At 39.3% G+C, this 72,089-nt stretch overlaps 3 protein-coding genes across 15 annotated transcripts in view; 1 reads left to right on the top strand and 2 right to left on the bottom strand.

The window, feature by feature from the left end:
• ZC3H8 (zinc finger CCCH-type containing 8) overlaps positions 1-11,551 on the bottom strand; it is a 23,990-nt gene extending 12,439 nt beyond the window's left edge. For 4 of the 7 annotated variants that reach the window (XM_036436010.2, XM_036436011.2, XM_036436013.2 and 1 more), the window contains exons 1-2: positions 11,351-11,548; positions 5,113-5,203 (exon numbers count right to left, since the gene is read on the bottom strand). In XM_036436010.2, the coding sequence (XP_036291903.1) occupies positions 5,113-5,203; positions 11,351-11,544 (285 nt within the window). In that variant the 5' untranslated portion in view covers positions 11,545-11,548. Of the gene's footprint in view, positions 1-5,112; positions 5,204-11,350 lie in introns of all 7 variants that reach the window. The other 3 variants (XM_036436014.2, XM_036436015.2, XM_036436016.2) reach the window with 3 other exon arrangements.
• Positions 11,552-13,084: 1,533 nt separating this feature from the next.
• On the top strand, positions 13,085-61,363 carry ZC3H6 (zinc finger CCCH-type containing 6). Of its 7 annotated transcripts, none has more exons than XM_036436006.2 (12): positions 13,085-13,138; positions 32,900-33,077; positions 35,520-35,642; positions 39,267-39,543; positions 44,889-45,022; positions 48,968-49,084; positions 49,650-49,761; positions 50,472-50,581; positions 50,963-51,216; positions 51,748-52,220; positions 53,046-53,279; positions 58,922-61,363. In XM_036436006.2, exons 4-12 carry the CDS (start codon positions 39,525-39,527, stop codon positions 60,382-60,384), a joined length of 2,916 nt encoding a protein of 971 aa, XP_036291899.1. In that variant the 5' UTR covers positions 13,085-13,138; positions 32,900-33,077; positions 35,520-35,642; positions 39,267-39,524; the 3' UTR covers positions 60,385-61,363. The 7 variants fall into 7 exon arrangements, with proteins under 7 accessions (XP_036291899.1, XP_036291897.1, XP_045436941.1 ...); XM_036436004.2 differs by having other exon boundaries at positions 13,085-13,467; XM_036436002.2 differs by lacking the exon at positions 13,085-13,138 and adding an exon at positions 16,454-17,003.
• Positions 61,364-68,559: 7,196 nt separating this feature from the next.
• LOC123652241 (vinculin-like) overlaps positions 68,560-72,089 on the bottom strand; it is an 8,662-nt gene continuing 5,132 nt past the window's right edge. The window contains exon 4 of the mRNA XM_045580984.1: positions 68,560-68,826. Within this exon, the coding sequence (XP_045436940.1) occupies positions 68,632-68,826 (195 nt within the window). The 3' untranslated portion in view covers positions 68,560-68,631. The remainder of the gene's footprint in view (positions 68,827-72,089) is intronic.

The following is a 72,089-nucleotide window of genomic DNA, read 5'->3' as shown; positions in this document are numbered from 1 at the left end:
AGAGTATCGCAGTACAGTCTATTCGTATCTGTGAGTCTCGATGCCAATTAAAACCCATTCTTTTGTAATGGTCTAAAATTAATAATTAAAAAAAGTTCAAAAGAAAAAAAGAGGCAAAAGAAGAGCAGATATTGGCTTTGTTACTGGTTGTGTCCTTCCAAATTCTTACGTTGAACTCCTAGCCCTAAGTACCTTAGAATGTGACCTTTTATTTATTTTTGTTCTTTTATATTTTTTTAAAAAGGGCATTGTATGCATAATTAAAAAGAGGTATTAGGGTGGGCTCTAATCCTTTAAAGCCAATGTCCTTAAGAAAAGGGGAAACTTAGACACAGACATGCACACAGAGAGAATGCCATTCAAACAGATAGGTAAGGATCAGGGTGATGCTCTGGAAGTCAAGCCAAGGAACACCAACGATGCCAGCAAACCACAGGAGCTATGGGAAAGCCTGGAACAGATTCCCTTTCACAGCCCACACCTTGATCTCAGACTTTTAGCCTCCAGAAGCATGCGTCAACAAACTTCCACTTTTTAAGTTACCCAACTTATAATACTTTTTTAAAATTCTCACCTGAGAATACATTTTTTATTTATTTGAGAGAGAGAGGAAGGGAGAGGGAGAGAGAGAAACATCGATAGGTTGCCTCACATACAGGCCCAGTCCGGGGATTAAACCTGCAACCTCAATATGTGCACTGACTGGGATTCAAACTCATCACCCTTTGATGTGCAGGATGACACTTAACCATTGAGAACAGCAGCCGGGAACTTTGTTATGGCAGTCCTAGCAAATGAATACAAGCTTTAAGCTTGAAATCTCTAAGATTAGTTACATTAGCAATTTGATATCCTTAAAATTTAGATCTAATTTAAGAAGAAAACTTTGAAACACTTGACAAACCATTTCAGAAATAGGGAAAACAGCCGGGACCAGTTTGGCTCAGTGGATAGAGCGTTGGCCTGCGGATTGAAAGGTCCCAGGTTCGATTCCGGGCAAGGGCATATACCTTGGTTGTGGGCACATCCCCAGTAGGGGGTGTGCAAGAGGCAGCTGATGGATGATTCTCTCTCATCGATGTTTCTAACTCTCTATCCCTCTCTCTTCCTCTCTGTGAAAAATCAATAAAATATATTATATATATATAAAAAAAAAGAAATAGGGAAAACAAAAATAAATGCAATGCACTAAAAAATGACAAAGCCTTTAAACATAAATATTTTAAAAAGTGTAACTGGGTTGCCCTAACCAGTTTGGCTCAGCAGATAGAGCAGCAGCCTACAGACTGAAGGGTCCCAGGTTCGATTCCAGTCAAGGGCCTGTACCTTGTGAGCACATCTCCAGTGGGGAGTGTGCAGGAGGCAGCTGATCGATGTTTCTCTCTCATTTATGTTTCTAGCTCTCTATCTCTCTCCCTTCCTCTCTATAAAATAAATAAATAAATAAAATAAAAATATAACTGGGTTTGATATAAGTAACTGTGTCTCAAATGCTAACTAAAATGAAACAAACAGGATCCCTAAAAAATTTCTCATATCTATTACAGTAAAACCTCAATATTGCAGACTAATTCAGGGAAGGGGGTGTCTGTTAAAGCTGAAAGTCCATTATATAATAAAGTATGTTTTACGAATTTGTATATTAAATAATTGACAAATTAATTTACCTGTTTTTATTTATGCACATTGTGCAATTAAAATTAAGTACAAAAAGTTTAATTTCACAGAAAAGTATTACTGTAATTTTAAATTTATTAAATGTGTGCATTCACCAGTTACCATGAGCAAACAAATGCACATGACTGGGCGTGGCTTAGTGCACATGGGAACATCCCACAGCATGAGTTAATACTATTGCAGCAAGTGACACCACTCAAAAATAGAACCAATCCTGTGTGCAATAAGGTGTGATCACATTCTAATCATTGGCCAAACATTGGCTACAAGCAGTGACTCTTGGATTTAAATATGTAAACTATAATTGTAGACATGTAATATTTATTTATGTTGGCGAAATTACTACAGTGTGTTTTCTAAAATATAGCCGATCTGCTAAAATTTGTTTAAAATAACAGTGAATTGGAGATCCAAGATGGTGGCTTAGGTAAACACACCTAAACTGCTGCCGCGCACAACAATTTCAAAACTACAACTAAAAACATAACATCTATCACCCAGAACCACGGAAAAGCTGGCTGAAAGGAAGCTCTACAACTAGATTTAAAGAGAAAGGAGCATTCAGGGCACAAACGCTGAAAAACTGAGGTACAGTGACGCGAGTGTGATACGGGCAGGCGACAGATCCCAACTGGCAGAGGGCGTTGCTTTCTTCAACCTGAAGAGAGACAAGCTCCCAATCTCTCTGAAATCTAGTTTCTGGGGAGAAGCTAGACTGTCTGCCATCGGGTCGGAAAGTGAGGATGGCTTGCTTGCAGACTGCATGCAAGAATAATTGTTTGTTGTGCTGGGGCAAGAGACGCGGGGACATGGTCAGAGCGGCAGAGAAGGCTGACTGGCATCCATCGCTATTTGCCACGCCCTAGCCTAGAGACACCCTGAGACTCGGTCCCACACAATCTACAAACACACTCAAGCTCCAAGCAGCAGCTTTTGCATATGAATGGCCTTCTCTATTGCAGTTTAACCTAGCAAACTTGCAACCTGGTGCAGATAGCTCCAAAGCTTCCAAGCTCCAAGCAGGGAGATGAGGACTGTGGTTTTCGCTGTAGCTCCTGCAGGGTGGCTTCAGATAGTAGCTGAACTGCACCCCACCATTGGAGATCCAGAAACTAGTGTATCTAGTGGTCAGTATGAGACAACACCAAATTTCAACTACTCTCATAAAGGACACATTCAAGAGACAGACTCAGTGAGCACCAAAGCCCTACTGGAACAAGTCCTCCCCCCATAAACGTGTCTCCAGTACAGCAATTCTTTCATTATAGACACAGCAAGTCCTCACAGCCAATTGGCCTGGAGGACAATTCCTCCCAGTGACACCAACAACCATCAAGACTTAACTACAACAAGAGTGTACACACAGTCCACGAAGGGGTGCACCAAGAATGTCCACATCAGGCAACTGGGAGGCTGACCCATTGAACCATATAGGACACCCAGGCCCACAAAGCTACCCTACCAACTCAGGGAAGTAGCGAATATGCTGAGAAAAGGAAGGAAATCTCAAACAAAAGAAATGGAGGAGAACAAAAGACTGGATATAGAGTTTAAAACCACGGTTATAAGGTTTTTCAAATATTTCCTAGAAAAGGCCAATAAATTTAACGAGAACCTCGAGGATATGAAAAAGAAATTAAACATACACTGACTGAAATAAAAAATATTATACAGAGACCCAACAGCAGACTACAAGAACACAAGAATCAAGTCAAGGATTTGGAATACAAAGAGGCAAAGGACACACTTCCGGAGAAGCAAGAAGACAAGAGAATCCAGAAAGTTGAAGATAGTATAAGAAGCCTCTAGGACAACTTCAAGCGTATCAACATCATTATTATGGGGGTGCCAGAAGAAAAGAGAGAATAAGACACTGAAAACCTATTTGAAGAAATAATGACTGAAAACTTGCCCCACCTGGTGTAAGAAATATTTACAAGTCCAAGAAGTGCACAGAACCCCAAACAAAAGGAACCCAAAGAGGGCCACACCAAGACACATCATAATTAAAATGCCAAGAGCAGAAGACAAACAGAGAATCTTACAAGCAGCAAAAGAAAAACAGTTACCGTGTTTTTCGGACCATAAGACGCACTTTTTTTCCCCCAGAAGTGGGGGGAAAAAGTCCCTGCGTCTTATGGTCCAAATATAGCCTACACATATACTTTTAAAAAAAAGTTTTTTTACTTGCCCGGCTCTGTGTGGTCTCTGTGTGCTTGCCCGGCTCTAAAATGGTTCTAAATGCTGCTGTTTACTTTACAGGGTTGATTACATGTGTTTATGACTGTGATGTTGGGTTTTAATGCACATAAAATATTTTAGGACACTATTTGTTTCAGAATCTTTTTTTCTTCATTTCCCTTCTCTAAAAACTGGTGCGTCTTATGGTCCGGAGCGTCTTATGGTCCGAAAAATACGGTAGTTACCTACAAGGGAGCACCCATACGATTATCAACTGATTTCTCAACAGAAACTCTGCAGGCCAGAAGGTAGTGGCAAGAAATATTCAAAGTGATGATTAGCAAGAACCTCCAACCAAGATTACTTTACCTAGCAAAGCTATCATTCAGAATTGAAGTTCCGATAAAGAGCTCCAAGCAGGGAGATGAGGACTGGTTCTCCTAAGTCAGGAGAATCCAAACTTGTATTCAAGTGGAAGGTGAAAAAGAAAAGTTGTTTTCATACTCATAAGGACTGAAAAGTTGGCATGCATGCACATCACCAAGTTAAGTTATTTGAGGGTATTTCAGCAAAACTAAAAATGAACCCAAGAAAGATAAAGACAGATAATAAAAATTAAAGGAGTACATCACCACCAAACTAGTATTATATGAAATGCTAAAAGGTATTCTTTAAAAAGAGGAAAAATAAGAAAAAAGATAAAAATTATGAACAACAAATACATATCTATCAACAAGTGAATCTAAAAGTCAAGTGAGTTAAAAATCTGAGGAACAGAATAAACTGATGAATATAATAGAATCAGGGGCATAGAATGGGAGGGGATTGATAATTCTCAGGGGAAAAGGGGTGTCTGTGTGGGGGGTACGGGAAGAGACTGGACAAAAATCATTTATCTATGGATGAGGACAGAGGGATGGGGGCGGGGATGGAGGGGAGATAAGGGCAGAGGGTGGAGTGGAAAAGTAGAGGGGAGCTATGGGAGGAGGGGGGAAAAGGAGAAACAATTGTAATAAATTGAACAATAAAGATTTATTTTTTAAAAAATAATAAAATAAAATAACAGTGAATTAATAAAAACAATAACCAGTTGATTTAATTATAAGCAAATCTTGGTTAAGACATTTAAAAATTAACAGGATATTAATTTTCACATGACATACGGACCAGAAATTTTGTCTGCTATAATAAATCAAGGTCCGCAAAATTGAAGGTTTACTGTGCTATTTTTTCAATATGCCAACTCAATCTTACTTTTTTGGGAATATGCTCACATTCCACTTTTACTTTTATTTTCTCTTCTTGTGTTTCTTCAACTTCTGTATCATTTATTTCATCATCGATTCTGTAGCAAAAAATATAAAATAACACAAGAGAATTTTTTTAACCTGAAAGAGTTCATCCCACACCATTAAAATCCACAGCTTTGTCACAGCCGAGGAAAGGGCTGATGTGGGTCTGTGCGCCCCGTGTGGTGTCGCTGTGACACCTGAGGAGAGCGCTGTCCTGCCCCCGTGGTCCCTGAGGAGACAGGGCAGGTGTGTGTGTGGGAGGGAGGCATGGACACTCCAGCCCCTGGGCCGGCCTCCTGCCCCATAGCACGCCCACTGGGGGGTAGGGGGGGTGATCCGGGAGTGGGGGACGCCCGCCTACCTTGCCAGGGACCGCTTCACCCCGCCCGCCACCCTCCCGCTCCCACATTCGCTGGGAGGGGGCTGTGTCTGAGGCTGCTGAGGACTGGGAACAGCCTTTGAAGCCACCCAGTCAAGTGCATCTCATCAAGCTCAGGCGGGGGAGCCAGCAGCGCTCTGCTAAGGAAGCTAAGGCAGCCTCTACCAGCCCCAACCCCACCCCACCCAGCCCCCCTCCCCGTGCAGCCTAAGATCAGACTGGGTCGGAAAACTGCGCCGGGCGGCTTCCTCTCGGGATGGACTGGCTGGCCAGACATTTCTGTAAAGCCAGCTTCACCGTCTCCTCCTCTTAGGCGAGGCTCGCTGCCACCCTGCCCTCGCAGGCATGGCTCTTGCTTCCCGAAGCTGGAGTGACAGGGGTCTGGGGTGGCCTAGAGCCCGTCACCCTGGACAGTGCTTCCCAAAGTGCGGTACGCGTCCCCCCAGGGGCACGGGAAGAGTCTGGTGGGGGTACGCGTTGCACCGGAGTTTGGTGGGGATGTGCACTGCACCGTGCTTAGCTGCGCCTAATTCTGCGTTCTCATGAGGACGAGGGGTACTCAGCGTTACGAAAATGATAGAAGGGGGACACATATGTCAAAAGTTTGGGAAACAGCCAAAACCGGTTTGGCTCAATGGATAGAGCGTCGGCTTGGGGACTGGAAGGTCCTGGGTTCGATTCCGGTCAAGGGCATGTACCTTGGTTGCGGGCACATCCCCAGTAAGGGAGTGTGCAAGAGGCAGCTGATAGATGACTCTCATTGGTGTTTCTAAGTCTCTATCTCTCCCCCTTCCTCTTTGTACAAAATCAATAAAAATATATATACTAAAAAAAAAATAAATAAAAAAAAAAATAAAAATCCACAGCTTTGGCTTATCTTCAACTTGCCCAAATTCCAAATTCAAATTCTACTCCACTTACCCTTCTTTCCAGAGAATTATGTACAAAATTATTATAAGTAGTTAATGACAACATGTTTGTGAGTAAAAAATAAAGCTGAAATTTTAGATTACATAACCTTGAACATTAGCTCAAGTATTAGCAGGTTTTTAATTTATCCATTCATTCTCGTTCAATTCATTCAACAAATGCTGCGTATCTATCATACTCAGCACATAGGCTCTGGGCCTTAAATCCTAGGATACAACGATGAATAAAATAGATCTTGTCCCTGCCTTCTGAGAACTTTCTATCTGTTTGGAAGAGAGAAGGAAAGCAATTTCAATATGGTGTGGTAAGTACAGATATATATATATGTGGGTGTATGTGTGTATATATATATATATATATATATATATATATATATATATATTTATACACACACACACACACACACATATATGAATATGTATGAAGAAAACAATCTAGATTTAGGTGCCAGAAGTTTTCTGAACCTAAAAGACATGAAAGAGTTAGTAAACAAAGAGGAATGAATGCAAGAAAGAAGAGTATTTCAGGTATAATTCAGGGTGCTTTCTTAAGTCAGGAGAATCCAAATTTGTATTCAAGTGGAAGGTGAAAAAGAAAAGTTGTTTTCATACTCACAAGGACTGAGAAGTTGGCATGCATGCACATCACCAAGTTAAGTTATTTGAGGGTATTTCAGCAAAACTAAAAATGAACCCAAGAAAGATAAAGACAGGAAATACCAAAACACACACACACACACACACACAAACAAAACAAAAACAAACAAACAACAACAAAAAACTGGTGAATAGAGAAGCCAGTAAAATCCTATGTAATAAAGAGGTAATGTGCAAATTAATCCTCATGCCCTCACAAGATGGCTGCCTATGACCAGGGGCAACATGGTTGGCAAGGGGACAGTGAGGGGCAACCAGACTGGTGGGGGGAGGGGGGAAGTTAGGGGCAACCAGGCTGCCAGAAGAGGGGGGCAGTTGAGGGTAATCGGGTGGGGGGGGCAGCAGTTAGGGGCAACCAGATCTGCAGGGGGTAGGGGGGCAGTTAGGGGTGACGAGGCAGGCAGGCAGGTGAGTGATTAGGAGCCAGTGGTCCAGGATTGTGAGAGGGATCGGGCCTAAACCGGCAGTCGGACATCCCCTAAGGAGTCCGGATTGGAGAGGGTGCAGGCTGGACTGAAGAGGACCACCCCCTCCCCCTGTGTACGAATTTCATGCACCAGTCCGCTAATTCATAAATCGAGATAATGGTTGATGGTATAGACACAGGGCTTTAAACACAATTTTGTCTCAGAAAGTAGTGACTACTGAATAAAGCTTCAAATATGTGTTACATGCCAGATAAAGGCAAGGACTAGGCAATCTGTACATACTCAAAGCAACATGTTACAAGAATGTGAATAGTGGCTTTGTGCTTCTTTCCAAGTTACAGGAATTCAGGCTTCACAGCTATATCCAATCCAACAGTTTACTACTGATCTATCTCCATTCAGAGCTTCAGAGTTACACCCATCAGATAGGCTATCATGTTTTGAGCCTTTTACAGAAGCAAGAGCCAATAAACAAAATCCTGTGGATCTTTATTGTCCTAGTTTTCAGTAATGAATCACGGGGAATAGGAAGTAATATATCCTTGGGCAGAATAATGATGACAATAGCAACTACAGCAGCAGCGAACACTTGCATTATGATTATTCTGTGCCCGCACACTGTCCCACACACATTATTGCAATAACCCTATAACGTACATACTACTGCTTAAAAGGCCGTTTTACAGATGAGAGAACTGAATTATAGAAAGCTTATACAACTTGCCACAAACCTAGTAAATGGTGGAGTTGAGACTGGAATGCTGGCAGGCAGAGCCAACTCCCTATTCACCATATCTACCTGGTGTCTACTAGACTAACCTTAATATATACAAAACTGAACTCCTGTTACTTAAACTGCAACTCTAACCTTTTAATGATACCGCCCCAAAACCTTGATGTTGTCCTTGACTCTTCTCATGTCCCGCATCCAAACCATGAAGACATCCAGTTTATCTTCAACATTTTATCTATATTTGACCACTTCTTACCACTAATTCTATGACGTAAGCTCTTGCCCCACTACATTCTACTCTCAACACAAGCAGAAAGACCCTACTAAACTGTCACTCTCTGCTGAAAACCCTCCAATGGCCTCTTATCTTATGTAGAGTAGAAGATAAAGATCTTATTATGGCACCTACAAGTCCCTACATGATCTGCCTACCCCACCCTACCCAATACCACTCAAGTCTGACTACTCTTACTCCACTCCAATTGTCATTCTGGCCACATTGTTCCCACCACCCAATCACATCAAGCTCCTGCACTTCAGGACCTTTATATGGAACATTCTCCAGCTAGGTATCAACCTCCTTCACCTCCTTCAGGTCCCTACTCACATATTACTCATTAATGTAAATATATAAGGCTTCCCTTAATCACCTTCTTTAAAATATCTACATCCTTTCCATCATACATCCTCCCTTCTTATCCAACTAACCCTCTTTCATTTTTCTCTGTCATTTATCATCACCTACAATACCATACAGTATATCGTCCATAGGCTCCTGGAACTACAGTGAAGCATATAATGAAATCAGTTTTACCATAGGCTAACTGATATACACAGGAGTTAGGTTCCTATGGCATCTCATCGACCTTAGAATGAAACAAAGTAGAATAAAATGACATTACTTGATAACTGTATATTTACATATTGCCTGTGCCCCAAGAATATATAAATTTCATGAGCATGAGACTTTTAAAAAATATATTTAATATTATTATGTTCCCAGGGCTTAGAATAGTATCTTGTCCATAGCTGGTGCTCAATAAATGAGTAATCCTATATTCCTATATAATAAAAGCCTAATATGCTAATGTCTAGTCATCCAGTTGGCCGTTCAACCAATCAAAGCGTAATATGCTAAGGCCACTCAATTGCTTGCTATGGCATGCATTGACCACCAGGAGGCAGATGCTTCAACCAGCAGGTTAGCTTGCTGCTGGGGTCCAGCTCATCAGGACTGAGACAGGCGGGACATGCCCTGGAGCCCTCCTGCAGTCCCTCCCTGGCTGGCCAACCTCCTGTGTCCCTCCCCAGCCCAATTGTGCACCAGTGGGGTCCCTTGGCCTGGCCTGCATCCTCTCCCAACCTGGGACCCTTAGGGGATGTTGGAGAGCCAGTTTTGGCCCTAGGGCAGAATGACTGGTTGCTATGATGCACACTGACCACCAGGGGGCAGATGCTCAATGCAGGAGCTGCCTCCTGGTTGTCAGTGTGCTCCCCAGGGGCCCGAGGGATTTCCCACCTGGGAGAGGGACCCTCTGAGTGCACAAATTTTGTGCACCAGGTCTCTAGTTCCATAATAAAGTTACTAGTAAAAACAAAAAACAAACAAACAAACAAAAAACAGAAACAATAAAAGATTGATTCATTTGACTGCTTTTAAAACAAAAACCTTTATGCATAGAAAATAATGCCATAAGCAAAGTCAAAAGACAAATAACAAATTGGGGTAAAATATCTGCTCACTAGAGAGCCTAAAATTTCAAAGAGAAGAATGGGCAAAGGATATGAATAATACAATAGTTCAGACACTCACCATAACCATATTGCAATACCATCTGCACCTGACATTTTTGCAAAAATCCTTAAGTGTTATAAAAGGATGACATAAAAGTAGTTCAGTAAAATTTTCAAACTGATGGCTGCTGTTGGTTTTTTACATGTTGCCAAATTCTTTTGTGTGATTATTTATATTGCTGATTTCTCTTATGTATTTTAAGTTTATTGATTCCTCTCCTTTTTCTTTGTAGATGATCCTATCATCTGCAAGTAATTAGTATCTTTTTCTCTTTTCAATATTTATAGGTTTTATTTTAACCAACTGTGCTTTAGAAACATGGGAATGAAATCATGGGTCCTAGAGGAAGACTTATCTAAGTAACTTAATCCTAGTTTTGCCACTTACTAGTATACTGTGTAATCATGGCAAGTTATTTATCATCTCTGTGCCTCAACTTTCTACTACAAAAATATGGATATCTTAAAGGCTGTGAAGATTAAAAGACATTTTATGTAAAGCAACATAATAAAGCTCTTGATGATAGCCTGAATTAAAGCAATAGTTCCAATTAAGGTATGTGAGCCAGAGAGAAGTGAAAAAATTTTAGTGATCTGGAGGTAAAGTCAACCATAATACGACTTATAGTTGATAAGAGAAAATAAGGAATAAAGGCTGTATTATAGTTTTTGGCCTAGGGAAACTGGGGCAAAGATGCAGGTTTAGAAGAAAAGATGGGTTTTTAGCATTTCAAAGTCACAAAGAAAAGAGTGAATTAATATCTGGGTGTAAAGAAACTACACTATCCAAGTCTCCACGGATGAGATGAGTTAAGAGCCATTTGGCCAGCGGCCTTATTTTCCCTTTCAACATAAAGGAAATATAACCAAAAGGTCTTTGCTGTTCTATGATAGTTCTTAGGGTCTTTCGATGCTGATCAGTGGAATAAGAGCAGACTATTCACTCATACTTCACCACTTGGCGAACTAACGGTTTCATTATTTTCTACAGAAAAAGTACCTAGCACGTGTCGGTGAGAAATGACAGATGACCTCTGTCTTCTAGGAGCGCACACGTGCTCTAGTCCGCCGGGAGAAAAGGGAGCTTCCCGGCGCACCCTCGCCCTGCTCGGGCCCCGCATCTCCGGCTTCCACCTGCGCGCCCGCCCCGCCCCGCACCATCGCTCCGCATCTGAGCTTCCCGCGCGCTTCACGCCCCCCGCGACTGGGCGTCCGGGACGCGCGAAGGGGCGGAACCCGCTGGGACCCCGGCGCTCAGGGCAGCAAAACACGGGCGTCACCTGTCGTCAGAGTCCTTGGCGTTGGAGTCCGTGACCGATTTCTTGCCCAGGGCCGGGTTGGGGGGTTTGGAGAAAAGATTCTCAAAATCCATCCTCCCGTCCGGAGTGCCGCAGCTACCTAGTGACAACCCCCGGCAGCAGCGGAGAGGGGAGAGGAAGGAGGGGCTCCCCGACCCCGCAGGCGGCCTACGCATGCGCCGCCCGCCCCCTCTGCGCACGCGCTCCTGGCCCCAGTGCGCACGCGCGCTCTGATCAACTAGCTCTGCACAGGCACCGCCCTACATGTAGGCTTCTTGTTGCACTTGGCGACCCGTTATCTCAAATAGTTGCTATAGTTTTTAGGCTCGGTCTTTAGGGTTCTTCTATGGATCAAAAACCCTTTGTTTCTAAAAAGAAACATTGATTTAAGCACTCGCTTAATATCAGACATGTTTCACATTTAGCCCACTTAATGCTCACTGGAACCCAGGACACTCAACTTATTACAGGTGCTATTCCACATTTTCTAGATGAGGAAACAGGTGTGGACAGTTCACGTGACTTGTAGAGTGTTGTCATCCAATGGGATTAATACAACTTTTAGGCAGACAGTTCATTTAAAAGTACCAAGAACTAAGAGGATTCAGAGAAGTGGTTGGGAAGGCTTCTTTTTTAAAGGAGCATATTTGAGCTCGGTATTGATGTAATGTCCACAGGAAAAGATAAAGCTAGGAGTATAAACGGACTTTGGGTAAAGGCAGTTTTCCAGTCCCTTTTATGCAGTAGAACCAAAGGAGCAATTATAAGAAAGGTGCATGAAATCCATTGGTGGTAGATTAGGGAGGTGAGGGAAAGCATTGACATCACTGGATAAAAAACAAAATGGAGTTGCATACTTCTTTTATGTCGGTAGGTATGGGATAATTAGCATTTGCAGTAAATAAGTGGGCAACAATTTAACAATAAGGAGTTTCATGTCTGCCAATGGAGGTGTTGGAAAATTGCCCCCATCTTTCAAAGATGGCTTATCCTCCTAGATGCATGAGACTAGGCTGGGCTCATATTCAAGGCAAAGAGTTGCTAAGGAAGCTAACAGCCTGGAACTTAACACCTGCCATGACCTGCCCAGGTAGCAATCTTTCATCAGACCACCCAGGGTAGTTACTCCTGGTCACCCTGCCTGCCAGGACTGCACTTGGTCCCCAAAGCTGGCCTGGCCTACTTGTACTTTTTTTGTTACCACTAAGCATGGCAAAGGGAAGTCAGATGTTTGGGAGGGTCAAGTCCTAAGTCCATCATTTTAATAAAAAGTAAGGGCGTTTCAGCCACGCTATTTTCCTCAAAACGTGATTCTGAGTCCTAGACATTAGAAAAAGAGAGCTCGCTACAACCATGAAGGAGAAAGTACATTTCTCCATCACTAAAAATATATTAAAAATAACTCCCAATATCCTATTTAAAAAAAACACACCCCACGAGTGACGCATATTAACACAGCCCACAAAGACGAAGGACTGCTTCAGAAGCCACTAGCTAGGGGCCTCCCCCACCCCCGGCTGGCGGCGTCCTGCGGCGGCACCGAGACCCGAGCCGCCGGGAAACTCGAGCAGAAGCCGCCTCCGGCCCAGAGCCGCCTCCGCCGCCGGCCGCGCCGGAGTCCCGCCCCTTCAGGTGACTGACGGCCGCATCCGGCAATGACGGCGCGCAGGGGGCGGGGCGAGGCGGGCGCGCGGAGGGATATTGCGCCTGGAGTCTCCGGCTGGCGAGCGACGCCATCTTGTCGAACGCCGCCCCGGGGCCGCCATGTCGGTGAGGAGCAGTCACCGCCACGGCCACTGTCCAAACCCCTGCGTCGCGGCGCGCTCACCCGCCCGCTCCCGAGCCTCGGCCGCCGGCGGCGAGTAGAGACTAGCGTGGCGGCGCCGGCCGCGGCCGCGCCCGTGTGTGCCGAGAGCGCATCTCTCTGGCGTGGTTGTTAACAGACTGGAAAGTCTGTGTCTGTGTCGCTCACTAGTAACCGTGAGTTTTTACCGCCTCGTTACGGCGGGCGGCCGGGGTCCCGCGCCCGCAGACCGGCCCGCAGCCCCGCCCCGCTCCTGACCAAACATGACAGACTGTGAACACGCAGGGCGCGGCAGGTCGGAACCTTGTCTGTCTGTGTGTCGGAGGAGAGGGCTGGGCGGGGGCGGGCGGGCCCTGTGCATGACCGAGGCATCGCCGGGCCGCCGTGCTGGCCGGCGCCCGCCCGGGGAGGCCGGCTGGCGGCCGCGGGGAGGCCGCCCCTCCCGTCCGGCCCGGCCCAGCCCGCCGCGCGGGTCCTTCCGGCCGCCCGCCCCGCCCGCGCCCGCGCGACCCCCGCCCACGGCGGCGCTGCGGGCCCGGCCAGGCGGGCCCGGCCACGGATTGGTAATGACTGGTGTGTGAGCGGTACCCTGGCACACTCCGAAAAATAAACATGTTTGGGTTTTTTGTTTTGTTTTGGTTTGGTTTGGTTTGTTTTTTTTTCTTTTAGGAAATAATGGAAGCAAACCAACAGGCCATGTTATCTGAAATGGCAAGTTTCAAGTTTAAAATCTTAACACATATCCGCAGGCTTTGCCAACCTTGGTGTAGCACTTAGTGGAAACTCCATGGATTATCCCGTCTAGCCCAATCTTCTATGATATGTCACCTGAACATGTAACTGAGGTGTTGATTTTTTTAGTTTTGCTTTACCTTTAGAGGCATCCTCTTAGTTCCACGTAAAGGTTGGTGTTATGCATAGAGTTTAAATAGGGTAAAGAGCGTGCAGAACTTTTGATGAGGTTTCTAACCTAGAGTCTAAGCGGTGAAATGACATTTGGGTCGACAGTGGACCAAATAGACCACAGAGGTCTTATAGGGTTACACAGTAACGGAGCTGAAAGATTCCTATCGCCCGGGGCCACCTAGCTGTTGTGTTCTAACATCTTACTTAGCACAAGGTATTCCCGTGTTTGTGGCGATGCTGGTGTCCACAGACCGCTGGGCTGCCGGTCCTGTCAGATTTAGCACCTGTAATTACATGGTCTGTGTTTGCTGCACCGTCCAGTTAGCGTGAGTGCACTCTGTGATGCTGGCACAATGCTCTCACCGAGCCATTTCTCAGAATGCATTCATTCCCTTTGTTAAGCAGCACGTGCCTGCCTGTACATTGACATCTTAATGATTAGGAAGAAGGGCTTTCCTTCTCTAAAATTACCAGAACCCACTGAATGTGACTGCAAAACCCATTGCATCTGATTCTTACATGTAATATATTTAAAAATCTAGAATCTAGCAATTCTTTGGGAATAGAGATAATCAAAAGGACACCTGGTACATACAAATTGCTGAAGTTCTACCAATAGACTCATGTCTGCTTTCAGCAGCATTCCAAACACTTCAACACACACGATACAGAAGCAGAAATCACAAGCATCACAGAAATTTGAAAATTTAAAATATCTGGCAATTGACATTTTTCATGATTTATTTTTACAATGTCTTACTAAAATAAGAAAATTCTAGGGATGGGTTGAGAGAAATTTCCCACTCAATGTTTGTAGACAAACCAAAGATAAGGTTTTGCTTAGGAGCCAAAAATAATTTTTGTGTGTATGGAAGAAGAAAATCTGTTCTTTGTTCACAATATGTAAAATTATTCTATGTATTGAAGAAACCATGGCACCAAATTCAGGTGTCAAAATAATTTTGCTAGTAAGGAACTTTAAAAATAATGAAAATTTAAAACACTGAATCAGAAGTTAAAATTTTTTTTAAAGAATTCTTTGTAAGATATATTAATAGCTTAGTAGGAACCAAAGATTAGTAGTAAGCTTATTTTCTATTAGGACTAAGAAAATATTTTCTAGTAATTTCTGAAACAAGGTTAGCTTATTAAGTGGCAGCATTATTCTGAGGCAAAAAGATGTGTTTTCCACACTTTTTTTTGGTCAACCTACATGAAAAAAAAATCAAGAAAACATAGTGAACTAGGAGTCAGAAGAAATTATTCTAGTTCCAGCTTTGGTACCATTTAGCTTTGTGAACTTGAGCAAGCTTGGTTTCTTAATTGCTAAAAGGGTTCTACGAGAATGTTTCAGGTTCTCCAAGATCTTGTTCTCAATCTATCGAGAGCTTTTTCAAAGGTGTTGATGTTACTGCTATGTCTAAACCTCAGCCTGTGTTTAAAGTTTTTAAAAGCTCAAATTATGCTAAGATCTTATAATTTGAGAACTACTATACTAGATCAGTGTTTCCAAACTTAGCTAATCATCCAGTCACTTTGAGAAATAAAAATTTCTGTCCTGCTTAGAGCAATTGAGTCAATTTCTGAGGAGAATTGTGGTGATCTGTATGTTTAATAGGCTCCCTTGAAGTAATTCTTAAGAAATTGGGGGGAGGGGGATGGACTAATATATGGAATCCCCAAATATTCTGTGCTTCTTTCTTACAGTTATACTGTAATAAAAGTTTATGTTAATTAGATGGTGAGGATATATGAATACTGGTATTTGTGGCTATGCATTGTCTCAAGGACATTCTATTTCTGACATTCCTGAAAATGAAGGTATATTGTGAGTGCAGGAAAAACTTAAATCTATGATTTTTTATTCACTACTTTGATAATACAAGTTAAAATATTACTATTATACTATATATATGCAAATGAGATTCTAAATGGAAATTCACATAATGCACATTTTTTTCTATTTAAATTTTAGTTTTCTTGCACATGTTTCATTTGGTGAATATTTTGCACAAGATTTGTTTGCCAAATGAGTTAACTTTAAAAAAAAAAAATACCCATTTGGTGTACTTTCCTCTAAATATATAGTATGGGACAAAAGTAGGTCTAGAGTTCATTTGGAAAATTTTATAAATAATAAACAATAATACAAGAATAAACTGTTTTGCATCCTCACCACTGTAAACCTACTTTTGCCCCACTCTATTTTCATGCTTGGAGTAAAAACACTTTTTATAAAGTGTTAACAGTATTAAAACACTTATAAACATGTAGACATATAGAATATTAATGAGTAAGTAATTACTAATTACTTACTATTAGTAAGTAAGAGGGCTTCTGCCTAGATCTTTAGAAATAAATAATAGAGGTTGGGAGCAGTTAAAGAAATGAAATTCTTGTCTCTTTTTTCCATTCATTTCTTCCTTTCATCCAGTTCTCTTAGGCACAACTCCAACCACCTAGCTTTATATTGTACCTGACTATTGTCTCAAGACAATCCACAAACAACTCCTAAAGGTTAAATACTGAGTCTGGCCTTTAGACATATCTGCAGTAGAGTAGGAAAGGAACTATACATTCAAGTAACTATTGTACAATTTTCTGAAATAGGCTAACGGTCAAAAGTTGTAGAGGGCTATCACTGGAGGAAAATTAACATGAGCAGTTTATATAAAGCTTAAGATTCTGTCTTTTATTGATAAGAAGGTATGGTTAATCCTTTCTTTTCGGAAGAGGTTATTTGCTCGTTATGAACAACTTTCCTACCTTCTTTCCCTCTTCTCCTGCCTCCTACTTTCCTTCCTCATGTAAAACAAGAACAACAGAACTCCACCCCATCAGAATGGTAGGAGTTTGTATCTTTCCCTCGCCCCCACAGAATGATGGGAACCTTGCTTGGAGACTTGGAGAATCTGGAGAAGTGAGGTTGGAGAAGATGGCTATACGTTCCCTTTATAATAGGGCTTTCATTTGATTCTCACGTTAATCCCAGTAGGTAGTATAACATTATAGTGTGTCATATTTGTTTGATATCTCACAGGTAGAGCCTAGATAACCCAAGAATGCAAACTCCCACCTGAAGATTTAATGCAGTATGCACTAGCCTTCACTTCTTGAACTGTTTGGGATTGTAATGTGCTAGTAGCATGTGTGTGTGAGAGGAAGGTAGAGGGAAGGTAGAGAGCTAGAAACATCGATGAGAGAGAAACATCGATCAGCTGCCTCTTGCACACCCTCTACCGGGGATGTGCCCGCAACCAATGTACATGCGCGCACTCACACTAGTATTTTAAGAGAGCTCTTTCATTTTTTTAAAAATATATTTTATTGATTTTTTTCACAGAGAGGAAGAGAGGGATAGAGAGTTAGAAAAATTGATTAGAGAGAATCATCGATCAGCCGCCTCTTGCACACCCCCTACTGGGGATGTGCCCTCAACCAAGGTACATGCCCTTGACCGGAATCGAACCTGGGACCTTTCAGTTCACAGGCCCACGCTCTATCCACTGAGCCAAACCAGTCCCGGCAGCTCTTTCATTCTTAATAAAACCTGGGTTCTGAGCTTAGTTTTTTCCTCTAACTTGGTTAATTTCTTTTTTCTTTTCCATGACTTTTCTTATTTCTGAAATCATCCAGTTTTAATAAGTCATTAATTTTAATTAAATTACAGATGCAACTTCTTACATCAGTGTTCACTCAGTGCTCCATACAGTATTTGGTTTATAAATTAGTATGTTTACTGAAGTAAACATCTGCCCTCTTTAGGCCATTAGTCAATTAATTGTATTCTTAAGTGTACAATTCAGTGGTGTTATGTATATTCATATTGTTGTGCATCCAATCTCCAGAACACTTCATCTTGAAAAACTAAAACTTACCATGTCTAATTCCTGAATCTGCTAATTCAACTATTACTAAAACTATCAGAGTGAGTTTTTCTTTAGCCTAAAAACCTCAGACATCATGTACAGATTTGATGTAGGAAAGCACTTGACTGTTAAGAAGACATTTTTCTTTTCCTAGCCCCTTATAAACAAGTTATTTCATTCACTTTTAAATTTTGTTCATTAAATATTTTATTTTTACTTATTTTACTTTTAAATATTTTTTAAAATATATTTTATTGATTTTTTTACAGAGAGGAAGGTAGAGGGAAGGTAGAGAGCTAGAAACATCCATGAGAGAGAAACATCGACCAGCTGCCTCTTGCACACCCTCTACCGGGGATGTGCCCGCAACCAATGTACATGCCCTTGACTGGAATCAAACCTGGGACCTTTCAGTCCACAAACCGACGCTCTATCCATCGAGCCAAACTGGTTTGGGCTTTAAATATATTTTTATTGATTTCATAGAGGAATAGAAAAGAGAAAGAGATAGAAACAATAATGAGAGAGAATCATTGATCAGCTCTTCCTGTATGCATCCTACAGGGGATCCAGCCTGCAGCCCAGGCATGTGCCCTGACCAGGAATTGAACCGTGACTGGGAATATAACCATGACATCCTGGCTCATAGGTTAAAGCTTAACCACTGCTGACCTAAATTTTTATTTATCTGACATTTCTGTGCCGAGTATTGTGAAACTGGGGAAACAATCTGAATACAACATCATTGAACTTGCTCTCCAGGATCTTTTGATCCAGTAGGAGAAACATTGGTTAATACATAGTGATAGCACCGTATATAATGGAGGTTATGAACTGAATGCAGTGGTGGCACAGATGGGAGCATCTAGGAGGCATCGTGGGATAGGCAGGACTGGAGGGGGAGTAAGAGTTTTGGCCAAGCAGAGACAGAAATATTTGAAAAGTATGAAGAAATGAAATGGTAGATTCACTGGATAGAAAGAGTGTAGTATGTGGAGTGTGTACAACATATTTTGGGCAATGAGGAAAACAATAAAGATCTTGTCAAAGTTTTTTCAGCAGGAGAGTGACCAGATACATTTTTGGGTATGATATCTTGGAGGCTAGGAGACAGTAGACTATCGAAAGAGATTAGAAGACAAGTTAGGGAGCTTTCAATCACTTTCACTAAATGTTAAGCACTTAATATTTAGTATTGTTCTATGCTCAGGGAAGATAGCAGTGAAGAAAATAATCCTTTACCTAATGGATCTTACATTTTCTTTGGAGACATAAACATGAAAAACAAATGTGTTAGGTGATAAAGTAGGTAAAGGAAAGTAAGAGTATACTAAATTAGGACATTTAAAAACTTGAATAAGAGTGCTGCAGGATTTGCAAACAGGTAGATTTCAGGCCTAAAATCTGCCCACATTGTGGTTTTCCCTACAGGGTGTTTGAATGCCATCAGGTTTGACTTGTGTTCTCCAACCTCCACAGTACTATTACTCATACTTTCTCCGCAGAGTTAGCATCTCTGCAAGGTCAGCTGTTCATAGGTGCCCCCTGGATTTGTACAGCATGGTGGTCCTGCTTTAGTTTTTCAGATTCAGAAACTGATCAGTCTCATAGCATATCAAACTTGATGTTAATTCATCCTCAAAAATAACAATAGCTAACATTTATTTGGTGCTTAGTGTATGAGAGTGCTTTACATGAATTATTTATTTTAATCTTAACAACAACCCACGGAAGTAGTCTCCATCTTTGCAAATGAAGAAACAGATAGTATGAGATTGCTAAATTTTCCAAGGTCACAAAGTAAATCAGTGGGAACTCAATCTAATTCCAGAGCTCAAACTTGTATAAGGAAGTATATTCTCTTCATGTAGAATATTTGAAAAACTTAATTATTAAAAGTTGCCTAATAAACAAGAGCATGGGGTTAAAACAAGGCAGTCGATTATAAATGACTATGATTTTAAATGTCATTAGGCTCAGATAAAGTGATATTTCCATCTTATATCTACCAAGTAGATTCTTGCTCCCATCTGCCTTACAGGATATCCTCACTCCTAGGCCAATGGTGGGCAAACTGCGGCTCGCGGGCTCGAGAGCCACATGCAGCTCTTTGAGTGTGATTCTTCCACAAAATACAGGGTGCGCACGTACAGTGCAATTGAAACTTCGTGGCCCATGCGCAGAAGTCAGTTTTCGGCTCTTAAAAGAAATTTCAATTGTCGTACTGTTAATTATTTGGCTCTGTTGACCAATGAGTTTGCCAACCACTGGGCTAGGCAATGCTTCCCTGGGCATTGGCCACATTTGTCTTTCCATGTTTCCTTTTCATCACTTTCATTACTAACCAATCCTCATTTCTAACAGATAAAGGTCTTTGCATTGCATGTTAATATCTTAAATTTTAGTCATATTTTTACTTGGTTCTGTGTTTCTGACTTTCTAATCTCCATTCTGGTTCATCTTATTTTGGTTTATGGTTGAACTGAGGGCATTTTAAAAAATATTTTCATCGATTTTCAGAGAGAGAGGAAGGAAGGGGGAGAGAGAAACATTGATGTCAGAGCATTGATTGGCTGCCTCCTGCATATCCCTGCTGGGGATGTAGCCCTCAAATCAGGTGTGTGCTCTTGACTGGGAATTGAACCAGCAATCTTGAGCTGCACACTGACCAGGACCTGAGGGCATTCTTATTTCCAATCTTTTTCAGGTGTTTCTGTCCTGGAAGATATACTTGACTGCTGATGCCATGTACCAACCCAGACAGTAGTTATTGGATGACATTAATGAAAGCAATTTCAATCGATTATTATTTCTCTTGCACAGAGCAACTTTTCTCTATTATAAAATTATATATGTTACTTTTCTTTATAATATAAGTTCATAGCTTAACTCTTTAAATGAACTGTTTTAATACTTAAACTTTAACAAATCAAAGCCACATTCTTGAGTGGCAAAGAAATGTCTAAAGCAAATTCCACAGAGTTGTTAAAAGGAGTCCTAAATTAATTATCATTTAAATTATACATAAAACAATTGTGAAAATCAATAATCTACACTAATAAAAGAGAAACATGCAAATTGACCATCACTCCACTACACCCACCAGCCAATCAGAGTGAGTATGCAAATTAGCCCAGCAAAGATGGTTAATTTGCATATGCAGGCACGGAAGACTGAAGACAGCTTAGAAGGAAGAGAGAGGGAACTTGGAAAGCAGGGCAGCGGCGGGAGGGGAAGCGCAGGGCGGCAATGGCAGGAGGGAGGCCTGCCTCGGTGGGCTTCACTTCCTTCTCTGCTTCACTCTGGCCACTGGAAGCCCTATTCTTGCAGGATCTTCCGGCAATGGGCCTATAGCTATTATAAAATTGATAGCAAAATGAAAAACTTAGGTTTAGAACTCAGGATACTCAGTATTTTACATATACTGTTGTTTATAATTCACATACTTAATTCAATTGGTCCATATGACAATATTAATATCTTCATTTTATAGTTTAGGATACAATTCAGAGGGTAAATAACTTGTCCAAGGTGACTAAACAGCTGAGTGGGAATTATAGTCTGTGTGTGGCATTCGGTTTCAGTCTTCTCTGTTGCTTCCATTGCCTCCTAATGATAGTAAACCTACTATCAGATGCTGGGTTAGGTTTTGGACATTTAAGTGGTTTGGGGTTTTTTTTGAGGTGTTATTTGATCACAGGTAATTTCATCCTAGTCATTATAAATTCATCTTATATGACAGCACTTTTCTGAATCTAAAACATTAAAAATTGAATTTATAAAGAATATGAATTTTTCATATAATTCAAGAGAATATGGAATAACTAACAAATCTGCAAATATTTAGCTATAAAAAACACAACTTTCAGTTTGTTAAGGGAATTCATTGAAAATGCATAGAGGATCAGAAGAACTGACAAATATTGTTAGATCACTGATACATGTGTGGGTTTGCGTTCTTTATAACATACACTAGCTCATAAAGAAGGTTGTGGGTTGATTTCTACCCTTGGACAACATAGGAGTCTGTTTAAAGATTATAGTTTGGGTAAGCAAATAAAAATGAAAGTGAATAATTTAAGTAATACCTACATCTTTTCACTGTATAAATATATTGCACCAAATATACACTTTTAAATGCCTAATGTCCAAGTGTGAAAGCCAGTATTTGACCAAAGCTGGGGCTGAAGCTATCATCATCATCATATATTAAATTTCTGGAATAGTTAATAAATCTTAAATATTCTTCAAATTATTATAATTTGTTATAAAAGTTGTGGTCTAATTTTAAAAATAGGGCATGACAGTAGAGTAACAATAATTTTCAACACTGCCTATTGCTAGGTTTCTAGGTTGCTTCTGAGATTGCTGTAGTGCACATGATAGATCCTGAATAGAGGTTCATTTCAACTAATATTGTAATACAAAATAGTTGGGGGAACCTTTTTTACTAATACTTTCTTTTTTATATATATTTTTAAATATCTGGAGGAAAGATGATTATGTTTCACATGACTTTAAAGTTTTTTCTCATGAAATTTTGCAGTAACAATGTTAATATTATGTTTTTAATTCACACATAAAAGATAAGAATTCCCAAATAGGATTTTTTTCTGGAAAGATTTATGGAGTTAAGTAATTAAAAATTAAACATCATCTTTAGAAGTTATTTTCTTGAATGTTATGAATACTACTATGCCAAATAATAGAACAAAGTTAGAATTATGACAAAATTTATTATTTTGCTCTGTATATGTCATTTAAATTTTTAATCATTTTTTATCTTTAAAAGGATACAATATTTTTCCTGAAGTCATAATCTATCAGTATTATTACTCTTTTTTATTTGATTGTTTGAAAATTGTTACTTTATTGTGCCCTGGCCAGGAACCAAACCCAATATCTTTCGGTGTGCCAGTCAATGCTCAACCAACTGACCCACACTGGCCAGGGCAGAAAAGTAGCCCTTATAATCATCATTAATTGCAACCTTTTTTTCTTGTATCGGTATACATTTATACTTATCTAAGTGGTAAATTGTCAATATATCAATAGATAAAGCACACAAGGAGATTCTCATTCTAAGTTGTACCTAAAATATCTTCTTAACTTAGAAAATGAATATGCAGGTACTAACAGGGAATTCAAATGACATGGCTTTCTTATATATGACCTTGTTACCCTGATTGGATAATACTTACCTAATGTCATGTTATCCCTGATCACGTCACATTCAGGGACACCAGAAGTGACTCGAAGCCTGCCAAGGCACAATGGAGAAACATGCTTTAGCTCGATACTTAAGCCAAAGCCTAATTTTAGAGCATCTTTTTAAAAAAATACTATCACACTCCCCAAATCGTAAAGCCCCAGTACCTCATAGTTAATCTGGTATCAGTTAATTTGGGAAGTTAGACACTTATAGACCAAGGGCCCTTTTTAGATATTGGATCAGAGGCAATTTCACTCAGCTCATTGTAGATTCATCCTTCAAAACTTTTTCAACTTTTGTTTGACATCATACCTAGAAGATTGCTTTCTGGCTTTCAAATTCTCAAGGTATTTTATTTGCTGGGATTTGTTTCTGTTAAATTTCTAGTTTCTGCAGTCTATACTGAAGAGCCTAAATTAAGAGGAGGAACTGAAAGGAAATGAAAGTAAGTGAATTTTAGCTCAGTGAGATATCACAGATAATATATGAAATATTAAAAGAAACATTTAAATGTCTCAAAAAACAACAAACAACAAAAACCTATGGCCCTTGCTGGTTTGGCTTAGTGAATAGAGCGTCAGCCTGTGGACTGAAGGGTCCTGGGTTTGATTCCAGTCAAGGGCACATGCCCAGGTTTTGTGTTTGATTCTCAATGTAGGACATGCAGGAGGCAGCCGATCAATGATTTTCAACACTCATGTTTCTATTTCTCCCTCTCCCTCTCTGAAAGCAATAAAAATATATATATTTTTAAAAGAACTATGGTAAGTGAGTTAACAGTTTTGAGTCATGTAACAGTCTCTGAGTATGGCATAAAGGCTGTTTGAGGTATGAATGCTTTTCCTTCATGATATCAAATGTACAAATTTAAGACTATATTCTAAAATGCTTAATTTTTCTTCTGGCATTTGAATGGGGTTGGGGAATTAACATTTATCGGCAGCCAATTTTATTTAAATATTTTCAAAGGGACTCTTTGTAAATAAAATACTTGGTGTGCCTTCCTATCTTACTAAATATCGATAGTACTGTTTTATCATTTTTTAAGTTACTTTGGGTCATCATGAATGTCTGTTGTCACCATTGCCACTCTGACACTAGGTGCTACATTCCATCTTGTATTTTGTTACATTAAGGAGACTTTAGAAATATGGGAGCTTTGATACACACTGTAGGAAAAGCAGAAATGCCCTCATGAACAGTCTTCAAACTTGGTGCACTCCAGCTTCCTTTTTGCTTTGCCTTGTTTTGGTAATTTGTTATTTATTTTTCTGAAGGAAAATATGGGCAATTTCCCCTTAGAATCCATGTCTCTTGGATTTATAATCTTCCCCAATTTCAATGAAAGTAACTGTAGCATACCCATTTTATTCAAATGCATCTATTTCAAGTAAATCACAAAAGGAAATTTTAGTTGAGGACTGTCTGCTAGATATAGTGATAAGTGATTAACCATCTTAATCCTTAATCTGAAATGGTAAATTGGTTAGTCTCATTTTAGATGAGGAACTTGAGTATTGAGTGTGAGATAATTTGTTCAAGTTCAAGGGAGTATAAAACTGGGAAGTAAGACTTGAACCCAGATCTTTTCCCTTTCTATTGTAGAACATTTCCTACTATGAATGTCTTAAGTATTCAGTTTTAACATGCCATGAATTTAAAACATTAATTCGTCCTTTTAAGAAATCTTTTATTATTGTTTTTGTTTAACATTCCTACTTTAATTTCCAGTTATAGGTGACTTCACTTTGCCAGAACCCTAAGCCCTCATTAAAGGGTTTGTTTTGGGGTTGTTTTTGGTGGTGGTAGTGGTGGTGGTGATGGTGGTGATGGTGTGTGTGTGTTATTTTTTTGTTTGTTTGTTTGAATCTTTAACTTTAGGTGAAAATTGCTATTCTGGCAGCCTCATTAGTATTCCACTCTTATCTGGATATTGGTGCTTAGCCCGGTTTTGTTTTAATTAAATAGCAAATCTTAATAAAAACAGAATTTTTATTTTTTCCAGCATTCCCCTTTTCTTTCCCTTTTCTTATTTGGATGTGGAGGCCTTCACCTAATAGACTTTCACCTACCCTGCACCACTCTTGATAAACTTGTCTGAGATCTGAAATGAAGTAGAGAGACCAATTTTCCATCTCTGCATCATTTAAATATTGTTACCTCTTTTTAAAAAAATCTGTATAATAAAAATTTTGACAATCTAACAGGCTAGTCTGGTAGCTTCTATTTCCTGACAGTCATTAAAATAACTCCTGTGGAATTGAAGTAACTCACATTTACTTTTGCATGTTAGAAATGCAACTTTCAGATTTTAACAGTTCTTTGTATCATCTCTTAAAATAACACCTAAATGCTGAATCGGTGAAATTTTCTTTTCCTGATATTTTATTATGAAAAATTTTAACATATAAAAATGTGGAAAGAATTTTACAGTATACAGCCCTATATTCTGCCTACCAGTTGGTGAGGTTCTTAAATCTTTATATCAGCTACTGTGAAGTGTTTGGGCTATTTGCAAGTTCTTCCGGAGAACAAACGTGTGTAGCTAATAAAGCAACATGGTTAAGATGATGGGTCTAGAAATCAAGTGTCTGGGTTTGGATTCTAGCTGTGACATCTGCTAGTTCTTAGTTCAGCTCTTTGCCTCCTTTTTTGTGCCTTGTTAATTGGGATAATAATAGTATTTCATAGATTTCACATGATGATGAAATAAACTGATCCAACAACATAGCTGACAGAATAGGAAGTGCAATAATTGTTAATTATCACGCTAGTTTGTTTTTTTATTGAGATGTAACTTCAGAATTATTTTATTATGAACACAATAGCTGGAATCAAAGATAGATAGATAGTAAAAGAATTAGATAATAAAATATGTAGACTAAAAATTATTGAGCATTGTTTTTAAATTATTTGTTAAAGTCATGGATACATGATCCTCCAACAGCCCAAGTTTTTTAAAGGTTTTGTTCCAGGCAGTATTTGGCCTTTGTTGGGAAAACAGCGAAGTTAACTTGTCCTCTTTTAAAAAAAAAAAAAAGACATAGATAAAATGGCATCATTTACATTTCTTTTGTTCATGTCTATATTAGAGTGACTGCAGGGCTATTGAGACCAGCTGATACGGGATAGTGAGTGATGAATCTGCCTCTAAAAAATATCCTGAAGCTTTATTTACATCTGCTATCTTTTTTTTTTTATCTTTATTTTGTTGATTTCTGCCCTTATATTTATTATTTTTATTCTTTTTGTTCTTTTGGTTTTGCCCATTTTCAAGGTCTTCATTTGAATGTATGTATAGTTCATTTGTTCTTAATCATTTTTATTTTCTGAAAGTGTGTTTAAATAAAAACATAAATCTCCCTCTGAAGACTCCTTTTCTTTGTTCAGAGGTCTTTTATAACTTCATGGTGTACTCTGTACCAAATTTATACTTGGAAGTTAGTTCATCAGAGGGCTACATTGCTTGAATTTAGATGTTTCATTAGCACATTACTAATACATTCATTACCTATACATACATATATATGTATCTGTACACATCTATGTATAGACATATGAATATATACACACATACTTTGACATTTTTGAGACTGAAATGATTGTTATTATGTACTGCTAGGATATAGAAAATAAATTCATTATTCATTCATAGCCTATTTTTAAGGAAAATCTTGACTCTTAAAAAGAATGGCCTCAGTAGACATAATGAAGTAACATTTTAAAGGTATAAATTATGGGGATGTTTGAAATATTCACGGAGGATTGTCTGAAGGATAATAGCCTATTGCAGTGGTTGGCAAACTCATTAGTCAACAGAGCCAAATATCAACAGTGCAATGATTGAAATTTCTTTTGAGAGCCAAATTTTTTAAACTTAAACTTCTTCTAACGCCACTTCCTCAAAATAGACTCGCCCAGGCCATGATATTTTGTGGAAGAGCCACACTCAAGGGGCCAAGGAGCTGCTTGTGGCTCTGAGCCCCAGTTTGCCGAACACGGGCCTATTGATTTCTCAGTATTACTTGTTTTCAATGAATTTTTCTGCCTCAACACTGTTAGGGGAAAAGCATTCTCATTAGTGACAGTGGGTGTGGCTAACATCAGGTTCTCCATGTATAATAGTACATTCCATTGTGGGCTTTCACCGGATTACTATAGTGTGTCTGAACTGATTCCCTGCACCTGTTTGTTTTCTCTAGGTCTGTTTTTCACTTTCAGTCAGAATGGAAGCCTAACTGCATCACCTTCTTTCCTGAAAACTCTTCAGTGCTTCCTCATTTTCTCAGGCTGCTCAAAGCTGTGTGTGATCCAGAGCCACCTGTAACTTCAGCATTCTTTTGAATCAGCCTCCCCCCTTTTCTTTATGAGCCCGTGATACTTGCCTTATCTTGGTTCCTGTCTCAGTTCTACACAGAAATTTTGTTCATCATATTTCCTGTTTGCCTGAGGCCCACCCTTGTCTCTCAGGCTAACTCTACATCTCAGTTCATTTGTGTCTTCCTCAGGGAGAGCTTCCAGACTTTCCCCTACTGTGTGTATTTGTAGCACTATTTACCTTCTTCATATACTTGTATGGTTGTTACTTTATTTTTGTGATTCTTTGATGTCTGTCTGTCTGTCACCTCCACCACAAATTGAAAACTTTATTAGAGAAAACCATGTCTCTTTCTTGTTTGCCATTGTATCCCAACTGAGGTGATGAATAAATATTTTCTAAATGAATTTATGGCTTTTTTTTCTGACAGAAAATTCTTATATACATAGTTTTTGAAAATCACTTCTCCAGTTGTGGATTTCATCCCTGGATTAAATCAGGACGTGGGGCACTGTGTATTGAACAATATTACTTTATTTCTTCAATTAATTGCTTTTTCTCTATGGGACTGTGCACCATGTTTTTCACATTGGAGCATGCTATAAGTCATAAGCTATTGAGTTGACTATATGGACACTATCTATAGTATCCATTGTGCCAGATAATAGTGTCTTCATGAAAATTTAGGACAAATATTTCTCTGATCTCAATCCCACAAAAAAATTGTGATTCTCTTGAATAAGCAGTCTGGGTTTTTTGTCCTGGGAGCACTTTTGTCTTACACCAAATCCTTGTTTCTTGAAATGCAGAGCCAAGTTTGCAGCTCACATCTAAGAATTAGTCCAGGGTTTTAGCATGACCCTCTGAAAACTTATCTTAATCTCAGCATCATCTTAATCTTTAGAATTTTAACTGATTTATATATTTTATACTTTGTTCAATAAAAGGCTCTATAGTTAGCTTTCAAGGAAGAATGAAACTCCATCACAGCTTTCTTTTTTCTTTTTTTCTTTTTTTATCTTTGCTGAGTAAGAAATGAGTTTAGTGTGTTTCTATGTGCTGAAAGGGGAGAGAATAACAGGAGAATGAAAAGTGTATTACATAGTGGGAGGAATTCTAGGTGTTAAGTTATGATTGATCCATTTAGGAACTAGAAATTCTTCCCTTTTTTCCTGCTTATTTCACAAAAGCACAGGCATTGCTTTATAGAGATAGTTTGAAGTTTGTGAGAGTTGTCTGTGATGCTCAGGGATCTATAGTTAAAACTTTTGTGTACACATGCTGGGGAACTAGGCAGAGTTTTATTTTAACTGCCACTGCCCCACCCCTTAGTCCTACCCACACAGAGCAGCAGTTACAGGTTCACTGCTATGTGGGTTATGATCTCTGTGGAAGTTGTTATCAGAGACCTTGCTTGGTATTTAGCTTGACTAAATATCAGAATCCCTTTGTTTTCCTTGTGTTGCAAAATAAAATTTTGTGCCATTTGATGAAATAGCATCTGTGCAGTAGCATGTCTGACTCTGGAGACCAGGCATTGGAGGAGAAGTAGGAGCAGCCACAACTATTATAAGGAGAAGCTGGAAGGCATTTTAGAGTGATAACTGAAGAATCTCTCACTTTGACCAGATCTTAAGACTCCTTCAGAGTCCACTTTTGATGGCCACATTCTCTTTTCTTTTAGTTTGAGTATAGATCGGTCAACTTCCCGTGTGGCATTCATTACTCCGTGGGCAGCAGGATCTAGGGCTACGCTATTACCTACAATTACTTGGAGCAATGACTTTAGTTTGTTGTACTGCTAGGGCTTTACAGTATTATTTACCTTTACAGTCAGTGTTAGTAACTTTTTGGGGGGGAATACATAAACCAGTAACAATCATTTATTATCATTAGTCATTTATTATCTGTGTTTTTACAGAATTGTATGTTCCATGCTTTTATTTTTATTTATTCTTTAATTCTCTGTTGTTGAAAGTATTATATCTGTCCCCTTTTCCCACATTGACTTGTCCCAGCCTGTCCCCACCCTCCAGCCCAGACCTTCAATGTTAGTAGCACATTTTTTATAAATTTCCAAGTTATATGTCTCCCATAGTTGAAAATGGAGCCCTCGTGATTCTAGCATAAAGGGAATAACTTTTTTCCTCCAGAGAAATCACTGTCTTTTTAGATACTCCCAGAGAAGCATGGCCTCCTGGAGGACATGGGAAAGAACTATCTATAAATGTCTAATTATTACATGTTACATATAAGTGTTACTTGTATAGGTAAATTAAATTTTGATGACGCAAATATGAGTAAGCATGTCGATTCAGGAAATGACTAGAAGAGCCACATTCAGTTGTAAAAACAAAAATTACTTGTACCAAGTCCCATTCCTGAAAGAATATGTATTTGGGTTGAGGCTTTGACAAATGCTAAGATTGGCTCAAGGAGTAAAACAAGCCAAGTAAAAATTGCCATGGCTTTAGATTGTAAAAAAGGATAAGCTGAGTTTCAACCAACAGATACATTTCAGGTGTCAAAATATATTGGATAAATGATAAAGGCAAAAATGCTTTGGAGGCTATAGATATCCAGATTTTACCGCTGGTGGTTTGTAAAGGGAAATGTTTTCTGAAACAAATACAGCAAGCCACTTAGGACATAAGTGTTCAAGGGCCAGTTAGGGATAAACATAAAATCGCAAAGACATGCCAGGTAGCTCTTCCATGGCCCCAGTATTCCTTAAGGGGGAGTACCTAGTATGGTAGAAAGTTGGGTCAAAGCTTAATCAAGAGGGTCCCATATGAGCTATACAGGTTGAGGGAGAAGATCGGGGAAGGTGCAGGCAAAGCCTAGGAAACTCAAGCAAGTTTTCTGTGAAGCCTGCTGACAAGTTCAGCCAGTTCATTACTTACATAGGGCATTCTCAATCAGCATTGTTAGCTCCTCATGTCCCTCAACCAGCAGGAGAATACTGACCCCCAAGAGGCCAGAATGTCATAGGTGACATGAGAAACAGTTTCCATACTGTAGCTAAGCAGTTTTTTTAGCCTGAGCGGTGGTGTAAGGCACTGGCAAGGTGGATGACAACCTGCCTTAAAGCAGCCTCCATAAAGCAGGGATGTGGGTAGGAGTCTTACAATGGCACCTCCAGGACCTCCTGTCTTCCATACTCTGGAGGATCACAGGGTGCTCCGCCAAGGCTCAGGTCACCTGTGGTTGGGCCTGACTGTATAGAATGTGGAGACGGGAAGAGCAGCTCACCTGCCTATCATCCTTAGGAAGGGAGAGAGGACGTTGGATCAGGACATAGTTTCAAACACTTAGGAAATTTGTGTTCTGTTGGTCATAGGATAAGCAGTCTATTCTAATGTCTGCTCCCAGGCTGTGAAGAGGTCCTGGATATCCTCTCACAGTCGCTTGGGATATTCTGGGAGATGTTCTTATGATCATACAACTTATCCCAAGAAGCTCATATTCATGAGTAGTGTCTGTGTAGTATCATCCATCAGGAGTACCAGTAACGCCTTTTAGTGAGAATTTTGTATTTCTTCCAAATATACAGCTTCTGACCTATAGTTTGTAACAGGAGTCTCTAGGCAGCATGAAGAAGCAGAAACTGCCTGTGGAGGTAACACTGAATGGCTCTAGTTCATTTATTTTACTAGTCAACAAAACCAGAATGGAAAAAAGTAGATTCCTCTATCGAGGCACTTCAGTTTATGATAATTTAGTGAATAATGACCTCAAAATAGGAACATATCAGGGGCAGTAAGAGCATTGACCAATTCGTCTTTAGTTTATTAGTACACCACAGTATGCTATGATTTCCTCCAGTTGTCTTCAATCCACATATTTAAATCAGGAGATAAACCTTTTTTATGTGATTATAATTTTTTTAAATGACAGCTTTATTGAGACCGAATTCACCCATTTAAAGTATTCACTGATTTTTGCCGAAACCGGTTTGGCTCAATGGTAGAGCGTCGGTCTGTGGACTGAAAGGTCCCAGGTTCGATTCCAGTCGGCATGTACGTTGGTTGCAGGCACATCCCCGGTAGGGGGTGTGCAGGAGGCAGCTGATCGATGTTTCTAGCTCTCTATCTCTCTCCCTTCCTCTCTGTGAAAAATCAATAAAATATATTTTAAAAAATAAAAAATAAAAAAATAAAGTATGCACTGATTTTTAGGATATTCAGAGTTGTATAACCATTACCACTGTCTAATTTTAGAACATTTTTATCATTCAAAAAACAAATGCTGCTGGCCATCTTGTGGTGGCCATCTTGTGTCCACATGGATGGCAGGATCTTTGACCACATGGTGGCAGCCATCTTGTGTGTTGGAGTGATGGTCAATCTGCATATTACTCTCTTGTTGGGTAGGATAGAAGCCTGGTTCATAGGTGAGGGCCAGCTGGTTTGCCCTGCAGGGTGACCCAGATCAGGGTGGAGGTTCCCTTGAGGTGTGGGGTGGCCTGGGCGAGGGGCCTGCGGTGATTTGCAGGCTGGCCATGCCCCATGGCGACCCAAGTGGAGATTCTGGCATATGGGATTTATTTATCTTCTACAGTTGAAACTTTGTAGCCTAGAGTGGAGCCAAGCCTTCTGCTTGCTCCATGGCAGCAGCCATTTCTGTTGGGATTTATGTATCTTCTGTAATTGAAGCTTAGTAGCTTGGAGTGGAGGCCACGGCAGGGCTTCAGAAGCATGGCTTCCTCCATCGCCAGGGGCAACCCTAGCCTCCTGCTCTTTCCAGCTCCGTGACTGCCACCATTTCTGTTTGGATTTATTTATCTTCTATAATTGAAACTTTGTATTCTTAAGTGGAAGCATAGGCCGGCAAGGGCAGGCGGAAAGCTTGGCTTCCTCCATTCCCAGGGAAACCCATTCTTCCCTCCTGCTCTCTGTGGCCACAGCCATCTCGGTTGGGTTTATTTGCATATTTGCTCCTGATTGGCTTGTGGGCATGGCTGGTGGGTGTAGTGGAGGTATGGTCAATTTGCATAATACTCTTTTATTAGGACTGTTTTTAGCTGTCTAAGGTCCCTAAGTTAAAAACCCCTTCCTGGAGTTATTTTAGGTATTTTTGTGGATGGTAACTATTGTAATACTTTGGGATGGTACTGCATTCATGCATTTATTTTGTGAGAATAATCTTAATCTAAATCAGAAGTTGACAGACTGTGGCTGCTGAGACTGCTTCTTACATTTTTTAAGAGTTGTTAAAATAAAAGGAAAATTTTGCAACAGAAACCATATGTTGCCTGCAATTTTAAAATATTTACTATCTGGTCATTTACAGAAAAAGTTTGCCAACCCTGATATAAGTTAAAATAATTTAAATTCTTTTCACCTGCTTATTTTCTTTGGGAAATGTTCCTGTAAGATTTGTTTTAGAATGGACATTTGAAAATTTTCATTGTCTTCTACAGAGAAGATGGTGAATTAGAAGATGGTGAAATTGATGATGCAGGATTTGAAGAAACACAACAGGAAGCAGAAGAGGATGATAAACAGAAAAATGAGAAAGCCTACAGAAAATCAAGGAAAAAACACAAGAAAGAAAGAGAAAAGAAAAAATCCAAAAGGAGAAAACGTGAGAAACATAAGGTTAGTTAGAATCTACTTTTTCAGTAAATTTTTATGAAATATACTGAAAATTAGGAAGAATAAATCATTGCTTATTTTGTTATAAGACATGGATTATATCTTTTTATTTATGTGATTAATGTATTTTAACATGAGTATCTTAAAGATTTAAAAAATAATTTTTAATTCAAATTAAAATAAATCTTTTTATTGATAGTTGATGAAAGTTTGTAGAATGCTGAAACTTAGGGAATGAAAGTTTCATTCTGTACAGATACAGATTAACAGCATTGGCCTTGTCCATCCACTTATTGATTTATTTACAGGTATCATGTGGTTGTTGTGGAAGTCTCTGTGTAATGTGCTGGGGGTTATAGTAACAAGTGTTCTTTATAGAGATTGCATTGAAAAGGGAAGGAGAGAGGCAGTGAACCCAGGAAAAACAAATGCTATTAAAAAAAAACAGTAAACTGCTGAACAGATACGTGAGCTGGGGTGGAGAAGAAAGGAAAACTGTACTGACAGAGAACCCAGGTAGTTTTTGTAACTCTGAACTTTCCCCATAAAAACAAAGCCATTAGGATATTGTCAAAGCCAAAAAGTTATTAACAATATCTACAAAAAATGAACTAATAAGATATCCCCTCAAATGTCAAAAGTACAAATGGATAAGACTAACCCACAAATAGCAACTGTGTAATGAAGCAGAGGGAAGGTAAAAGGAACTTCCAGAAAACAGACTGCCAACGGGTGTTTCAAATGGCAGAGTCCCCCGTGAACCTTGTTGAGGGCACCATTCTATTTCCAGTCAGGGCCGATAGATGTTTCTCATCGATGTTTCTCTCTCTCCCTCTCCCTTCCTCTCTCTGAAATCAATAAGAACTTTTTTTTTTTTTTTTTAATTCAAGTCTTTTTTTCCCAAGGTAAAAATTCTTTACTCCAAGAAGACACTTCAGAAATATAAAAGTAAAAAGAAACCACCTAAAATTAAACTAACTAGAGTAACCACTGTTAACATTTTGATATATTTCCTTCAAATCTTTTTTCTTCTGTGATTTTTCCCCTTAATGTTGGAGACATACTGTTTAATTGATGTTACATTTAGTACACTTACTAATATTATAGATAGACATTTTTATGTTACTCTAAAATCGTCCAAAATACCATTTTAATTGATCGCTATATTGTTTAGTAAATCATTCTCTTCCTATTGGACATGGAGGTCATTTGTGGTAAATCTTGAAGGATAAGTGGGAATTAAGATAGTTGGCCAAAGAAATCCAGAGAATACAAAAGCAAAAATTGTGAAAAGGATTGCATGTTTGGGGAAATCACTGAAGTCCCTAAATTCTTTCTGTCACTATTTGAATATTTAAGGGGTTCACCAAGTGGTTTCCTATTAATTTGTTCTAGGTTTATATGTTTTTGCCCTTTCCACTCACCATGATATGATGTAATGTTTTTTGTAAAGAGTTCTATAAAAAACACAATAATTTAGACTTGAACTTTAGTACTTACTAATCAAGTTCAGCATATTGAAAGAAATAAACTGCCAGTGTATAATAAGTAAAATAACAAAATTAAAGGAACACTTTCAGAGACTTTGAACAGATACCAACAGTACCCAAAAAAGTAAGAAAAAGTATAACATCCTTTTCACTTAAAATTCTAATAACTTTTAAGTAGCATTTCCAGCTATTTAAATGTAGACCAATTGCTAATTCCAGGTTAATGATTACTTCTTAGTACTATCCTAGTGACCCTATTTCGTGCACATTAAAAAGGAATAAATTAGAGGAAAATTTTTAATATTGCTATTTGCCCTTTCTGTATAATAGAAATGAAAGAAAATAAGTAAAATGTATATGAAAATCTTTTTTCTTTTTTTTTTTTTTTAGAAATTGTACACATACTTGAAGAATGATATTTGTCACTTTATCAATTACTGGTGATTTCTGTTTCACTTTTCAGTTTTATGGGTTGGATTTATTTTATAATTTAGAATGTTTTAGAATCTTTTAGCTTCAGGATACTTATACAATAGAATAAAAACTCTAAAGCTATTTTAGGTAAAAATAAATTAATTCATACGCTATGCATGTTCTAGAAACCTTTTTGGTGACGAGAAACCAACTTTATTTCTTTTAAGAATCTTATATCTAAAGTTTCTTTAGAATATAGAGATTTAGTATTTCCTGTTTGAAGTCCTTGGGCCAAAAGTATGATGAGGAAAATGCTGCCATGAAGTCCCTGAGATGAGGGGAAGATATGCTTTCCCTCAGAAAATTTTAGAGAATTTTTTGGGGGGTGGCCTTTGGAACAAGAAATTTTTAATTAATACTTTAGAACCTACTAGGATAATGTAATCTATTAGTTAGCCCCTCTAACTGAAATAAGCTTATCTAGTTACTAGTTAAATATTCTTTAATTTGCAAGTAATGTATTTATTTTTTCTTCTTTTAGCATAATTCTCCATCTAGTGATGACAGTTCAGACTACAGCTTTGATTCAGATGTCGGACATACAGAAAGTTCCCACAAAAAAAGAACTGGTTTCTACAGGGATTATGACATTCCATTTCCTCAGGTATTGTCTTTTTTATTATAATAAAATACACATAACATAAAATTTACAGTTTTAACCATGTAAACATATACAGTTCAGTAGTATTAAGCATATTCACAATAATACATTTTGAGAACTTTTCATTATCCCAAACAGTAACTGTGTTTCCATCTATATATGTAAAAGCCTAAGTAACCATTCCAGTTTGACCACTCAACTGGTAGCTATAACACACACTGGCCACCAGGGGGCACATGCTCTAACCAGTAGATTATTTTGCTGCTGGGGTCCAGCCAATTGTGACTGGGCCAGACAGGCCAGACATGCCCTGGAGCCCTCCTGTGGTCCCTCTCTGGCCCTGGTCATGCACTGGTAGGGTCCCTCAGCCTGGCCTGCACCCTCTTAAATCAGAACCCCTTGGGCATGTCAGAGAGCTGCAGGCCAGGCCAAAGGACCCCATCCATGCACGAATCTGTGCACTGAGTCTCTAGTTAAGCAATAAAACCTCATTAGCTCTCCCCTAGCTCCTGATAACCACTGTTCTACCTTCTATCTCTATGAATTTTCCCATTCTAGGTACCGTATATAGGTGGGTTTATACAGTAATTGTTTTTTTTATTAAAAAATTTTAAAGTTCATTCATGATGCAGCACAACATATGTCAGAATTTCATTTCTTTCTAAGGCTAAATAATATTGCATTGCATGCATATACAGAGGATTATTAATTATATATTAATTCCTCTGTTGATGACCACCAGGATTGTTTTAACTTTTTAATACTGCTATGAACATGAGTCTAGTTATAGGAATGGAGTTTCTGATCATATGACAATTCTGTGTTTAATTTTCTGAGAAACCACCGTCCTGTCTCCCACAAAGGCTTCATCGTGTTACATTCCCACCAAAAATGCATGAGGTTTTCTGATTTCTGCACATCCTTGTCAAACTTGTTATTATCTGTGGGTTTTTCTTTTTATAATAGCTTTCCTAATGGGTATGAAGTAGTATTCATTGTAGTTTTGAAGTACTGCTTCTTAAAAAGGGAAAAAATTAAACTTTCAATTTTATTCTTTACTTTCTGATATTTTGCAAAGATATTTTGCAAGATATATGCTTTAAAATACACTATGTATTATTGTGCTTAGGCTGCCGTAAGAAAATACTACAGACCTGGTGGATTAAACAACCCAAGTTTATTTTCTTGCCGACTGGGGGCTGGAAGTCTGAGAGCCAGGTGCCAGCAGGGTGGTTTCCTCTGGGGCTGAGGCAAGGGTCTGTGTAGGTCTTTCTCCTTTTGTCTGGCCACCTTCTTGCTATTGTGTCCTCACATGGTCATCCCTCTGTGCATCACACAACCTGGTATCTCTCTGTGTCTCCAAATTTCTTCTTCACCAGTCGTAGTGGGTCAGGGTCCATCCTAACAGCGTAATCACCATTTTAATGGCCTGATCTCCAAGTACAGTCACATTGCGAGATGCTGGGGTTAGGACTTCTACATATAAATTTTGTGACATCTACCTCTTTAAGTGCAAAAATTATTTGAAGTGTTTTAAATACAAAATATTTTAAGACATCATAATAAACTTTATTTATAATATATATGTACATATATATATATCTCCTATCTAATAAAAGAGTAATATGCAAACAATAGCACATTTGTTTTAAATGACTCATTTTCTTAAACAATATAGTTATTGTCATTATTATCAACTATTATATATCCTTAGAGATGCAAGAATTTTTGTTTCAAGAACTCCAAGAAATTAAGAAAAACGATATAACATCTACAAAATTACAGGCCAAAAGTAGAATATATATTAACACTAGAGGACTTAATATATCTTCCCCTGCTGGTCCCTTATTTCATGTTGACAGAAATTGCCAAGGGGCCAGCTTCTGTTTGGCAGAAACAAGACATGCTAGCAGTGTAGATGGCCTAGTAATCAGCCAGCATAGTGGTCAGATAAACTGTATGCTGTGGCAGAATTTAATAGTTTTTCTCATTTCTTTTATTTTTTTGCTGTTGGGTTTTAAAAAACACTTGCTGGATCCTTGCTGGTGTGTTTTGTTCATTCGTATGATGAACATGTGCAGCCTACGGAGACTTTCTCCTAGGACCTAGAGAATGAATGGGGCTGCTTGTGGCCAGTCTGGGCGCTCTGACCTTCAGGAAGCCAGGAGACTCTTCCACTGCGGAAGGAGCCCTGAGACAGGATGTTTGCCATTGTGAAAACTAGGGAGAAGATAAAGTGAAGGCTAGGAATAATTCTATTTTAAAAACTAGGACTATGAAGATTATTTTTGAGAAGGCCATGACAAATAAGAGAATTGAATTAATATTAAGACTTAAAAGTTTTTATGATAAACATCTAATCTCCAGAGAAAAATTAGTACTCACCTATTAAAAGTAATTTTTAGTCATAAAACATTGAATAAAATATTGAGGCATCAGTGTTATTACATTTTTATAAATAGAAATGTGGATACCATTCAACTAATTAATCTAACTTAATTTTAAAAATTATTTTGTTTTATTTCATTGGCTTTAAAAAAAATCAGAAACCATGCCTTTTGGCTACCATTTTGATTTCTTTTCTGAATTTCTGAAGTGCTAGACTTGAGAAATTTATAAATTTTAAAATTAAAAAAAAATTTAAAATTTTAAAAATACTGCTTAAAAATGAAAAATCTAATACAATGTTTTTAGTACTTAAAATTTATGAGCTAATTGATTTTCTTTATTGTTAATTACATATTTTCTTTTATTTCTAATTATGAACTTAATATTTTCCTGAATTTTATTAAAAACTCATAGTCACATATTGGTATTCTGGCATGGGCAGTATTTTTATATCACAGTTAAAATGTATAAACTGAGTTTATTTGGATTGTAATTAAAATTTTTTTTGCTTATAATAAAAATAAATTGACAGAAGACGTGATAGACCTAATAAAATGAATAGAGGCAGGCTTGAATACTGTCATTAAATAAACTTCTAGGACTAAAATGTGTTGTTTTCACATGCTTTAGTAAAGAAGCAATAAAGTTAATAAGGTGTATTGTCATAAATAATTCTTAATGAGCAGTTTATAATATATCTACCATTTTTAGGGAAATAATTTATTTTTCAATATTAGACCTCTGATACAAATATTTTCTTAGAAAAATGTCTAAACATATCATTATTTATTCAATATAACATGTAGTTTTGGAACTTTTCAATGTTAGAACAATATATATGTTTTTTCTACCTCTCCCCCAAGTTATTTTTTCCTTATTTTCAAAAAGACTTTTTCTGGGTGTTTTTTGTTGTTGTTTTTTGTTTTGTTTTTTTTGAGAAAGAACTCATGTATGACAGCAATTCGCGTAAGTATCCTATATGTACAAATGTTGAGATATGGGGCATGGAAAGCAAAAGACATCTCAGCAAGGATCTTTGAACATTATGAAATTTAATAATATCAATTTACTTTTTAACTTATTTTTAAATGGTGTCCTAGCTCAATACTAATCAAGGGCAGAACTAATAACTCTCCTTCTTTCTTCCAACTTTCGGGGGGAGAAAAGAGGCCTTATGTTACTATCAATTCCTGTATGTGACTGAAAAATCCTAACAGTGAGTTGTCCATTTCCACTTAGCATGGGCACATATCAGGAAGCTACGTGACATCAAGGAGGACTCAATATAACAAAAGATTTAAAAGTAAAGAATATGGTGAGTACAGTACCTACAGTGATGACAACTTTGGTAACTACAGTGACGACAACTACGGTAACTACAGTCAGGAAACAGAAGAAGATTTTGACAGTCAGCTCAAACAATACAGACAAGCTAAAGAACCCTCCAGTATTGCTTTAGGATCATCATTTTTTAAAGAACCAGGGAAAAAACAAAGAATGAAAGGATTTCAGCAAGGTAAGTTTTAAATTGTCAATCTGTTTTTGAATGTAACAACCTTATTAAAATAGGTAGCTGTGGAGTGAAAAATTACATTTCTTAGCCCTTTCTCAAGATCAGTTTATTCATTTTTATTTTATTTTGTAGGCCTTGAGGACAGAAATCTATAAATATTTCAATCTGTATGAAATGTTAATATTTGAATTCGAAAGATACCCTAATATTTTAAAAGTATATAAAAGTATAAAACAATTTTCCTGTTATGTTTTTCTCTGCAATATATTACTATACTGAAAAAAAAAAAAATAACCTACCTTTTTCTGTTGTCTCTGATGCTCTAAGTATTTATATACTTTAGACCAGTAAAGACAGAGTACTGGAAAGCTATTCTTTCTTTGTTTATCCTCACCTGAGGATATTTTTTCTATTGATTTTTTTAAAAAGAGTGTAAGGGAGGATGGGGAGAGAGAGAAACATCAATGTGAGAGAGACACATCGATTACTTGTGCGCCCCAACCAGGTCAGGAATTGAACCTGCAACTGAGGTGCATGCCTTTGACTGGAATCGAACCCACAACCCGACGCTTTAACCACAGAGCAAGACTGGCTAGGGCTGGGAAGCTATTCTTTTGTTTGGCTTTAAAATATGGTGGTTACCTTTGCTCTGCAAAGTTGTACTTAGGAATAAGGACATATATCAAGATTGGAAATAAGAACCTAATCTAAAGAAGTTTCTACAGTCATCACCTATTTGTTATATTGAGACACATGGTCCCTGGAAAGATCAGGGTAAGTTACCATAGAAACTGTAGGCCCCATAAAAATGGAACCAAGCTTAAGAAATGTTCGATCAATGTGTTCTGCTCAAGAAAACTAGAGCAAGATGAGGCTGAGGTTAAACAGTGGGCACCCAAACTCTGTGTATCTATCCTTTAATTATTGTTGAGAAAAGCAGTCAGTTACAAGTAAATTTGGTTATTTCTATGGCTTTCTTTATTTCCTAGCAAAATTCCTTTGAAAAATATGAAACTAGGCTTTGCTAAACTAAGGAGAAAGGAATTTGTCTATGCATTTGCTGCCATACTTATAGTCAGTGGTCAGTGGTGTGGAGATAACTCACGTGGGAATAGCCGGAATGTGGAGGCCTCTTCCTGCTGAGGTTTTCCATCAGGCTCTGTCTGTTTGTGCTGTTAATGAACTGAGTGATACCTTTATTTTTGACATTTGTTTTCTCCTGGATTATGGAAGGAGTGTATGACCAAAAACTTTTCCTATGTGTAGACAAGATAACCCAGCAAAGACCAAAGATAAAATTATTTTAATCCCTACTTCCAGAGATAATTACTTGAACATTTTTGGTGTACATTCTTTTAGAATTTTTCTGACAATTATTTATTTTTAATAAGTTTTTATTGTTCATATTATTACAAATGTTCCTTTCCCCCCCCCCCACCATTGCTCTCCTCCACCAGGTTCTCACCCCGCCCTCTGCCCTTTCCCCACTCCCCATTGTCCTCATCCATAGGTGCACAGTTTATGTTGTCTTTTCCCACGCCCCCCCTCCCCCTTTCCCCAAGAATCGTCAGTTCACTCCCCTTCCATACCTCTGATTCTATTATATTCAACAGTTAATATTGTTCATCAGATTTTTTTTTTTAATTTCCTTGGTTTTTAGATTCACTTGTTGATAGTTACGTGTTTGTTGTTCATAATTTTTATCTTTGTTTACTTTCTCTTCTGAAAGAACCCCCTTCAGCAATTCATATAATTCTGGTTTGGTGTTGATGAACTCCTTTAGCTTTTTTTTATTAGTGAAACTCTTTATCTGACCTTCGATTCTGAGTGATAGCTTTGCTGGATATATTATCTTTGGCTGTAGGTTCTTACTATTCATCACCTTGAATATTTCTTGCCATTGCCTTCTGGCCTGCATGGTTTCTGTTGAGAAGTCAGCTGACAATCGTATAGGTGCTCCTTTATAGGTAACTACCTTCTTTGCTCTTGCTGCTTTGAATATTCTCTCTTTGTCTTTTGCTCTTGGAATTTTAATTATGATGTGTCTTGGTGTGGTCCTCTTTGGATTCCTTTTGTTTGGAGTTCTGTGCACTTCCTGGACTTGTAAGTCTAATTCTTTCACCAGGTGGGGGAAGTTTTCTGTCACCATTTCTTTCAGTATGTTTTCGATATCTTGCTCTCTGTCATCTTCTGGGACCCCCATAATTCTGATGTTGGTTCGCTTGAAGTTGTCCCAGAGGTTTCTTACATTATCTTCAATTTTCTGGATTCTCTTGCCTTCTAGCTTCTGTGGAGGAGTGTCTTCTGGCTCTTTATGTTCCAAATCTTTGACTTGATTCTTGCGATCTTCCCTTCTGTTTTTAGGACTCTGTAAAATATTTTTTATTTCAGACAATGTATTCTTTATTTCTTGTTGATCCCTTATCATTCCTTGATGACTCCTTATTAATTCTAGTTGATCTCTTTTCATATCCTCATAGGTCTTATCCATCTTTTCTAGGAAATTCTTGAAAAACCTTAAAGCATAGATTTGAACTCTATATCCAGACGCTTTTTGTCCTCCATGTCTTTCGTTTGTGATCTATTTTGTTGTCTCATTTCGCAGTTACAGATGGGACGGGGTTTCAGGGTGGAGCCTGCAGCTTTGACTTCCGTCAGCCCCGCCCTATGCGGGTCCTTCAGTGCTCGCTGCCGGTGCCTCTGAGAGAAAGGGGCCCTCGATTTTCGCCTGCTGCCAAACAGTCTATGCTCTCCCCCAATGAGCCCGGTATTGGGGTTCAGTTTCGTTGGAAGTGGAGTTGGAGGTGGCAGTCAGAGCAGTCTGGAGCCCCAGTCTCCTTCCCATCAGGGCAATCCCGCAGCACAGCTGACCGTCCCTTCTCTGCACGCAGTGTGTGCGCCTCCAGGACTTCCTTTCGCCACTTCCCAGGGGTTCCGCCTTACAGCCCGGCTCCCTATGGCTGAGCCTGAGTCCCCGGGGTCTGGCCTAGAACTGGGGTTCAGAGCAGTTGGGGGCCCAGCACAGTCAGAGTTTTATCTCCTTTCCGCTAGGGAACGCCCGCCAGGCACTCGGCCTCCCTCCTCTCCGGCTCCGTCCTCTCCGCGCGCCGCGTCTCCATACCTTGGGCTTTTCCAGCTCCTCCGCACCTCCTTCTGGTTTTCTCCTTGCTTCTCGCTGTAGAATTTCCAGTCAGTCAACCTTCCTGTAGTTCTGGGCAATGTCCGTTTTACATTTTAGTTGTATTTTATTGAAATTGTTGTGTGCGGCTGCGGCTAGGTGTTCACCTGGGCGCAGCCATCTTGGATCCTCCCTGACAATTATTTTTAATGAAAACTATTTATACTGAGGTAATTTGTTTTCCACCACTGTTACTTCTTATGTTAATGAGTAGCTCTTAATGCCTGCATTCTGTTCAAAGTAGATATACCATAATTTGTCTAACTAATTGTTAGGTTTGTTTGATAGTAATTATTTGAGATTTAAGTTGCACCCAGTTTTTTAAAATTCTGTGGTTAATCTTGCATATTTATACATATATTAGAAAACATCTTGGCAAACATATTTCTTTTCTTATTTATTTATTTATTTATTTATTTATTTTAATCTTTATTGTTGAAAATATTACATTTGTCCCCTTTTTTCTCCCATAAACCTCTTACAATCCTCCAGGCCCCCAGCCACAGGCCCCAGGCCCCAGGTCTCCACCAATGTATTGCAAACATATTTCTTAAGAATAAAATCTAAAATGTAGAATTGAATCAAAGGACATAGCCACATATTTGAAGATTTTTTTATTCATTTAGCAAGGTGATATCTAAAAAAGTGATGTACCTATTTATAACATCTCTGTTAGTGTGTGAAAATGCCATACTCTCCAAGTCCCTACACACAATGTTCTTTGAGGTGAAAATCAGTATGTTATTTTTTAATTTTAATTTATTTTAATGAGATAAAACTTTTCCCCACGTATTTATTGGCTATTTTATAGATTTAAGATCATTAGAAGATGTATTAGTACAGTATGACTTTGATAAAATAAGAAATCATTTTGTATTTTAACTTCCCACCCTAGTAAATACTTTTTGCTATTTGGCTATCTTTATAGATGCTTTTAAATAGCAAGTTTTTCAAAAGTAAAAGACAAGTCGCCCAGCTAGCAAGGCTCAGTGGTTGACCTAACCTATGAACCAGGAGGTCACAATTTGAATCCAGGTCAGGGCATATGCCCAGGTTGCAGGCTCAATCCCTGGTGTGGGGTGTGTAGGAGGTCATCTCTCGTGATTCTCTCTCATCATTGAAGTTTCCATCTCTCTCTCTCTCTCCCTTCCTCTCTGAAATCAATTTTTAAAATTATATTTTTTAAAAAGTAAAAGACATAAAAGTCTTATTTGAAGATATATGTGTTATGTACTAAAAATTATCAATAGAAACAATTCGCTATAAATTAACCACTAATACCTACAATGTCTTACATAGAGATGAGTATAATATTTAATTCTCTGAAAAACTGAAAGCCTTGTTAATTGCTTTTTCTAAGGAAAATTGAAAAGGATGAAACTGGATTTGACTTCTCCATCCATGTACATACTTGTTCTTTGTCTTCCTTAATGTTGTTAACATCCCTTAAGAAACAAAAGAGGCCTGGCGTGGTGGCTCAGTTTGTTGGAACATCATCCTGTACACAGAAAAGTTGGGGTTCAGTCCCCAGTCAGGGCCTGTATGGAAGGCAACTGCTCAGTGTTTCTCACATCAAAGTTTCTCTCCCTTCCTCTGTCTAAAAAAATCAGTGAAAACATATTCTCAGGTGAGGATTAAAAAACAAAAGTATAAGAAGCAGTGCCCAGAAAGTTTTAAAATGTAAAGATTGAATTAATTTTTTCATTGAATTTAGAGGAGAAAAATGCACTGTACATTCTAGACTGTTAAAAACTAAGGTGTTGCACTGGCTGGTGTCCTCAGTGGGTAGAGCATCGGCCACACACTGAAGGGTCTCAGGTTCGATTCCTGGTCAAGGGCAGACCTGTGTTGCAGGTTCCATCCTTGGTTGGAGGTAACCAAGGAATATGTCTCTTTCACATTGGTTGATGAATCCTATCTATCTATCTATCTATCTATCTATCTGTCTATCTCCCTATTTATCTCCCTCTTCTTTCTTTTTCCCCTCCCTCCCTCCCTTCTTTCCCTCCTTTCCTTCCACTCTCTCTAAAAGCACTGGGGAAAAAATATCCTCAGGTGAGGATTAACAACAACAAAAAAAAAACACCAAACAGCTGTTTCTAATAAACTAATATATTGACAGGTGTGCTGTTTTTCTATAGTACTTGAAGTACATTTTAACTTTTTTTAGGTACTGAACAGAGGCTTAAAAGTTTTAATGTTGGTCGTGGACGAGGTTTGCTGAAGAAAATCAAACGCAAAGACCGTGGGGGAAGAGTCAGTAAAGGACCCAGTATGTATTCAGGAATGGATGACTTTCACGAGGTACTGAGAGTTTATACATAATGAGGAGATTAGCTTAACCTATTTGGCTACTAATAAAGCATTCGATTTTAATGCTACTTTTCTAGTAAAATGAATCATTCTTAGTTCAGATCAAATGAGTACAAATAAATTCCAAAAAAGTAATTGTCTTTTAATTAGTCATGATTCTAATATAGAGATCCAAATTTAGGTGACTTTGAAATAAAACTGGTATGTTTCAAAGCAGTTCAAAATAGCAGTGATATATTTGAAAAGCAAATATATGTTTTGTTAATTCTCTGTTGGGCTTTCCTTTCCTAGTAGTCATCTACGCCAGAGGCAAATGGCAATAAAATGGTAATAGCTCAATATGTATCGGGCCAAGAAGAGATTAGTAAATTAGCTAACTGAAGTTAAAAGCATTAAAAGAGAAGAAAAGGAGATATAAATGGTTGGAAAGATGAATTTATGAACTACCTATCTATGATAGATATCAAATACATATATGTTAACTTGAACTCAGATGTGTACATTTCAACTCTAGCTACTTTCTATAGTCTGTATTCTGCCTCAGGTCCAGTGAGGTCTGACTGAATTCACAGATCAAGGGTGGGTTATAAGGCTGCAACCTTAGTGAGAGCAAGAGGATAGCAATATATTGTAATTTAAAATGCTTGATTTTCTGATCTTTGGGCTTAAAGATAATGAGTAAAGATTTCTTAATATGCACTCCTTAATATACTACGTAGGGCAATGGTCGGCAAACCATGACTCGTGAGCCACATGCGGCTCTTTGACCCCTTGAGTGTGGCTCTTCCACAAAATACATGCAGGCACACACGTACAGAGCAATTGAAACTTCGTGGCCCATGCGCAGAAGTCGGTTTTCCCCCTGGGTGAGTCTATTTTGAAGGAGTGGTATTAGAACACTCAAGGGGCCAAAGAGCTGAATGTGGCTCTCGAGCTGAGGTTTGCCGACCACTGACTTAGGGAAATGTTAGTAGGTGTGGCCTTAAAAAGGAAGTTGAGGCCCAGATAAATTTGTGAAACTCTGCACATACTACTTTTCCCTTAGGGATTCTCAGTCAGTATTGACATATTACGGGCTCTGGGCAGATTAGGCACAAATAAGCTCGTTCATGGTCCGTGGAATAGTAACTTTGAAACAAGCCTAGGATTTCTGGGTGATTCTAACCTGCCTGTCCATCTTCTATACCAGTTGATCTCCAAAATGTGCTGCACTCCCTAGACCAAATTAGTATGAATATTTTCTAAGTAAGTTTTACATGCATTACCTACACCCTGTACCTGGGAAGAAATAGCTTCCAGGAAAGCATGTCTTCAAGCAAGTTGCTGCCTGTCTTTGTGAGCTTCAGTTTGCTAAAATGAGAATACATGCAGAATTAACTGTAAGGGCCCCTTTGAGCACTAACATTTTAAATGTTTACAGATCTGGCCTACAACTAAAAGATTCTTTGTCATGTAATAGAAAATCAGAATAAATTCCTTTTCAGTCATCATATTTAGACTATTATTTTTTATATATTGAGATTAAAATATGTCATCGACTGTCCGTTTATGTCATGAGAGATTTCTTTTTGTGATCTTGGGAACAAGGGTGAGAGTGCTTATGTTCAGACCCATCCAGGTTTGGGTAGACATGCTGAGTGGCCGGCATAGATCCACTTTCATCCTAGTCTTCTCAGGAATTATGAGAGCCCCAGAGGCCAAATGAGTTCAGGAGTACCTGCATATCTGCACTAATTTTCTTGAAAACTCAAGGGTACAGAATAAGCAAACTTTTCCTGGATTTTAAAGACTTATTACTTATTCTGTTGGCCATAAAATTCTTAAAAATTGTTTAGACTTTATAGTAGCTATTAAATTTTCTATAAATACGTCTTCTTTTCCTGGTAGATCTTTCCAATTCCCCTTCCTTATACACTTTTAAAAATCTTTTATGCTCTTGTTCCTTGTACCAATATAACACATGCTTTAGGGTAAATTTAAATGACCCAGTAGTGGGTTGGGTTTTCTTCTCTCCCTCCACCTTTCCCTTCTCTCTCTCTTTCTTAAGTGTTTGTTTTCTTGAGAGATGCATGAGTTAGTACAGAGCTATTAATGTGCCATGTGACTTTTGGTAAATCACTAAATTCTCTAATCTGCAGTTGTCATTATCTGTCCAGTGAGGGTGATAAACTGGCGACTTCTGCCATACTTTCAGCTTTTACTTAATAAGAAGAAATTTGTGGTCCTTCTGTAGGCTCAAACTTAAAAAATCAGATTTTCTGGGCACTTTATTTTATGCTAAAATTGTGTATGTTAAAGTTGCTTACATTTTCTAGAATACCTTGATTATAGTTAGATTTCTCATAGTTATCTATACGGAGATAAAATTCTACTCAGTATATTTAAGCAGAACTAAACTAGAAAATGAAACAAAAATTACTATCATCTATTAAAACACAGAGGTATATCATTAAAAACTAACATAGACTGACAGAAAGAGACAAAATGAGGGTACATACAGTATTAAATTAATAAAGCCTAGTAACTACTTAGTGCATTTTTAAGGGGTTCTTTGATGATAAATCACTAGATATTTTTACTGTTTAATTTCAGAGTATATTTCTCAGGTTGGCTCACTGGCTTTGCATTAATGAACTCTCTCAGTTGTCTGTTTCATTATAGCCATGATTCTTTATACAAATGGCATATGTGAGCTGGTCATTTATACCTACTTGTTCTAACCAGAAATAGAAAACGTTTGTAAGTCAAATTTACATAGATATTTTCAGTGATATGTAAGAGTAAAGTACTCACAATTTTATTGTTCTTTCCTAGGGCAATGTAAGTGTAATTATATTTTTTAAAAGAACCTCTAGGATTATGTTTTCTTAGTATTTTGCTTTTTAAAAGAATTTTTACAGTAAAATGGATAGTTCTGCTGTGAGCATTGAAGATCAAGTGCAAATCTAGCCATCTGTTGCTCCAAGTGTTTGCTTTGAGACAACTTCCTGTTTTAGTAAAATGTGCAACATTGTTCTCTAGTAAATTGAGGGAAAACTAGAATCAAATCAGGAGAGCAAATAGTCACTGCATTTCTACAGTGCACTGGGCACACGCATGCGAGGTGCTCACTGAACAGTGCTACGTCATGGCCACATGAGTGGTGTCTTTAGCACGATCAAGAACCATCCCCTGTCATGATTCAGTCTTCTTATACTCACAGAAGTCAAGTTGGCGCCTGAGAACAAAGGAAAACATAGGGTTGTGAGATTTGCCATCATACACTATTTTTCTTAATTTTTTTTTTAATTTATAAATTAAAGATAATACATCCTCACTGAGGATTTTTTTTTCTCTAAAGAAAGTACAAAATAATTAATTTTTAAGGGATTCATCTAGAGACATACTATTAAATGTGGGGTTATATTTTTATTATAAAATTGTGATTTGTTTTAGATGTGTAGAATGTTTCTAGGGTTGTTTGGTGTGGTAGGGTTTTGTTTGTTTGTTTTTTACTATGTAAGTAATTCTGCTGTTGTTATATTTATGAATAAATCTTTGTGTGCCTTTCTGACAATTCCTTTAGAATAATCCTATAAAGTACAAATTCTGTGTCAAACATGGAAATTCTAAGTCTTTTATAACATACCTATCAACACTATATTTTATTCTTTCTTTGCCAAAATTGAGTGTTATTGTTAATTTTCAAGCTCTTCATGATTTTATGCTTTAAAATGTAGTTTTGCATCCTCCTTAACATAGAAATAGGGCTCTTTGCAACTCTAGTAGCATAAACAGTTCACTAGAAGCATCTCTCTCCAATAAATGAGTAACCTCAGAATGTCCCATCTTGTCACTTTTAATAGTCAGTTTGAACTGCTTTCCAGATTCATTAGACTGTACAATTTAATAACTATGTAATATATGTTGCATTTAAATAAAAAAATTTTCTTGCAGTATAATAAACCAGGGAAAAAATGGAAGGTGATGACTCAGGAATTTATTAATCAGCACACAGTGGAACACAAAGGAAAACAAATCTGTAAATACTTTCTGGAAGGGAGATGTATTAAGGTAAATTCACAGGGATATCATAAATCATTTCATTTACAAAATGCTCTTTTAAATTTAAATCTTTTTTGGGGGGTGGGGTGTAGTTTTTTCATTTCTCATTTAGTTGTAATAAGACTGGTTCTTCACAATGTAACTCATGTAAATACTACATCAGAATTCATTTAATTATATTTTGGGATAATGATATAATTTGTTGAAATCAGATTTTATTTAATGAATACAGTGCTGACTGTGTGGCAAGTACTGTTCAAAGTGGATTACTAATATTAAATGTTTGAATCTTTATAGCAACCCTAGAAAGTAGTTACCTATTGACCCATTATAAACACAGCCACATCAGATGGTTAAATTAGTCCCCATAGTGGCTCAGCTAGATGTGGTGATACTAGTAACCACACCCACCATCTTGAGCAAAAACTCTTAAGGAATTGTTTGAATTATTAGCTCATTATTTAAAGACTGAAGATGTAACCGTAGTTCCACTATGAAATGCCATGGAGAAAATTCAATTCAACTGTTTCTTTTTTTTCTCTTTGTTTCCTCCTTTCTTTTCTCTTTGGAACAGGGAGATCAATGTAAATTTGATCATGATGCAGAGTTGGAGAAGAGGAAAGAGATCTGCAGATTTTATTTACAAGGATATTGTACAAAGGGGGAGAACTGCATTTACATGCATAATATCCTTTACTGAAACTATGTTAACCAAAATATTGAGGTTTGAAAGAATAATTGAGGGTTTGAAAAATCCTAAGTACAACCTAGAAAGCCTAGTTTGGTTTTAAATTTAAAACAACACATTACATAAACTAAGTCTAGTCACCCTTTGTACTTCAGAAGGGCAAGCTGATTTTTATTCTTTAGGGAAATGAAATAAATAACTTCCCTGTGGAAAAAAAATCTGTGAAATAAAGGTACTTTGTATCTAATATACACTTATAAGTATTTCAATAGCATGTGCTTCCTGAAAGAGTTGGCAAAATACAGGGTGTCCCCCAAAAATGTATACATGCTTTAACATGACATATCAAGCTTATTATTCTTAATAGGTATGAGTTCTTGCTATAAAATGTGTTTGTTTTGCATAATATTTTATTTTATTGTGGAAAATAACAGGGTTTGCATAAACATTATAAATATTGTAACCATTATAAATATTTTTCTTTTAAAATTGTTTTCTAGTTTTAATAGAGTAAGAGAGATTTAAAATTCTTGAATATTTTGCTATATAACTAAAATATTTCACCTTAAAATAAATTATCTGATGTGATTATAGGAAATTCAGTACAGTATATAATTATAGAGTCTTATTGATTCAGCAGTTTTGTTTTTTGGCTGAAAATATTAGAATTTTATTTCATTTGGTCTGTTCCTTAATATTTTTATTTACATGAATTTCCATGCAAGTTCTATCATAGTGGAGCAAAATGTTACCAAGGAGACAAGTGTAAATTTTCACATGATGATTTAACTAAAGAAACAAAGAAACTTTTGGACAAAGTAAGTAATGTTTTTGTTCCTTGATTGTTAAGTCTCTATAGATTCATTTGACTTGAATCATGTTTTATAAAACTGCTGATAAGTCATGGATTTGTTATTTCATTGATACATTGTTTTACAAAAGCAGAAATATTGGGCTAGGAATTAAGAATCTTTTATTCTGATCCTTGTTCTGCAGTCAAAAAGCTAGTTCACTTGGAGAAATATCCTTTACCTCTTGACATTCTTTCTCTTTATCAAAATGAGTTAGCTGTGTGTGACCCATGCAACTTAATGTTAAATTTTCCTATTAATAGAACTAATTTGCTGAAGTCTTCACAGTTTTAAATGTGTGAGGACTATAGTTTGTTTTTTGTGGTAATCTTTGCCAATTACTTTCAGGTTTTGAACACTGAAGAGGACCCCACAAATGAGGATGAAAGAGAGTTAGAAGAACTTAGGAAGTGCGGCATAACCCCCCTTCCCAAGCCACCGCCGGGAGTGGGGCTCCTGCCAACCCCACCGGAGCACTTCCCCTTCTCTGATCCTGAGGAGGACTTCCAGGCAGATCTCTCTGATGATTTCAAGAAAATTCCATCTCTCTTTGAAATAGTTGTAAAACCTACTGTGGACTTAGCTCATAAGATTGGGAAGAAGTAAGTTAAAATTTTCAAAAACTGTGGCATTTTCTCACTAGAAATTCTTATTAAGAAACTAACTTGGGTCCATGTTAATCATGTAAGCTGAGGTAGCGGTAGCAGCTGTCTGGCACACACCTGATTGCTCCTTCCCACGTCCTCCTTGTCCCCGTCCTCTGCTGCCTCCTCTTGGCTTTCTCTTTAGAAACCTGAGCCAGCTTCAAAACCTCCTCACAGTCAAAACATTTATCTCTGGGTGATGGGATTAGGGGTGTTTCTTATTTATCTTTGTACTTTCTGCGTTTTTCAAAAGCAGTAATGAATACGATTTAGAACAAACGTTAATCAGCAATTTAGAAAACTTTGGGCTAAAACAAAGGCAGGATGCACATGTTGGTACTTCCCGTTATAGGTACTATGCAATAAATGGCTTCTTAGATACAGACTATTCTCTTCTGATATAGAAAACACATGTAACCATTTAAAAATGTGACATTCTTGTTTGCCTCTTTTCTTTGAACTAAGAAATATTATTCTTTCTATCTGCAGACCACCAGCATTTTATGACAGTGACTCACCACCAGGATCACAGTTTCAGGAAAGCAGCCCACATCATCAGCATATCTACAGCTCTGGGTCAAGTCCAGGTCCCGAACCTAGTATGTCTCAGGGACACAGTATTCCTGTGATGCACTCAGGCTCCCCTAGACATCATCCATGTGCAGGACCGCCTGGCCTACAAGTGCCACAGAGCCCACCTTTGCCACCTGGTCCGCATGGAGCTGGAGTAATGCAACCAGATGCACCTTTGTCAGTACCAAGTATGAGTGGTGCTTACCATTGCCCAGGCTTTACAGTATCCAGAGAGAAGCATGATTCTCCAGGCTCATCACACCTGCAAGGTTCTGGTGAAATGCAGCTCAGTACCAGTTATGAGTCCCTACAAAACCCCGCCGAGTTTTATGAGAATTACTATTCTCAGCATGGTGCACCTAATTTTCAGCCACCCAGTAACTCTAGTGGTAAGTTTACCTTTCAGAATAACTGAAGCTAAATATTTGGAGTCCTATCTTTCAGTAAAAGAATGATAAGAAAGTATGTTTTAAATAAAACTAAGTGAAGACAAATAAACCTAAGTAAAATGTGATAAAATTGAGACCTTAAAATATGTTTGTTTGTTTTTTGTTAATTCCCACCCGAGGATATTTTTCCTCTGATTTTTAGAGAGTGAAAAAGAGGGAAGGAGGGAGAAAGAGAACAACATCAATGTGAGAGAAACACATTGATTGGTTGTCTTCTAACCAGGGCCAGGATTAAACCTGCAACCCATGCACATGCCCTCAACCGGTAATCAAACCTGAGACCCTTCAGATCATGGACCCATGCTCTAACCACTGACCAGTACCAGGGAAGGCTTTAAATTTAACTAAACATTGTAACAATAGAACTTAAATAACTTTTTTTCTATAAGATTTATTTTTTTAATTAATATTTTTTATTGATTTTTACAGAGAGGAAGGGAAAGGGATAGAGAGCCAGAAACATTGATGAGAGAGAAACATTGATGAGCTGCCTCCTGCACACCCCCCACTGGGGATGTGCCCGCAACCAAGGCACATGCCCTTGACCAAAATCGAACCTGGGACCCTTCAGTCTGCTGGCTGATGCTCTATCCACTGAGCCATACCAGTTTCGGCTTTAAAAACTTTTTAAAATATTTGCATTCACATAATTTTCTAATCAAATGTGATTATTAATTAGGGCTTCAATTTCTTTGAACTCACAGTGGTACTCTATTGTGGAATATTGTGCTTGAATCAGTGTCTGTTTCTTTATTACGTGCACAGATGGGATGTGGCCTGATGAGTTTGCTCAGCATCAGCCTCCCATTGTTCAAGACTCACCTAACCGTGGGAGTGGGTGTGATGGCAGCGGCAGCATGACAGGCCATGACCCCCTGCCTGCACCAGGTCTCCTCCCTGCGGTGCAGAGAGCTCTTTTTGTCAGACTTACTCAGAAATACCAAGAAGATGAAGAACCAAGCAGCAACCAACCTCAGAGGGCACCCAGCAAAGAAGAAGGTATGTCATGTTATTTTTTCATAATGCTGCAAAGAATAGTGTCATACAAGTGTCTGAGTCCATGTTTTTAATTCTTTTGGAATATACCGAGGAGTGAACTTGCCAGGTCATTTGTTAACTCTATGTTTAACTATTTGAGGAACCACCAAATTTTTCCACAGTGGCTACATCATTTTACATTCCCACCAGCAATGTAGGAGGGTTGCAATGTCACTATAGTCTCCCCTACACTTATTTTCTATTTTTGGAATTATTTTAGCCATCCGTGTAGGTATGAAGTGATACTTCGTTATGATTTTGATTTGCATTTCCCTAGTAGATGTGTCACATGTTATGATACAGCATCTCACCTGTTTGGGTCACTCAGTTCATAAAATGGTTTTGAATAGATTAAAGTTTGAAAAATTAGTTTCTCTGAACTACCCATCATATTTCCAGCTTACTTCATAGCTCCTCTCTTTTGGGGATTGTTTGTGGTTTCCATGCCATGGTATATTAGCAATTAGTTGCAGGGTGGTTAACTTGAACCAGTGATTAGATCTGAAATTGGAGTGAGCAGACTTGCTATTAGGTCTTTTTATTTTGGAAGACAATAAATAGAAAAGGAATAAGACATCTTCCAGTTCAGAAATTTTGACTTGTAGACCAATTTAGTTATTAGAGGAATGTTTATGGGCATAGACTATATACTTCAGATTCTGCTTTATTATTAAGGAATATTATCCTATATAATAAAAGCATAATATGCCAAGTGTCCAGTTCTCCATTCAACCAATCAAAGTATGATATGCTAATGATATGCTAAGGGCACTCAACTGCTTGCTATGATGAATACTGACCACCAGGAGGCAGATGCTCTAACTGGAAGGTTAGGTTGCTACTGGGGTCCGACTGATCAGGACTGAGCAAAAGGGACCAGACACACCCTGGAGCCTTCCGGCAATCCCTCTGCTGGCCAACCTCCCGCATTCCTTCCCAACCCCGATCATGCACTACTGGGGTCCCTCAGGCTGGCCCTGACCCTCTCACAATCTGGGACCCCCAAGGGATGTCAGAGAGCTGACAGCCCGATCCCGCAGACCAGGTTGAAGGAGCTTTCAGGTGCATGATAAAAGATAATATGGAGACACTAAGTTTACCTTGGTGTTTTCAATGTTAATAAGTGTACAGCATCTAGTTAATTTTATCAAGGAGAGAAAAGTTTAAAGCATCCAGTTCTTATGAATTACAAAATTGGTGGCCATCCTTAAACAGAAAATTTATTAGTAACTATCTTAAACTATAACAGTAGGTAGCTACAAGCTATTTCATAAATAGTCATTATATTTTCAAATAAGGTAACATTAATTCTACAATATATTTAACATCACAGGGAAATGAGGGATACCTAGTAACTTAATTTCCTGTACAATTTGTATTTATTCCTTTAAGTGCTAAAACTTAATTTTAAAAAACAGCCATTTAACAGTCAATTTTTTATAGTCTTACAGAGTTTTATATTTCCATAAGCAAGAGAATCATTTTTCTAGATTATATAAAATTTTATAATATTATATTACTGGTGATTTTTATAAAATTTTAATGCTTATATAAATCATATCTGTCTCTTGATAAAAAGCTGTTACTCATCATTTCCTAATATTTGCTTCCTGTTGGCCTCTGCTGTTCTACTTTCCTTCTGTTCTATATTCATTCTCATTCCAAAAGGGATTTGACTGCTTATTAAATATGTTCATATGAAAGTGAGAATAAAATAGCATCTTCCCTCTTTGGGTCAGGTAACGACTTCTGTAAGGAACATTACTCTACAGAAATATTTAAAATGAATTGCAAGCCCAGCTCTAGGCTTCCTGGATGTTCAAGAGAAGAAGGAAAGAGACTTAGAATCTAGACTTAGTTTTCTTAGACCCTGAGATACCAATAAAACCTTTTGCTATTGTGACATAGTGTATTCTATATTAAGACACATCCCCACCCTAAACACAATTGCTTGCTTCGTGAGCACTGATCTATTCATACTAAGAGGGTAACACTAGAGTTCCATGAGGTAGAAACATATTAGTTTCTATTATATTCATCAGTCCATTCAGTAATGCAAGGAGATAAAATAAGAATATCTGCAATGGCCTATTGAACTGGGTTATTCTATTGTGTGTATATGTGTGTGTGTCCAACTTAGTGTCAACCTATGTGTGTCTGAATGGAGAGGAAGGAGACTCACCATACCATACCTTCTATTTATTGTGTACAACACACGAGGGATAAACAGACTTTAGGAGTAAGGCCCAAAGTGTTTTCATAAAGGTCAAGTATATAAACTTTAGGGTGTTAGTTTTGTTTGATATTTTTTTAATATATTTTATTGATTTTTTACAGAGAAGAAGGGAGAGGGGGAGAGAGTTAGAAACGTCGAAGAGAGAAAGACATTGACCAGCTGCCTCCTGCACACCCCCTACTGGGGATGTGCCCGCAACCAATGTGCATGCCCTTGACCGGAATTGAACCTGGGACTCCTCAGTCTGCAGACCAACGCTCTACCACTGAGCCAAACCAGTTTCGGCTGATATTTTTAATTTAGTGCTTGAATAGCTAATATAGTCACATAGGTCAAATATCTAAAAATGTAGTAAAATACCAATGAAAAGTCTGCACCTCACCCCTCATTTGCTCAGTACCCATGGCTTCCTTAACTGTCATTATTAGTGTTTTGTTTTCTTTCCAAACATATTTTTATCAAAATAAATTCAGAGCTTAAGGATTGCTTTAATTAAGGAGATCCAAATCCTTTTGGTCTTTTAAAAAAAATAAATCTTTATTGTTCAGATTATTACAGGTATTCCTCTTTTTTCCCCCCATAGCTCCCCTCCACCTAATTCCCAACCCCATGCCCTTACCCCTTCCACTGTCTTCAACCATAGGTGTAAGATTTTTGACCAATCTTATAATATATGTCCCTATAATAGAATCTATGTCCCTATAATAGAATCTATGTCCCTATAATAGAATCAGGGACATAGAAAGGGAGTGGACTGACAATTCTCAGGAGGAAGTGGGTCTGAGGGATGCAGGTCTGAGAGTTCTTCCTGCATCCCTCAGACCCACTTCCCCCTGAGAATTGACAGTCCACTCCCTTTCTATGTCCCTGATTCTATTCTATTCACCAGTCCATTCTGTTCTTCAGATATTTTATTCACTTGATTTTTAGATTCACTTGTTGGTAGGTATGTATTTGATGTCTTTTTGTTGTTCATAGTTTTTACCTTTACCTTTTTCTTCTTCGTCCTCTTCTTAAAGAATACCCTTCAGCTTTTCATGTAATTCTGGTTTGGTGGTGATGAACTCATTTAGCTTTTTCTTGTCTGTGAAGCTCTTTATCTGACCTTTAATTCTGAATGATAGCTTTGCTGGGTAGAGTAATCTTGGTTATAGGTTCTTGCTGTTCATCACTTTAAATATTTCTTATCACTCCCTTCTGGCCTGCATAGTTTCTGTTGAGAAATCAGCTGACAGTTGTATGGGTACTCCCTTGTAGGTAACTGTTTTTCTCTTGCTGCTTTCAAGAATCTCTGTCTTTTGCCTTTGGCATTTTAATTATGATGTGTCTTGGTGTGGTCCTCTTTGGTTCCTCTTATTTGGGGTTCTGTGCACTTCCTGGACTTATGAGTTTGTTTCTTTCACCAGTTAGGGAAAGTTTTCTGTCACTATTTTTTTCAATATCCTGCTCTCTCTCTTCTTCAGGCACCCCAAAAATCCAGATGTTGGTACACTTAAAGCCATCCCAGAGGCTCCTTACACTATCCTCACACTTTTAGATTCTTCTTTCTTTCTGCCTTTCTGGTTGGATGTTTTTTGTTTCCTCATATTTCATATCTTTGGTTTGACCCTTGGGGTACGTTGATCTACAGTTGAGTTTCTGTATATTCTTTATTTCAGACAATGAATGCTTAATTTCTGACTGGTCCTTTTTTTTTCTTTTTTTTCTTTTTTTGTGGCATTTTCATTAAGGTCCTTGAAGGACTCACTAAGCTCCTTGGAGGTCTCATCAAGTTTCTTGGCATTTTTTGAGAAGATTCTTGGGTAACCTTATAAATGTGGTTTTGAACTCTATTTTTAGTAGTTTGCTTTCCTCCATTTCTTTCATTTGTGACATGTTTCTTTGTCTCCGCATTTTGCTGCTTCCCTGTGTTGACGGAGTGATTTTCTGTGGTAGATGACCTGTAGGTCCCTATCACCTGAGGTAGACACTCTTGGTGCACCCATTTGTGGGCTGAGTGCAAAGTCTTGGTGTAGTTAAGCCTTGATTGCTGTTGGTACACTGGGAGGAATTGACCCCCACGCCAATTGGCTGTGAGCATCCGCTGTGTCTAATTAAAGAACTGCTGTCCTGGAGACACACTTATGGGGAAGGACTTGCTTCAGTGGGGCTTTGGTGCTCACTGAGTCTACCTACCTCTTGAATGTGTCACTTATGGACGTGAGGAATTGAAACCTGGTGTCGTCTCAAACTGATTATTAGGTACACTGGCTCCTGGATCTCCAATGGGGTGCAGGTCAGCTACTGTCTGAGGCCACCCAGCAAGAACTACAGCGAGAACTACAGTTTTCTGCTCTTTGCTTGGGGTTTGGAGGTTTTGAAGCTGTCTAACTAGAGCTGCAGTTTGTTAGGTTAAGCTGCGACAGGGCAGGCTATTTATATGCAAAAGCTGCTGCATGGAGCTTGGATGGGTTTGTAGATTGTGTGGGGTGGGGTCTCAGGGAGTCACTAGGCTAGGGCGTGGCAAACAGTGATGGCTGCCAGTCAGCCATCTCTGTGTCTCTGAGTTTCCAAATCCCCACATCCCACACCCCAGGGCAGTAAATAATGATTGCTGCGTGCACCTCTGCAAGAAAGCCACCCTCGCTTTCTGACCTGATGGCAGACAGTCCAGCTACTCTCGTAGGAGTTTGGGTCCCCAGCATTTCCCCAGAAACTGGAGTTCAGAGTAATCAGGAGCTTGTCTCCCTTCGGGTTGAATAAAGCAGTGCACCCAGTCTCCTGCTGCCCGCCCGATTCGCAAGCCTCTGTACCTCAGCTTTTCAGCTCTTGTGCACTTATCTATGCTCTTTTCTCTTTCCTTCTAGTTGTAGAACTTCCACTCAGCAAGCTTTCCCGTGGTTCTGGGTGATAAATGTTTTGTTTTAGTTGTATTTTTGAAATTGTTGTGTGAGTCTGTAGTTTAGGTGTTTACCTACTCTGCCATCTTGGTTTCCCCCTCCTTTTAGTCTTCTATCCCAGAGTATTTGCCTATTCCTGGAACTCTGTTACATACACCACACATGCTCTGAGTTCCCCTGCCCAATTGGTGGGAAGGGCCCTGGCTATCTCTTGCACGTGTTCCAGTATCCCAGCTCTGTCTTTCCAGAGTGTAATAACCAAATTGATTGTCTCAGCCTGCCTTGTTCCAGTGTTGAAACTCTATGATGGCATTGTATTTCTGGTACATGGGGCTATACCCAACCAACCGAACCACATTGGCCAGGGACTGATGCATTGTCTTAAAGTTAAGCTACACTTATTTCAGAATTAGCATGTGCTTTTTTATCTTAATTCAGGCCAAATATTCATGCTTCATTATTTATAATAAGTCTTTGTCTGCATTTAGATGATCCTGTTAACTGGTATTCCAGTAGTGAAGAGGAAGAAGGGAGCAGTGTCAAGGCAATACTGAAAACGTTACAGAAACAAACAGAAACTTTAAGGAGTCAGCAGCAGGCTTCCTTGGAACTCAGCACTCCTACTGATCCAAGACTTTCTAAAGAGAAGAGTAAAGGGAACCAGATTGCTGACCCTCGACTTAGAACCATCCCAAGACAAGACATTAGAAAATCTTCTGAGTCTCCCGCACCGGGTCTCAGACTCGTGTGGGATCCGAGGAAACCAAGAGGAAATGGAACTGGGCAGGTGAGCTCCTCTGCTGGCGCAGCAAAGTGCGACTTACATCACGCACATTCCAGCGCTAATGTCACACACAAGAGAGGAGATGATGAGGAAGAGGACACAGAACGAGAACTGAGAGAAAAGGCTTCGCTAATACCCCTGGACTCTCCCCCGGGGGCAGTGCTCCAGGACCCACGGTCACAGCTGAGGCAGTTCAGCCACATTAAAATGGACATCAGACTCACCAAGCCCAACTTCGCAAAACACATCGTGTGGGCTCCGGAGGACTTGCTTCCAGTCCCTTTACCAAAACCTGACCCCGTCTCTTCAATCAGTTTGCCTCTGCCCCCTCTTATAGCTGACCAGAGGTTATGGAATTTGAAAAGCGATCTCCATCAAAGCACAGTGCCCGTGGATTCAAAATTAGCAGTCAAAGCCAAAATTAACCTAACAAACAGAGAAGGTTACCTGGAACAATTTGGGGACTTGCACAGTTCAGCAAGTAAATTGGGAGACCCCAGGCTACAAAAAAAATGTGATCCTAGACTTCACAGACTTCACAGTACAGTGTCTCAGCAAGCAGTTACGAAGGAGTCACATACAACAAAGGGTGCCCCTCACTTAGCCAGGTCAGGCCCTGCTGCATCACAGCCCTCAGCAGCAGTAACCAGCAACTCTGGGCCTGGGGTTTTGCCTCCCTACACTCCTAAACTGTCGTCTTCAGCTGGTGTTCCACTGGGGACTCCAAGTTCAGTTCTCAGTGGTATTAGTTTGTATGACCCTCGGGAGCCTGGCTTATCATCTGCACCAGAGCCAGCAACGGAAAATGCAGAGAACCAGAAAAAAAGTGACAGTTTAAAAGGCAGTGACAAAAATGAGCGCACTCCTGGAGAAGCAGTCCTGCCGCAGAAAACCACTGCCGATGTGGAAGCCACTGTCCATGGGCCAGCGGACGCACAGGCCCATGTCCCCAGCGGCTCCTGTGCAGGCCAGGTCCCTGCAGTGCACAGCCTTCCCGTGCAGGCATTAACCGGCTTAATGAGACCCCAGTACAGCGATCCCAGGCAGTCCAGGCAGCTGGGACAGCTGAGCCCCACCCCAGAGGATGACCCTAGTGGGGAAACAGATGACAAATCTCTGAAAGAGGTTTTTAAAACTTTTGATCCAACTGCTTCACCATTTTGCTAGCTACTGTGTAATTAAGCAATTCTTTTCCGTCTCGTGACCATCGCAGTCCTCGCTGTTTTGTAACTGGTTTACCTCTATAGTTTATTTATTTTTAAATTATGAACACTTTTCAGCTGCTAGTATCAGAACCACATGAAGTTATATCCTCTAAAGGCTGTGGTATTTTATATAATATTTTTATAAATTTAAGAGGCTGTAGCAAGTGACATAGAAACCTATATATCATGTTAGCTTCAGTAAAAATACTTTTTTTTTTGTAAATAAACCATCATGAATTGAACACTCTGCCTGAATATATGCCAGTTGTCTTTCATAATCAATGTTTAGATAAATGATTACCACTTTTATATGGCTGTTCATTTCAAGCAATATGATGTATATTACTTTTGGGAAACAGTATTTTGACTAGGAACCTCTTGTCAACACATAACTGCTAACAAAAATATAAAATGAAGTAAAGAAAACATTTTAAATCATAGCAGAACAGTTCATATTTAAGGGCATCACTTTTATTAATGTTGGCAATATTATTTGTGTAAATGAAGCATTTGAATGTCATATCTTTTAAAAAGTATTTTATTGTATCATAGAAGTTAGAGATATATAAGTACATTGTTTTTGCTAACGTGAAAATTACCAAGTTCTCTGACATACCTTTTTAAAATTAATTTCATATTGATTTTCATATTAAATAGTTATGAATTACTGCTGTCACCTTGTGATGTTTATCTGTGCTTATGTGTTTTGTCTTTAGCAGCATAATTTATATTACTTTTTCAAATGATGTAGCTACATTAATTGTATTCATCATGACCTTGGCAATTTTTACAGACTTTTAAAAGATTCAGTGAAAGTCTATCGTGATTATTGCATTGATAATGTTTAAGTGTCCAGGTTCCATATTTTTTTTAAATAACAAGAAAACAGAGATATTGTAGTCAACTGTGTGGCCACCAATAAAAAAAACTTTCAGATCTCACGTGACTGACGTTCTATAACAGAGTTTGGAAATTTCCTAAATTGGTTAGAAATTGTATTTTTATGAAAAATAACATTCATCCTTGTGTATTTATTGCAGTCTAAAATAATAGCAGCCTTGTTTTATGCATTTATTATTCATAATGGAAACAGTTCACACTGATACTGATGTCTTGAACTGAAAGATTATGACAGTGTTTGCTGATAACAATTTCAGCAACTTGAAAAGGAACGTTTCCTCATAAGAGATAACGAAAGTGATGGGTATCAGTCCTTGGGTGAACAGCTACCCTTGAGAAGTGATTAAAAAGTATTCAGCAAAATGTTTCTGTAGGAACCTAAGGTTTAATGTGAAACCTGTCCTTTATGTTCACTTCCTAGCCCTGCGCTCCCACAGGGTTAAGTGACCAGGACTCTGCCAAACTAAGAAGCTTGCTTTGTTCAAGGAAACATGAATTTCTGCTATTTATACTTGGGCTACATTGTTGTCTAAAATGGCTCTGGATAATATTTTTGGGTTAAAAATGCAGTTTAAATCCACCATAAAAAGTATTTCCTGATTTTCTGTTCAAACAAACTTTATTATTAATTGAAAAGTCACTGAAATAGATAAAACTGACCAAAAACAAGATTTTATATATATAATCATATATATTAGTAGTTATATATTATACATATAATTATATTATATATGATTATATATCTTTGCTATTACATATAGATTATATCTTTGTTAAAAACTAAAATGTAATCCAAATCCTTAACAGAAGATATTTTTACTACTAAGATAGATGTTAAAAAGTTAATTAAAAAGTAAATCATTAATGCAAATAATAATGTTCATTTACTCAGTATCCTTGAATCCGTATTACATTAGCTAATGTCCTAGAAGCTATTTTACAAGAAAATTTGGACTTTCAAATTTAACTGTATTTTATATGAAAATGTGTTGTTTGTGCTTAAAATAATGATTTCTATCTGTGATGCTTTTAAAATTGTAATAACATTAGCTTAGGAGATATTCTGTTACATCCTATCAACTGTAGTTATTTTTTAAAAGTTGGGTTTTTTTATTGATTTTTTAGAGAGAGAGGGAAGGAGAGGGAGAGGGAGAAAAAGAAACATTGATGTGAGAGAGAAACATTGATAGCTGCCTTTTGCATATCTCCTATTGGTGATTGTGCCCACAACCCAGGCATGTGCCCTGACCGGGAATCAACCAGCCACCCTTTGTTCAAGGGATGCCCATCCTGAGCCACACCAGCCAGGGCCAAACTGGGTTATTTTAATATTCTTTCTTTGTTCCTATTTTCTCACCAAGTTAATAGTAGCCATTTTTCCCAAAGAATAATCTTCTCTTTAAAGTGAATTGTGATTTTAAAATCCATGGAATTTGATTTATACTATAAGTATACTGAGAAGTATGTTATGTCCTTATTCTTAGAAGCCAAATATTTATAGATAACATAAGTAACTTGCATCTTAAAAGAATCTGGATTGGGTTCATTGCTTGAGATGTGACTTAACCATTCATACTGGTTTGTCTCAGAAGTTTTATGCCTGTTCACTTTGAATAGAGTAGGATATTCAGGATGTTGATTTTTGATACTCAGATGATTAAGCAAATGTTTTTCCAAATTCCTGTTTTGCTCCAATCTCCTGTCTCTGGAGCTTTCTCAGTTAGGACCTCATTCTGAACCTTGAAAATGAACCAAGTGTTAGATTGATTTCAAACGCTTGTTTCTGTTGGACCACTCTGTGGCCCAGCCCTGGAGCCAAGCCCCGCGTTAGGCTGCAACCAAAGCAGCCTGCCTTTGAAATGATACTGGGTTAGGTTCCCCTTGTCTTTAGACTTGCATAGGACTTCAAATGGTAGTTTTTATTCCTAGTCCACTTATTTTAAAACTGGAAGAATGGTTGTTTAGTAAGTAAACCCTGTATGAGCATTCATGTGAGTCACTTTGCTGATTTAGTTAAAAGGAGGAAAGGATAACTAATGAGGGCTGAAGGTTTAAAGCCCATGAATTCATATTCTTGTTCTGATATGATAAGTATTTCATCTCATGTCTAGTTCCTTCTCTGTGAAATGGAGATAATTTTTACTGCTCACAGGTTAGACTTAATTTTAAATATAAAATTGCTTCATAACTTTTACAAACAATAATTACACTCCCCTCAGAGTAACAAAGTCCAAAGTAACCTGCCTCTTTTGGAAAGAATATAGGTCTAAGAACGCTAGCTTAACATCAATATGTTATTTAGAATATCTAATTTTTAAATGAAAACCACATTTTAAGCTATCACTTAAGCTTTTGAAAACAGGACCCATATGTGTCTCCTTTTCTGTTTTCCCACAGCAACAAGCCTAGCTCTAGGCACACAGTTGGTGCTTTGTTAACTGCTTCTTGAATGCTTCTCACAATCCATTTAGGCTTAGATTTTCAGGTGCTATCAACTATTAGGGCAGATGTAGCAAAGCTATTCTTTGATTGCATTAGAAATACAGTTCATAACTATACCTCTTCCAGTACACACTGGGCGCATACCTTCTCCCCTCTCCCCCATCAGCTGAACAATGTGAAGGTTTATGTTTCTACAATAATTCATAACTCTTAAGAATCCTCCAGACTTTACTTAAATGTTTCTACAATAATTCATAACTCTTAAGAATCCTCCAGACTTAATGTAACTTTACTTAATGGTGGTTTGAATAGATCAATAATTTATTCCTATAGATCTACAAAGGATTCTTTCTGTAACCAGAAGGAATTGCATAACTAGAGTCTTATGTTTTTACTAGAGGCCCCATGCATGAAAGTCATGCAAGAGTAGCCTGCCCTTCCCTCAGCTGCGGGCACCAGCTTCCCTCTGGCACCCAGGAACCTGAGCTTCCCTCTGGCCACCAGCATGCAGCCAGGACCCGGGCTTCCTCCAGAAGGTTTTCTGGAAGGACATCTGGTCTAATTAGCATATTATGCTGTCACTATATTATTTTTCTATATCTCTAGTTTCTCCCTTTTGGTTATCTTCAAAATACCAACCAAAATTATGAAGATATGCCTAAGCTAATGAATTCCCAATAGCACTGAAATGTTTTTCTCCTAACACCATGAACAGTAATTCACCTTTTCAGTCATGAATTGCACTCGAATGTGGGCCTTACGTCTGGTCCTTAAACACCCTCGTTATCCTTTGGAACAGGAACAGTCATGCTACAGTTGGCAAAACCGTTGTGTGCACAATGAAACTCTTATAGTTTTGTTCAGCCTTGAATCTTGTTTTTTTAAACTTAGAATTTATTTTTTTATTAATATGCAGATAATTATAGCATTTTGGGAGAAAATCAGCGCTGTGAGTTATCTGGCCTATGCTTCTTGCCTCACTACTCTGTGTGCCACGTACTGTTGAGTTGTCTCCAGCGACCCCATGAATGAGTGGTGTGCTCAGTGTCTCGGTCCCAGCAGCTCCTTCCAGCAGCTGTAGACTCAGCCTGTGGCTTCTATTATGGAGTCTGTCCTCCTCACAGTTGGCCTTCCCCTTCTGCTGCTGCCTTCTGTTTTTCCCAGCATTATTGTCTTTTCCAAAGAGCCTGCCTTGTCTTGATGTGCCTGAGGTCGGACAGTTCAGTTTTGTCATACTTGCCTCCAGTGATGTTTTAGGCTTAATTTGCTTCAGGACCCACTTGTCTGTCTGTCTGGTGGCCTGGGGTATTGGTAAAGCAATCAGTCCTCCCAACTGTTTCAAGTGAATCATTTGTTTTCTGTCAGCCTTCTCCCTGTCCAGCTTTTGCATGCAAGGGTGTGGGTAGCCTCGGCCTTGATCTCTAATGATACATCTTTGCTCTTGGTGATCTTTTCTAATTTTCTCATTGCTGCCCTTCCTAGTCTCCGCCTTCTCTTGATTTCTTGACTGCAGTCTCCATTTGAATCGATGCCTGATTGCATCAGCTAATATTGTTTTATCAGGTGTCTGATATATAGTTTATTTAAAGGAATTAAATAGAGGACCAACTTGTTTTTTTTTTAAATTGTTCCATTCAGATCTCCATTATGAGCAATAGCTTGGGATTAGTTGTCAGTGACAGACTATATATTTTATATGCTTTTTAAAATAGAGAAGGTGAAAAATAATGATTATTGCAGGTAAGAGGTTTTAGTCCATTTTTGTGTTATATGAGTTTGCCCTCCAAGAAGTAGGATATTTCCTTATAAAAGTAACAATCAAGACAGTTGTTTATATAGTTAACTTGCCAAAGTTTTTTTTTAAAAAAAACACACCTTTACTCTTTGCCCTAAAACCATGATCCCACACCCATGACTAGAAAGAGCATATCTCTAGGGTGCCAGGGCTCAGGTCACTGCTTTAGTACAGGGTTTCTGTGCCTGCGCAGCAAGGGTGCTGGTGGCAATGTGTCCCAAGTGTGTGTGTGTGTGTGTGTGTGTGTGTGTGTGTGTGTGTATGTATGTGTGGAGGGCGGAGCTGTGTCCAGACTTAGGATGGCCTATTTTCTATCAGACCCACAAGCACCATCTACGGGCTGAAATCCAGGTAAAACCTATTCAGTATGAAATGGGACTTCTTTTTTAATTTCCTAGCATTATTTCAGTTCCCCAAGTTCTGTCTTTCCCCAAGTTACAAATGTTGGGGAGATGCTGTCCTTATGGTTCCACTCTGTAAGTTTTAGTAAATACCAGTTTATTAGCCTAACTACATTTTTATCTCCTTTCTGTTCAAAAGATGCCAGCAATGAGAGTATTTTGCTGAATTGATAAATTATTCTGCTTAAGGACAAGCAAATCACTTGGTAAAATCAGGAATATCTATTATTTCTCCTCACTAATAACTCTTGCCAGGTTACATTCTGTTGTTGCAAGTTTCTGTAATTTTCTCCTGTGACACCTTTCTGTTGTCTGACTTTAAATAAAATGTTTCTAATAGTATTTGTCTGGCAGTGCATTGCTTTGCTTTAATACATTCATCATTTAAAGACGAAGTGTAGTGGAGCCGTGTACTCATATAAGAGCTTGTAAATGGAGCCCACTCCTGCCTTCCTGCAGGGAGAGGGGGGTGGGCATGGCCACCAGTGTATCCATCAGGAGGCTGCGCGCACTACACCGACTTCCATCCTGCAGGCCCTGTGTCCCCATGCTGCGTTTGCTCTGGGAAGTATGTCACATGGGCAGAAATTAGTTTTCTATTAAAGGATCTGAATGAGAGGTTGCTAGCAAATAGGCTGCTTTGGAGCAGAGCAGGAACTCCAGGGTCAACGTCAGATCTCCTGGCAGGAAAGGCTCTCAGAGAGCCTGGTCACTCCTCTACCCCCAGCCCCACCCCTTACTATGATTGGAGCAACAATGAGGTGACTCATGCTTCCCTCAGAGGTTGGAAACCTCATTAGAAAACGTCTTGTGGCTTCTCCTGTCTGCTCAGTCAGGACGAGGGAGCCCTGGATTTAAGTGTCGAGCAGCCCTGACTGTGGCCACTTCTCCCCTGCGCGAGGTCGCAGTGGACCAGCCAGGACTCGGCATGGCTTCCTCGTGGACAAAACAAGGACTCGTCACTGATGTCAGAGCGGCATGTGAGTGCTCATCTGTGCCAGTGGCTGCCGGGCTGCTGCGATGGGGAAGACGGACTGCTTCCCAATGACACTGCAAAGCGAGTCTCCCTCCCTGCTTTGTGGTGAATGCCAAAGGATCAAGCACAGGACACATTTTAGAAGCTACAAGGAAAGGACTGTCCAGTGTTACTTAAGCATTCCACTCTAACGGTGTGCTTCTCCAACACCCTCTCATGAGGTGGCTCTGCTCTGGCCCATCCTCCACAGTGGCTCGCCGCTGCCCAGCGTTTATGACAGTCACAGTAAGTCCACTGGCCTTTAGCCTGCAGCACAGCAGAGTTTCTCGAGGGCCCCAGAGTGTCCTTAGTTATCCTTGGAACCACTTCTCCAAAAAGTGAAGGAAGGAAGCCTCTCAGCTTCCCTGAGGTCGCCTCCTTCCTCGAAGTAGCATCAGGAAGTCAGTAAAGGGGTGCTATTTTGAAGGTTATTAATGGACTTTCTCTTTTGTCTTTCCGAGTTTGCAAACTATCGCTTTGTGGCAGCCACACTCAGGTGAGTGTGTTTTCTGTGTCCTAATCAGGACTCTCAGTTTCTATGGCATGGATGCCCTCTGACAAAATGAGGTGCCCGCCCATCAGAAGTCAACGAAGAGGCCCCCATGGTCTTGAGCCATAAGAATCGAGAAGGGGCCGAAACTAGTTTGGCTCAGTGAATAGAGCATGGGCCTGCAGACTGAAGGGTCCTAGGTTCGATTCCAGTCAAGGCATGTACCTTGGTTGTGGGCACATCCCTGGTAGGGGGTGTGCAGGAGACAGCTGATCTATGTTTCTCTCTCATCGATGTTTGTAGCTCTCTATCCCTCTCCCTTCCTCTCTGTAAAAAAAATCAATAATATATATATATATATATATATATATATATATATATACAATATATATATATATATATATATATATATATATATATACACAATATATATATATATATTTTTTTTTTATTTATTTTTTTTTAAATCGAGGAGGGGCAAAATCCTGAGGGAGGTTGGTTGATACTTCCTGGGGCACTCCTCAACCAGAAGGCCACAGTGCACCCCAGTACATATCCAGTGGGAAAGGCCAGAGTGTGGGTGTCCATGGTTGGAACGATGGATACCAGCCAGTGGTCCCCCTGGGACCAGCACAGTGTCACAGGGTTCCCTGCCCCTGCCCCAGTGCATAAAGGTAAGAACCCACTCCTTTCCACGTCTGCGGTGTGTGACCTAAACTCTGCAGCCCACGGACACTTGCCGAAGAGCAGCCTCCATCCCCTTAAGCATCGGGGTTTTCAGAGCCCAGAGCTCACTGCAGCCCACGGGGCAGTTTGCTCCGAGGCCTCAGCTCCTATTTCGTTTGATCCCTGGCTCAGAGAGCCTGTCAGCACGGGTGTGCAGCTCTCAGCCAGAGCCAGGTGCATTGAGAAGATACCTCGTGAGATGTTCCAGGAGGCAGACACTGAAAATGTGGTGATGCATCACTCAAACGTCTCCAATACATAGAGAGGAAGCAGGACACGAGCGAGGCTGAGCAAATGTGGCTGCAAGATAGGTTAGAGAGAAAATTAATTACAGCCAGCACCCACCCAGCCACTGCCACCGCTGTCCCCACAGGCTGGTTCCCATGGCGACCAGAGAGAGCCTCAGGGCCAGTGTCGGAGAGCATCTGGGAGAACAATTCTCAGCTTTCGTAATGCTCTGGTAGTAGGGCTGCGAGCGTGGGGGGAGCTTTCGTGCTGGTTTTCCGCAGGCCCAGCTCATCGCAGTCCCGGCTGGAGGTTTCCTGAAGCCGGTGCTGCAGCAGTTTCCTTCTCCACTGCATGCAGAAGGCGGCAACTTCCCGCTCCTCCGCCTCGGAGGACAGCTGTCTCAAACCCTAGTGGAAAGAGAGACAGGTGAGCCCCGGGGACACTGCGCTGCCTGGAGCTCTGGGAGATTCCTCTGAGGGGCGGGGCTGGTTTCCTGATGGTCTCACTTTGCATTAACAGAGACCAGGGAACGGTATTCGGAGAGGCCCTCTGGCTGGGCACCACTCATTCTGAAAGGAGAAGCACAACAGTGCAAAGAGCCGCATATTTATCAATATAAGATGTTCTGAGAGGGTGATTTTTAAAACTCTCTCTTTACCCCAAATTCTGCCTCCTTTGGATTGTGCCATATTCACTTTGCTTTATGCAAAGGCCCCAAGGGTCTGGCCAGCGAGCGGCCTGAGCAGAGCCAGAACACAGGTGTATGCTCGGCTCTAATGTCAGGTTCACTTGCACTCAGATGGCCTGGAGATTAGGCAGTGGACTGGCTGGCCTAGACTGGTGCTGCAGGACCAGGGGGAGGCTGTGGGTGTGGCTGTAGGACCAGCGGGAGGCTGTGGGTGTGGCTGCAGGACCAGGGGGAGGCTGTGGGTGTGGCTGCAGGACCAGGGGGAGGATGTGGGTGTGGCTGCAGGACCAGGGGGAGGCTGTGGGTGTGGATGTAGGACCAGGGGGAGGCTGTGGGTGTGGCTGTAGGACCAGGGGGAGGCTGTGGGTGTGGCTGTAGGACCAGGGGGAGGCTGTGGGTGTGGCTGTAGGACCAGCGGGAGTCTGTGGGTGTGGCTGTATGACCAGGGGGAGGATGTGGGTGTGGCTGTAGGACCAACACGAGGCTGTGGGCGTGGTTGTGATGGATGGAGGGACACTATTCCTTAATGGCCAGGCCTGAGCTTTTCTCTCAATCTCCTTTATATTCAAAAGACTCTGAAACTTGTAGCTAAAATATGCACATTTTCCAAATGTTTTTCACTGAATGCTTCTTGAAATGAAAATTCTCCCTCTGCGTTCTTAGCACCTCCAGGCACTAGCCCACTAGTCCCAGTCTCTGACTTCATCTAATAAAAGAGCCAGTCAAATACATAAATACAAGGGGGAAAACAGACAAACCTGTAACTACAAATTGGGCTAAGTGCTACAAGGAGTTATACAAGGGACTAAAAGAGAAAACTGGGTGTGATAGTTTGAGTATGGGAGGTGTTCCATCTCCTGAGGAGGCGGAGTTTAAGCTTGGGCCTAAAGGATAAAGGAGCCAGGTGTGGGGAGACTTGGCAGAAGTTAAAGGGTAGAGGCACATCTCCCAGGTAGAATGATACCTATGAAGGCATGTGTCAAGGCCCTGGACAGGTGTTCTGTGAGGCATTCAAGTGTTTCCATTTCCAGCCTCCACTTGGACACAGAAAGCTGGAGACAGGATTGCTCCCCCCGACAAGAAAGTCAGATGATTCACAAAACCATAACCTTTCTTCAGTATCATTTTTTTAAATCTGCACCCAAAGGTATTTTCCATGGATTTTTAGAGAAAGTAGAAGAAAGAGGGAAACACAGAGAGAAATATCGATGTGAGAGAAACATCCATTGGTTGCCTCCTGTACTCGCCCTGGAGTCTGCAAACGAGGTACGTGCCCTTGACCGGAATCAAACCCAGGACCCTTCTGTCCGCAGGCTGAGGCTCTATCCACTAAGCCAAATTGGCTAGGGCCATAACTTTCCTTGAACCCATTAGGGAGCTGAGGTTGAAGGACATCAACTAGCCTGAAATCTAAGAAAAGACAGTCACTTTCACACAATGTGGGCACATCACTGGCTCCTTTAGGACAGAGCATAGGGGAAAGACGGGCTACCAGAGACTGATAAGAAGACTTTAGCTGGAATTCTTAACATGTTGCTAATCACCAAATGCACACAAGTGTGAGTATACAGGACCCAACAGAGCCATGAGCCAAGAACAGTCCACACCTGCTCTCGGGCTCTCTCTGGGCCCTCCTCGGGGATCCTGAGAAGGATCTGGGACAGAGCAGGAGGTTGGGAATGTCCCTAGTGTGGGAGCAGCCAACACAGCAACCAAAGGCAGGAACCCCTGCCCACATTGTCTGCTATGAAACAAAGACCTAAAGCCACCCTGCCATCCATAGGACATAGGGTGAGGCCATGCAAGAGGAGAAAGGGACAGAATACAGGCCTCTGCATGGGGGGAAAGAGGAGAAAATGGTCCCGAATTCATAACATTCAAAATCTCCTATTGCTGGGGGAGGATTAGAATCACTGAGAAAGCCCCAACCTCTAGACCTGGGACGCCAGCCTGCCTTCAACTGAGGCTGAACCACATCCCCTCCAGGCAGTGAGTCACGAGTGACAAGGAAGCTGTGGGAGAGGCAAGCACCTGGAGGAGAGCAGCTCCCAGGTGCACAGCAGGCCTCATGCTGCAAGCGGAGCAAGGAGAGTGACGGACACCCAAACCCAAATCCCAAACACGTCAGGGGTGGCTATCGCTATAACAGATACGCACAGATCAAAACCTGGCAAACCCCCACACGAACGGCTAAGGGAAGCGGGTGCCATTTTCAAGCCTACATACTATTCAGTTCATCTCTGCCAGTCTACACATAAAGTCAAGTTTCCAGGGGGAAATTATGAGACATGCAAAAAAGAAAAGAAAACAATTGACTTTCAAGAGATAAGGAATTGAACAACCCGTACTCAGGTATGAGCTACTTGTTGAAACTATCAGATAGGAAGTTAAAAATTACTATGGTTAATGTATTAATTACTTTAGTGGAAAAAGTAGATGAAATGCATGAACAGATGGAGAATTTTTAGCAGGAAACAAAAAATTATTAGAAATAACTGAATGAAAATGCTAAAAATAAGAAAAAGAAAACAACATGGTAAATGATGAAGGATGCTTTGACAGACTCATCAGCAGACTAAACACTGCTGAAGAAAGAATCAGTGAAACTGAAGGCAGGTTCATAGAAATTAGCCAAACTGAAACACACAGGAAACCAAGTGGCAGGTTTGGGATAGAATCAAGTTGATTTTTTTTTTTTTTTTTAGATAAAGAAGCATTGATCTATTGTTCCACTTATTTATCCATTTATTGGTTGATGCTTGCATGTGCTCTGACTAGGGATCAAACCTGTAACCTTGGCATATTGGGATGACACTCTAACCTACGGGTGTCGAACTCAATCAGAGAAGGGGCCAAAATCTAAAATCCAGCCTAAATCACGAGCCGAATGGTTTACTGAACAGTCATAAACTGTCATTGTGATGGAAACGCAGCGGAGTGCAGTGATGACAGCGCGGGGCGGGCCACACTGCAAGGCCTGGC

Source organism: Pipistrellus kuhlii, unplaced genomic scaffold (assembly GCF_014108245.1).
Source record: "Pipistrellus kuhlii isolate mPipKuh1 unplaced genomic scaffold, mPipKuh1.p scaffold_m20_p_13, whole genome shotgun sequence".
NCBI classification, from domain to species: domain Eukaryota; kingdom Metazoa; phylum Chordata; class Mammalia; order Chiroptera; family Vespertilionidae; genus Pipistrellus; species Pipistrellus kuhlii.
Note: the sequence above shows the minus strand (reverse complement) of the source record. Positions and strands in the feature narration are given on the sequence as shown.

What these genes read in the sequence shown, in the direction of transcription:
- ZC3H6 (XM_036436002.2), top strand. Translation starts at nt 16,828, where the DNA reads ATGAACAACTTTCCTACCTTCTTTCCCTCTTCTCCTGCCTCCTACTTT. An exon ending in AATGAAAGGATTTCAGCAAG is followed by an intron (nt 39,544 to 44,888) that starts GTAAGTTTTAAA and finishes AACTTTTTTTAG; the next exon opens with GTACTGAACAGAGGCTTAAA. An exon ending in GAACTGCATTTACATGCATA is followed by an intron (nt 49,762 to 50,471) that starts ATATCCTTTACT and finishes ATTTTTATTTAC; the next exon opens with ATGAATTTCCATGCAAGTTC.